General features: G+C 45.6%; 1 protein-coding gene and 2 long non-coding RNA genes across 4 annotated transcripts; 2 read left to right on the top strand and 1 right to left on the bottom strand.

The window, feature by feature from the left end:
• Window positions 1-40,224: 40,224 nt before the first annotated feature.
• On the top strand, window positions 40,225-40,715 carry LOC119235753 (60S ribosomal protein L26-like). The gene has a single exon (XM_037499301.1). The coding sequence runs from the start codon at window positions 40,249-40,251 to the stop codon at window positions 40,684-40,686; it is 438 nt and encodes a 145-aa protein (XP_037355198.1). The 5' UTR covers window positions 40,225-40,248; the 3' UTR covers window positions 40,687-40,715.
• Window positions 40,716-48,237: 7,522 nt separating this feature from the next.
• On the bottom strand, window positions 48,238-50,873 carry LOC119235950 (uncharacterized). The gene is made up of 3 exons (XR_005122956.2): window positions 50,611-50,873; window positions 50,164-50,384; window positions 48,238-48,666 (listed from the first exon to the last, which is right to left on the bottom strand). It is a non-coding gene; the product is annotated as an uncharacterized LOC119235950 (long non-coding RNA).
• Window positions 50,874-50,918: 45 nt separating this feature from the next.
• On the top strand, window positions 50,919-56,049 carry LOC119235949 (uncharacterized). Of its 2 annotated transcripts, none has more exons than XR_005122955.2 (3): window positions 50,919-51,053; window positions 53,764-54,035; window positions 55,861-56,049. It is a non-coding gene; the product is annotated as an uncharacterized LOC119235949 (long non-coding RNA). The 2 variants fall into 2 exon arrangements; XR_005122954.2 differs by having other exon boundaries at window positions 53,711-54,035.
• Window positions 56,050-71,323: the final 15,274 nt, after the last annotated feature.

Raw genomic sequence — 71,323 nt, 5'->3', positions numbered from 1 at the left:
AAATGCTCCCCTCAGCAGTGTATTTCAGTAGATCAGCCTGTTCAGCTCCCACTCTTTCTCTGGTGAATCCTCTCACCCCCTGCACCTCAGGCCTATACCCCAGTTCTTTTATGCATAAATAAATAAAAGATAATCTTTTTAAAAGATAAGAAGTTCCCGCAAGTTATTTATTTTACTTTAAAAATTGATTTTTGTAAAGTATACTTAACATAAAATATATAATAGCATCTTAACCATTTTTAAATGTTGACCATTTCATGGTTCAGCAGTGGGAAGTTCATTCGCAATGTTGTGTGATCAATTGCCACAATGCATTCTATCTTGCAAAACTGAAACCCTACACCCATTAAACTACATCTCCCCACTCTCGGTCCCTCATGACCCCAGTCCCTTGAAACTACTATTCTACTTTCTGTTTCTGTGAATTTGAGTACTTTAGCTCACTCATAAAAGTGGAATCACACAGCATTTTTTTTATGACTGCCCTGTGTCACTTAGCATAATGTCTTTGAAGTTCATTCATCCATTCGTCAGAATTTCCTTCCTTTTTAAAGGCTGAGTAATATTCTATTTTATGTCTATTCCATATTTTGTTTATCTGTTGATGGAAACTTGGATTTCTTCCATCTTTTGGCTGATGTAAATAATGTTGCTATGAACATAGGTGTGCAGCCTAAAACTGCTTGATTGTTTATTCTGAAAATGTTTAACCAGGTGCAGGAAGGACCCTGTGCTAGCTCTTCTGTAAGGAGATGAGAAAGATGCTTTGCCCATAGGAGCTTTCATAAAAAGGAAGACAAGATAATAGTAACACTTGCTATTTATTGAGCTCTTACATGCCTTGTTTCGTTTAATAGTCACTACGGCCCTCTGAGGGAGATGCTGTGTTATTCCTATTTTATAGTGAGGGATGTGAAGAACCATGCAGTCACTTGCTCAAGATCAAGACAGTCAGGAGAAACGGCATTTGAACCTACATCAGTTTGGCTCAAAACCTGTGCCTGTAACCAAACATTACTGTATCTCCTGCAGTGTTTTGAAAGCCCCCCCCAAAAAGTGGGAGGTGAGGGAGTGATGTCCCATGCGGGAGTCATTATGCTAGGAGAGTTGAGGGGGCTGGGATGGCTTTGTTTCAGGACGAGAACAGGTTTCTTGAAGGAAGAGATACTGGGCTGGGCTGGAAGTGATACTGGACCAGAAGGATTTGTGTGGCCACAGAGTAGAGGGAAGCATTCACAGAAGGAGATCAGAAACAGACACCCAGAGGAAAGGAGTCCAAGACAATGGGTTTGGGTGGCGAGTAAGGGGTGTACTAGAAGAAGAGGTTGCAGAAATGCTCAGGGAGTAAAACACTCTGAGTCAAGGGCCGAGAGACGTGTTCCAGATGCAGGAGCCAAGGTCCAGAAGGGTCTCCAGACTCCAGGCCAAGGCTTGATGCATGACCCATTGGAACAGGTTGAGAGGTCTGGTTTTGGGGGTGCTGGGAAAGCACTGAAGATGCTTGAGTGGGGTATGGCATGCTTTGGACAACCTGGGCATTTTGACCTTGCCTTCTGAGCCCCAGGCCTAGTAGTGAGGGTGGCACCTAGGAAAGTATCATAGACGCAAGGGCTGGTGTGATGTCGCAGCCTTCCTGGTTCTGTGTGTGGGCTTGTGCTGAGTGGACAGGGCAGCTCCTGCAAAGTTACTAAGTTTGTTTCTTCCATAATCGGTATATTTTCAGACTTAAAAAACAACTGGATGCCGTATGTGCCAGGGTGTTTAGGAACTCAGGTTCTGGAGTCAGACAGATGTAGGTGGGAACCCAACTTTCTGTGCTATGATTTTTCTCAATGTAAAAGGGGGGATGCAGTAGGATTCCCACGCAGATTAAGCATGGGAGGAGCAAAGGACTAGTCCAATGTTATGTTGATCTTGGTTATTTCCAGGATGACTGAAGATTCTTCTCCTAAGGAGCAGCCCACTGGGGCAGTCAGCACTGTAATTCAGGCTGCAGATTGTGCCCTTGATCTAGAACAACAGAGAAACCAAAGAGAGTTCAAAGTTGACTTCAGGTGTCAAGTGTCTGTTTTTCAGATGTTGATGACCTGGCTGAAGTCAAGAAAGCTTGCTGCTTGGAACGGAAGGAAGCATACCTTTCTGTGCTTTTAGCTATTCCACATATTATTGCTTGATAATGGTCAGTTAGGGTAGGTATTTCCCAAATGATGTCCACACAGGGAGGTAACTGAAGCACCACACAGCTGGGCTTGGCAGAGCATAATTCCTAGCCAAGGCACGGCCCTTCATAACCAGTTAGTTTTTTGGCTCGTGCTTGTGGCAAGATCTATTTTTGACATATGAATGCATTTTGCTGTTTTCCTGTTCTCCAGACTCCATGCTTCAAGTCAATAGCCTGGTCCTCCCAATTCCTCTGCCTTGGGGATTCTCCCACAGAGCAAAGCAGAAGCTGATTGAAGAGTGGGGCCCTTTTCTGCAAAAGCCTAGGCTCCTTGAATGAATGATACTGGGTGTCTTAGAGAATGGAGAGTTCCTTGGAAAGCTTTGAGAGAACAGAGCGTTCATGAACCTAGAATGGAGTGAGTTCCTCTAAGGAAGAAAAGGGACCCCTTTCCAGGAGAGATAGCATGACCTTAGAAGGCTGGCTGAGTGCCATGGAGGTGGCAGAGCTGTCTGGCAGGAGTGACCGTAAGACTGGGACTCCTGGGCATGTTCATGGGAACAGGTAGGGGATGATGACTGCTGGTGGCCACAGCAGTCTGGGCTGGGGGCTGCCCAAGCTGCCAGGATCCTAGAGCAGCCCCGGGGCAGGGAAAAGCCCCAGTAATGATTGATTGAATTCCCATGGGTCTTCAGAGCAGACTTAGGGTTTATTTGAAGGAAATGAAAATATCCTTTGGACACTTGAGTTTGCAGATTGCATTTATTACTTGCCAAACTCTCTCCATTTTAGCCACACAGCCCTGGGCAGGGTAGGGGGGTGGGGAAGGGAGGCATTGACAGGTAAACAGTATGCTCAGAGGAGGCAAGTGCAAGCTCACACTGCCAGGGCTGGGGAACCGAGGTTCTTCCATGGGGACGATGCTGTTTCAGTGCTGGGGTTTATTTATGTCCTGAGCTGTGTTTCCAGGAGACTATGCATTGGTGGCATTCCTGGAAAGGCTGACAGAGCAAAGGCCAGAACTGTGGTTGAAATACCCCATGAAGAGCTGGCTTTCAACAGCTATCTTCTTCATTTTCCTATTTTCAATCACTCAACGCTGATACCGTGTGCCAGGGGACAGTGCTGGGTCCTTGGCATTGAGCAGGATGGCATGCCCCCATGAGGCTCTTAGTTCACAGTCCAGGGACAGGGGGTGCTTTCCCTGGAAAGAGGGAGGGGTGGAGTTTTCTGAAGTTGAAGGTAGGAGCAGGCTGTGGCTGGGGGTGGGTGGTGGGGTTGGACTGTGACATCTGAGCGGCATCTTGAAGAACAAATATTGGCCAGGTAGAAGAAAGAGCAGGTGTAGAGGTAAGAGAGGGTGTTATGTTGAGAGATCCCAGGGGAGATCAGGTTAGGACGGTACAAAGCATGGGAGAAGGGAATCGGAGTCTGTGCCAGTGTGTATCAGTGAGAGACAGTGCCCTCTGTCCTTGGGAGAAAACCCCAATACCTTGCCCTGGTGCACAGACCCTTCCTGGTCCAGCTAGTCTCTGTCCACCTCATGCCTCCGTCACACTATAGTCCTTAGCCCTTCTGACCTCCAGTGGGCCAGAGGGGCCCATCAGGCTTCTTTCCTCTCTGTCAGATCTTAGATTCACACATGCTGTTCCCTTTGCCTGGAATGTACTTCCACGTTGCCTCCCAACCTGCCTTGCTTTTTTTTTTTTTTATTAAATAATAAATTTTATTTTTATATTCCCCCATACAACTGCACATGCCCCATTCTGACCCCAATCCCTCCCCTCCCGGCTCCCATCCCCCAAAAAGTGTCTCTGGTTCATAGTTTTTTGTTGATTTTGATTTTCACTTTCTTATAGTTATTCATTTTCCTGATCCCTTATTTAAGTTTTCTAGATTCCTGCTATGAGTGAGACCATCCGGTATTTTTCTTTTTCTTTTTGGCTTATTTCGCTGAGCATGATCCCTTCCAGCGCCATCCATGTTGCTGCAAATTGCATGTGTTTATCTTTTTTGAATGCTGAGTAATATTCCATGGTGTATATGTACCACATCTTCTTGATCCAGTCATCTATTTTTGGGCATTTGGGCTGTTTCCAAAGCTTAGCTATTGTAAACAGTGCTGCTATAAACATAGGGGTGCAGGTGTTCTTTGGAATTGATGTTTCTGTGTCCTTTGGGTAAATACCTAGGAGTGGAATTGCTGGATCATATGGAAGCTCTATGTTTAGTAGGTCCAGAAATCTCCACACAGCTCTCCATAGTGGTTGGACCAGTTTGCATTCCCACCAACAGTGCAGGAGAGTTCCTTTTTCTCCACAACCTCGCCAACATTTGTTGTTGCTAGTTTTTTTAATATGTGCCATTCTCACTGGTATAAGATGGTATCTCATGGTAGTTTTGATTTGCATTTCCCTGATGACAAGTGATGTTGAACATTTTTTCATATGTCTGTTGGCCATTTGCATTTCCTCTTCAGAGAAGTTTCTTTTTAGCTCTTCTGCCCATTTTTTGACTGGGTTATTTTCTTTGTTGTTGTTGAGTTTCATCAGCTCTTTGCAGATTTTTGTGATCAGTCCTTTATCATTAGTGTTGGGTGCAAAAATGTTCTCCCAGTTGGTGGGGTTTCTCTTTGTTTTTGTTATTGTCTCTTTTGCTGTGCAGAAGCTCTTTAATTTGATGTAGTCCCAGCTGTTTATCTTTGCCTTCACTATCACTGCTTTGGGTGATGTGTCTGTAAAGATGTCTTTGATATGCAAATCACGTAGTGTTTCACCTATATTTCCTTCTATGTATTTTATGGTTTCAGGTCTTATGTCTAGTTCTTTAATCCATTTTGAGTTGATTTTTGTGTATGGTGTGAGGTAGTGGTCAAGCTTCATTCTTTTGCATGTAGCAACCCAGTTTTCCCAGCACCATTTATTGAACAAACTTTCTTTGCTCCAATGCATAGTCTTTGCTCCTTTGTCAAAGATTAGTTGACCATAAATCTGTGGGTTTATTTCTGGATTTTCTATTCGATTCCACTGGTCTGTATGTCTGTTCTTGTTCCAATACCATGCAGTTTTGATGATTATGGCTTTGTAGTATAGTTTGAAGTCTGGGAGTGTGATGCCTCCATTTCCTTCTTTTTTTTTCAGGAGAGCTTTGGCTATTCGGGGTTTTTGGTGATTCCATATGAATTTCATCAATAATTGTTCTATTTCTTTGAAGAATGACATTGAAATTTTGATTGGAATAGCACTGAATCTGTATATTGCTTTTGGTAGGATGGCCATTTTAATAATGTTTATTCTTCCAATCCATGAGCAGGGGATGTCTTTCCATTTCTTTGTGTCTTCTTCTATTTCTTTTAACAGTGTTTTATAATTTTCTTTGTATAGGTCCTTTACCTCTTTTGTTAGATTTATTCCCAAATATTTGATTTTTTTTTGTTTCGATAATAAAAGGGATTTTTTTTTTTATTTCTTCTTCTTCAGATTTATTGTTTGTGTATAGGAAGGCTACTGACTTTTGCGTGTTGATTTTGTATCCTGCCACTTTACTGAATTGATTGATAAGTTGAATTAGTTTTTCTTGGAGTTTTTGGGGTTCTCTATGTATATTATCATATCATCTGCAAATAGTGATAGTTTGACTTCTTCTTTTCCTATTTGGATTCCTTGGATGTCTTTCTCTTGTCTTATTGCTCTCTGCCTTGCTTTTAAAATGAATCTTACTTGCATTTTGCTTCTCTTTTTAAAAAACAGTTTTATTTCGATATAATTCACATACCATAAATTCACCCTTTCAAAGCATAGAAATTCAGTGATTTTTAGTACATTCAAAATTGGACAACTATCACCACTATTTAATTCCAGAACATTTTGTACTTGTTAGCAGTTACTTCCGGTTACCTGCTCTTGCTCTCTCCCTGCTGTACCTACCCACCTTCCCGGGCTCCTGGAAAACACTAACCTACTTTCTCTCTCTATGGAATTTGCCTATTCTGAACATTTCATATAAATGGAATGAATAATATGTGGCTTTTTTTTTATTACTGGCTTCCTTCACTTAGCATAGTATTTTCAAGCTCAACCATGTTGTAGTATGGATCACCACTTTATTCCTTTTCATGGCTGAATAATGTTCCATTGTACACACATTCTATATTTTATTTATATATTCATTAGTTGGCATACAATTGTTTTTCTGTACATTTTGGCTATTATGAATAATGCTGCTATAAACATTCATGTAGAAGTTTTTGTGTGGACATGTTTTCAATTTCCTTTGGTATCTATATCTTAGGAGTAGAATTGCTGGGTCATATGTTTAACTTTTTGAGGAACTATCAATCTGTTTTTCCAATGGCTGCACCATCTTGCATTTCCAAAGTATTATATGAGAGCTCCAATTTCTGTCCATATCCTCCCTGTCTGTCTGGTTCTAGCCATCCTAGTTGTGTGAAGTAGTGTCTTATTGTGGTTTGGTTTGCATTTCCCTAATGACTAATGATGTCGAACATCTTTTATTGCATTTATTGGCCATTTGCATAGCATTTTTTGGAAAAATGTCTATTCAAATTCTTATCCCATTTTAAAATTCAGGTTTCTTTTTATTTCTTGGTGGTAAGAGTATTTTTATATTTTTAAAAAAGATTTATTTATTTATGCCTATAAGAGCTGGGGTGTAGGCCAGAGGTGTGGGGGTGGAGGAGAAGGGGTTAGAGATGAGAAGATTAAACCAGAGACAGAGTGGGGAGCAGAACAGTGAGACTGAAATACACTGCTGAGGTGAGAAGCGGGTGAGACAGGAGATGTCTGCTGCGCCATGTGGATTAACTCCCTGGCTGGATCGAACTTGTGCTGCAGTGGCTGCTGATAGCTTCATAGTGCTGAGACTTAACCCCTTGCACCACAAGGGCACCCCCAAGAGTATTTTTAAATATTTTCTAGATACAAGTCCCTTCCTAGATAGATCATTTGCAGATATTTTCTATTTTGGGGATTGTCTTTTCTCTCTTTTTTTCCAGCAAAGATTTTTAATTTTGATGGGTGTGCGTCACTTTTGTTGACATATGCAGACCACTGCATAAACCAAGGCCACAAAAATTTGCTTCTATATTTTCTTATAAGAGTTCTGTTGTTTTGGTTCTTACATTTAAGCCTAGATCCATTTCTAATTAATTTTTGCATATGACGATGTGGCTGACTAGATGTCCTAGGGTTGGTTGTTGAAAAGACTAGTTTTTGCCATTGAATTATCTTGACAGTTTTGTCAAAAATCAGTGGGCTACAAAGGTATATTTCTGGACTCTCAATTCTATCCCATTGCTATACTGTCTTGATTATTGTAGTTTTGTAAGTTTTTACCCCCACCTCCACCCCTTCCAGGCAGTTGCAGGTGTTTAGTATATACTTGGTGCACAAATGGCCAAAAGAGGCAGCCCATCCCTTTGACTCATGCTGCAGTAGCAGATGCAGGCACAAGACACTTGAACCTCAGGGCTTCTTAACTCCCTCTAAAAAGGTGCCCCAGGTTTCTTTTCCAGTCCCCTTTTTGTGAATTCATTTGTTCCTGAGATCCTTCCCGGGTCAGAAAACTTTCATTACATGCAAAGTGCACGGGCTTCAGTCTACCTTAGAAAGACATAACTTCTGTATTGGCTGCTTTCCTCAGATTGTTGCAGCTTCCTAGCTGTCAAGGCCTTTGCCAATTTACCCCTTTGAGCCCTATTTCTTTGACAACAATCTCAGGATTGTCGAAGAATAAATGAGCTAACATGTCAAGCACTAAGCTAAGTGCTTTACAAGCATTTACACCTGAGGTATGCACTCATCATCTCTCTTAAAGGCAAGGAAACTGAGGCACACATTGGAGCGCTTGCTGGCCAGGGCGCCTCATCCGACTCAAGCCCACCTTGCGGTTGCAGAGCCTGTGCGGCGGGCCGCAGGTGCAGGCGCGGAAAGGGACACCCCTCTCAGGGCACATTCCACCGCGAGGCCTGTCGCTGCCCGTTCCCTTCCCAGCCTTCCTTGGCATGCGATCCCAGGGGCGGTGTGGCTGAGCTGGGCGCGAGGCAGGGCTGGTGGCCCTCACGGCTTCTAAAACCAGGGCAGCTGCATGTGCCTGGGTGGCCCCGCTGCAAGGTACTCGGCCTGGGATGTGCCGCGCATTCGGACTGGAAAATGTGCACAAAGGAACCAACTGGAAGGCCTCGCCAATGCTAATGCGGCGCCCGCGCGGCTGGCGGCGGCGCAGCCCGGGGCCTTGGTCACGGCGCTGTGCCTCATTATTGCTGCCGGGGGCCGCGGCCGGGAGCAGCGGGGCGCGGGGCCGCACGCGGCGCGGCTGATGGCGGCGCTGATGGCGCGGAGGCGCGGCCCGCGGGCTCAGCGGGCGCCGGGGCCTGCCGAGCTGCGCACCCCGCGCCCCGCGCCCCCCGCGCCCCCCCGCGCCCCCGCGCCCCCGCGCCCCCACCCCGCGCACGAGCCCGAGGGCCCCGGCCGGTACCCAGAGCCAGGAATGCGCGCGTCGCCCCTGGCCCAGCCCCTGCGGAGCCTGCACCTGATTCCTAATTCCCAGTCATTTTCTAACTAAAGCGCATTTACTTCTTTTGAAACAAAAAAGTCATCCATACTTGTGAAAAACCCAAACAATGCAGCGAAGCGTAAAGTGTAATGTCAAAGCCCCTGCAACGTTTCCTTCCACAAACCTCTCCAGAGATAACCGTTTACATAGGTAAGTCGACGTTCAGACTTCTTAATATTCTTAGCATTTTGGTTAAAAAAATAATTCAAAATGGAAACATAGTATAGTTCCCCTCCGTCCCCATTGCAACCCTGCTGTAGATTCTGGTCTCTCCCTTGCGTTTTTCCACCTGCCTGGACACCTTTTCAAGTTATCGGGCGAATCTCTACCTAATTCTTTCCAAAAGTCGTGTAACAATATTCCAGAATACTGGTGTACAGTAATTATTTTAACCTTTCTCCTTCTACTACTAATTAAATGCATGCTACTTGCCAGACCTTTAACTAAGGCTTCTACCTGTATTGTGTCATTTAATCATGGAAACAGAAAGCAAGTGTTAAGGAATAAAGAAACAGGCAGGGAGAGGCCAAGGGACTCCCCTGAGGTCACACGGCCAGTAAGTGGCTCCAGTTCCACGTGGACTGAACGCTGGAGTCTTGCTCTTTCCTGGAAGCTCAGGGTATTGCTTCATCACCACATATTGGCAGTGTGTGTGTGTGTGTGTGTGTGTGTGTGTCGCTTTCCCCACCCCGCAGTTCCTTGTCCCACAGAAGAGCTCCACCCCAGTTTCTGTGGGATGCTGCTGCCTTCATCCCTGTGACCCTTCAATACATCACTCCTGGTACCGAGCCCAGTGATTTTGATCTAGGGATGAAAGAATTGAAATTGTATTTACTTGGCAAAAACCATATTCGAGTAGGTGTGAAATGAAAAGTGATTCTTCCAATCTGTGTTTCTGTTTCCTCTTCAAAGGAAACCTCTGTTAGTTTCTCACCTGTCTTTGCAGACAGTTCATTGCACATCCTTCCCCAGGTAAATGGTAGGGTTGCTCACCAGCTTGCAAATCTTGTTTTTCCCAATTAACAGTATATTGGGAGATCATGTTGTATTGGTGTATATAGAGAAACCTCAACCTTTTTGTTGTTTTTTCAATTAAAAAAATTTCTTTTGAATAGGCAATGCCATCAACAGATTAAAATATCAAAACAGTAGCAACAGGAATACATTGAGAAGCCTTGCTTAGTATCCCTGTCTCCCCTGTGAGTGTTCCACCTCCGGCATCTGCTTTTATTAGTGTGTTTTTCAAGGTCTCTCTCTGCAACATTCCCTATACTTCTATTATATTTAATAATCCCATTGATGAATGTTTAGGGCTTTCAAAGGTTTTTTTGGTGATTGCATAAAGAAGCTGCAGTGAACAGTCTTGTACAGTTTTTGTACTTGTGTGTAAATATATCTGTAGGAAAAATTCTTAGAAGTAAAAATGCTGGATCAAAGGACAGTTGAAAATATGAAATTTATTGCCATTTGTACTTCAAAGAAGTTGCACCAATTTATACTCTTGTTGAAAGTCCTGAGCTTGCTGGTATATCCATAGCTTCCTCCACGCTAGATATTATTATATATTTCTTTGCCAACCTGATAGGTGAAAAATAATAATGTATTGTTTTAGTGATGATTGAGGCTGAACATCTTTTCAAATGTTTGAAGTCATTTGTACTCCTTTTTTTTTTGGTCATCATTTTTCTGTTGGGTTTTTGACTTTTTATGTCTCAAAGTTCTTATATAATATTACAGAAATTAGCCTTTTTCCAATTACCATGGTCTTCTGATTTAGCTTTTTTATCTAGCAAAAATTTTCAAATTTTTATGTGCCTAACTTTATTAACTTTAAAATGGCTTTAGGAGGGCCTCCCCGGTGGCACAGCGGTTGACCGCTGGGTTGCGAAGCTGCCCACAGCCTCTGCAGCCCGGGTTCGATCCCCGGCCCCCGGGCGAGGGTCCCACATGGTGCGCAGCCCTCTCCTGCCGCCTGCTGCTCCCCTCAGCAGTGTAATTCCTCACTATGCCTGCTCTGCTCCATGCTCTTGCTCTGGTGAATTCTCTCGCCCTTCCACGCTTCTGACTGTACCCATCGCTTATATGAATAAATAAATAAATCTTTTTAAAAAAAAAAAAAATAAAATGGCTTTAGGAAAAGTATCTTAGAAAGTTCTTAAAATTTTTTTTTCAGGGCCTCCCCTGGTGGCACAGTGGTTGAGCACTGGGCTGCGAAGCTGCAGCTGGCCGGCAGCCTCTGCAGCGCCGGTTTGCATGACGTGCAGACCTCTCCTGCCGCCCACTGCTCCCCTCAGCAGTGTATTTCGTCAGTCTGTCTGTTCTGTTCCCCGCTCTGGCTCTGGTGAATTCTCTCACCCTCCCGCACTTCTGACTGTACCCAGTGCTTGTATAAATAAATAAATAAATAATAAAAAAACAAACAAACAAAAAAAAACAAAATTTTTTTTTTCAAAAGTTCATTGATATTTCTTATATTTTCTTTTGTAAAATTACCATTTTTATTTTAAATGTTCAAATTTTTTATCTATCCAGAATATGGTTACTATAAGAAATGAAGGAAAAATTTAGCTTTTCTTTCCCAAATGACTAGCCAGTTACCCCAATACTATTTATTAAATAATGAAAATTTTCCTTTTTGTTTTGAAATGTCATCTTTATTATATACCACATTCTGATATTTATTTATGATTATTTCTGCATATTCCTTGGTCTGTCCATGTTTCAGTACCAAATAGTTTTAATTATTGATGCTTTGTAATATGTTTTAATATGAAGTAGGGCTAGAGTCCCTACTCCACTATGGGGAACACATCACTCCTGGTACCTAGTCTCTAGAAAGTTCTCTTGTGCTCTTTCTCAGTTCAGTCCCCATCTCCCTACCTGAGGTAACCAGAATTCTGATTTATTTCTATCATAGGTCAGACCTATGCTCTAGTTATATAAAAGGAATCACACTTTTGTGTAAGGCATGTTTTACAAAGCATAATGTTTTTGAGATTCATCCAGTATCAATAGTTCCTTTTCATTGCTGAGTAATGTTTCATTGTTATGGACTGAATCTTTGTGTCTGTTTTCCACTCTCAAATTCATGTGTTGAAGCCCTAACCCTCCATGAAATGAGGACTTCTGGAGGCAATTCGGGTTGATGAGGCCATCAGTGTAGAGCCCTGGTCTTATGGGATTAGTGCCCTAATAAGAGGAGGCACCAGAAAGTTTGTGCTCTCTCTCCTAAATGTGAAGACACAGTGAGAAGGCTGCCATCTACAACCAAATGAGAGAGCTCACACCAGAACCCAGCCATACTGGCACCTTCATCTTGTACTTGCCAGCCTCCAGAATTGTGAGATAAATTTCAGTTGTGTAAGTTCCCTTAGTCTATGGTATTTTGTTCTGGCAGCCTGAGCAGACTAAGACATTCATTATATGAATATACTACAGTTTGTATAACCTTTTTTCTGTTGATTGATACTGAACCCTTTCCACTTTTTGGCCAGCATGAGTAAAGAGTCCATAAACATTTGTCTTTTGGGGGACATTTACTTAAAATTTCACTTGGGAAAACATCTAAGAATAGAATTACTAGGTTGCAGTTGGTGTATATTTAATTTTATGGAAAAGACTGGACCCTTTCTCAAAGTGTTTTGCATGTCCACCAATAGAGTATGAAATTCTGGCTGTTCTGCATTCTTGTTAACACATTCTTGTCTGTATTTTGTTTTGATGCTTAATATATAAAATTCATATTAATGAAATTAATCTATTCCTATTTTGTCTTCCTTTCTGCTTTAAACTATGAAATGAATCTTGAAATTTAGAATTTCTTCTTCAGCATTTATAAAATGATAATGTGGTCCCTAATCTTTGATTTGTTATTATAGTGAATTATAATATTAGATTCTTTAAAACTGAACCAACCTTGCATTCCTGGGATGAATTTCATTTAGTTATGCTATGTTAGATTTCTAATGCGTGGCAGGATTCTGGTTGCCATTAATCTATGTTGATATTATTCATTATTCACAAACAAGATACAACATTTTTATTGTGGGTTCTTTCACTAAAAGCACTTAATGTTACACTGGCTTTGAAACAGATTCAAGAAGCTTTTTAGTGTTCTCTGCTCTGACCAGTGGTTTGGGACTTGTGGTTTCTATATGATTTCTTCAGCTAGTTAGTTGGCTGATTAGCTAGTTAGCTGATTTAGCTAGATAGTTGGCTAGTTAATTGGCTCAAAAAAGTTACCAGCGGACCCATGCTGCCAACTGTTGTATGAGCAATATAGCCACAAGGTACTGAGGCAGTGTAGCTAAGGCACAAGCCCTGAAAGCCAATGGATCATTTTCCAGCTCTGCCACTTGCTAGCAGCAGAGAGCAGTAAGCTCAAAGAGGCAATTGACTGCCTCAGAGCGAAGAGATAAAAAAGTTTTTCAAATCCTCATCTATAACTCAGGGACATTAACAGAGTCTTCTTAAAAGATGCTGTGACAGGAAAAGGTGTTAGCATAGAGCCTGGTACACCATAAGTCATGAGACATACTACAGCAAAATTGAGTGTAATCCCTCAGTTGTGTTCAATCAGTTTAAAAGTTGCAGTTCCCTGCCAATCCACAAAATTTGTGTCCTTTTTCCCTGCTGGCAGCATTCTTGTTTTCTAGTCACAGTGGAAGGGTGTGAGAAAAGCCAACCCCAGTTTCCTGGGCTTCCGTGGGGTTGGCGATAGGAGCAGCTCCCAGGTGGAGCTCCCATCCTGACCCAGCAGATCTGGACACGAGACGCCAGGAGTGATGCAGTCTCCATCTCCTATTCCCTTCACCTGCTCCTGTTTTCCTTAAAGAACTGAAATTGCCAAATGCTTCGGAGCTGGCAAGGTACCTGGCAGTTGCTGTATTTTCCTCTCTCTCTCTTTTTTTTTTGCCTTATTTTGAACGATTCTTTCTAATTTTAATTTTTTGGAAGTTATCTTTAAGACTTCTTTCTTATTATCCAACCTCAGAAGAGGTGAAAGCTTCTTGGCTTCCCCCCAGTGGAGAGGCAAGAAAGAATGGAGCTTGGAAGGTGTTTCAGAAAGGGGTGAGCCTCCTGCTCCTGCAGATGTTTGAGCATCTAGGTATGGGCGCTGTGTAGGATGCAGCGCTGGATGATGAGAGTGCTCTTGGGAAGTGCAGTGGGGGTAGGGCAGAGCTTTAAAGATGGGCTGACCTGAGTCCAAGTTCCCAACTCTCAAATCCCCAATAGTGTGTGATCTTTGGCAAGTAACCACTTTTCTGAACCTTCGTTTCCCCATCTATGAGATGGGCACGGGAGGTTGTGATGAGCAGATTGGATAATGGGAAAAATGCTGATTCTTTTACCCAGAAAGCCTGCAAAGCTGGGACGATCTTCCCTAATGTGTAGTAAGATAAACATTTTTTTGTATCTGTCTCTCTTTGTAGCATCTCCTCCCCCACCCCCACATCTTTTCCACAAAGCATAGAATGGGCTGGAGGTTTCCACATTAAGAGGGTTTAGATTATATGGGGACTGTGGCTACAGGGCCAGGCACAAATGCCACCATGAATGGATATTCCTGTGGACTTGGATTGTTTCTGTTCTGTTTGGCCTCATTGTCTACTTTCCCCCAATTGTGTAAATTAGATATATGGTCATCATCAGGATGTTCAATTGGTAAAATAACTTTCCTTGGATTAAAAATGCAGTTGCCTGGTGACTTCCCATGGACCTAATATGCTGGAAAAAGAATACAGTTGAATACCAGAGCAAACCACTACTTTTTGAGTTGTCAGCTAACAATTCACGATGCAAAAGTTTCTAAGACAGGAAAGATTTGGAGTTTGAAGTACAAGTCTGCCTTGAGGTTTGATGGCTAAACATTACATTCTAGAGCTACAAGATGTAATAATAAAAAAATTTGGGAAAATTTCCCTATAATGGCAGATGGAGATTAAAATGCATTTGGGGACATTTCCAACATACTCGAACACAGTGGATAAAAGTAAGACCTAAATGAGCTAACCTGCAGAAACCAGGCTCTGCTCTCACTCCTCCAACCACGAGGGTGGTTAGAGAGACCACTGGATCTTTAGCTGATTAGCATGTAAGTGGAGGGGCAGGCTCAACAGCTGCAGCTGCAGGTTGGTGAGACAAAGCAATTTTGGATCAAAAAGTGTTGGTTTAGTGTTTCAGATTATAAAAGATGCCAGCACCGGTGAAGAGTTAACTGGTGCCAGTATAGGCATTCAATGATTCCCATTCTGTAGTAGGGGTAAACTGAGGCTCAGAAACTGAGGAATCTTGCATCCTGTGTCCTGGTCTTCCAAATGGGTCCTCGCCATCTGGATCTAAACACCCTCTTATTTAGGTTGGGCCGCATTAATGCCACTAGAATGACAGATTCACCTTTTGTAGGTACTAATCAGCAATCTGGAGGGGAGAAGCCAAATCCTAGGAGGCGCGTGTGAGGGAGAGCTGGCGGCGTCACCTGCAGTTGATCTTTCTAGGAGGCTCAGGGTGGATGACTCAGGTGCTTTGTCCCTTTATTGCAGGAGCAGTTCAAAGACATGGTCACTTGGCAGAGGACGTGTCAGTGTGTGGTGGGATGCCTGTGGTCACTTACCAGTCATGGGAACCTAGTAAGCCAGGGCTGGGCATGGGGGTGGTGGTGCACACATCTCTTCTCTCTCCCTTTCTCTCCACACCCTGTGCTGCTCCTAAATCTACACAAATTGCACCAAAACTCATTAAATACTCAGTGTGAATGGATTTCCAGTGGGTCCTGGTCAAGGGCCTGAGTTTTAAACCTGGGGTGATGTGGGACAGAACAAAGACATCACGTGGGAGTACCATCAAGACCACAGGTGCAGGGGCCTAGGGATGCAAATCACATCCTGGAAAGTTTGAAAAGTCCCTGTGTAGGTTTCTCAGGCTGGGGGTCCATCTGCCTGTGTTCTTAGCACCCCTTGTTTGCAGAGAGGAGTTGTTAGAGATTGAGAGGTTGCTCAGCTCTTTCTCTATCTGGAGCTTTAGAGCCTGGCCAAAACACTCTAGCTGCTTCTCCTGAAATCATGCCTGGAGAGAAAATTGGTGAGCTTTTTGGGGCCAAGTGGCAACCTATTGAGAGATAATCTGTGAAGGTACAGAACAAGGCCATCCAGGGAGCAGGGCTTTGCTTTGGGTCAAGGGCACTTAACCTGAGATCTATGAGTATTTTGGAGGCTGTTTTCTGGAAGCTTGAAATACCCAAGCCTCTTTGTTCCTGGGTGGCCAAAGTCCAGACCACTCCCCTGCTCCTCTCCATGCATCGTGTCCTGAGTCTCAGCCCCAGGGATCAGCTCCCAATGCCAGCCTCCTCGCCATCCTCATGTGCATACATTTCAGGGTTAACAACAAGAGCATGAGAGATAAGGGGGTTCTTTTCTCTAGAGCATTTATTACTAAGGGCCAGTGGTACTGGGAGAAAAAACACTGACTTCCAAATTCTGCTCTGGAAACCAAACCTAATTTAGGGAAGTACAATGTGCTGAAGAAAGATTGCCTCTTAATTTTAGATTCATGCGGAATGCAGGCAGGAAGGCAGAATCCCTTAACATAACACAGGCTTTTTGGTGGTGTAACAGAATAATAAATCCTTGAGGAATTCCCCAAGCAAGGTAAAGTAGGATAATATACATTTCTTAATATTGCAGAAGTTTCCTTAATCTTATTGTTTAAACTTTTCAATAAACCGTAATGTTTATTAGTAGTTTTTCATTTCCAACTGTCAGATAATTCCTTTTGCTAAGTTGGGATAAACAGTCCCCCTCCAGTGCCTCTGGTTTCAGTGCCGTGTGATATATATCTGACCAGACACTTGATGTAATAGAGAAGTATTGTTTTCCACTGTGTTGAACTTAGAGGTTCAGATGTGTTAATGCAATTGAATTGATTGTAATATTTTATAAAAGTTTCTCCAGCGGAAATATTGTTAGCGATTCCAGTTGTCAGAGGTTATGAGAGCACATTGAGAGGCTTGCTTGCAATGCTGGAAGCTTCTGGCTAGGTACTGGGGTAGGGCAGGCTAGGGGTTGGGCGGTTCATTTCTCTCTTGTCATTAGAAGACAGTCAGGTTTTCCCCAGAAAGGTCTGTGGGAGGGACAGAGGGATTTGTATTTTGTGGAAGGTCTGCCTTCGTCCACAGTGAGCGTGGAGTGGCTGGCTCTCCATAGGACCTCCTTCGCCCAGCACCCCAAATCTGAGTCGACTGTGAAGTCCACGGGGCTATGCCTTGCTGGAGGTGGAACTGAAGAATTCCTGGTGCTTTTTCTAGGAAAGTGGTGGGAGATGGTAACGCGTTAATCACCATAGAGAGAGGACTTTTGCTTTCGCAGATGCCCTAGAAGTACTGTTATTCTCTGCAGTAGCCCCGCAGGGGAAAATCCTATCTGAAATGATCAGCACAAATGATGAAGAATTTCATTTTTACCCTCTCCCTGACTCCCTTTTTTTTTTTTTTTTTTTAATAGAGGCATGTTTTTTTTATTTATTTATTTGTTTGTTTGTTCGTTCGTTTTTGTTTATACATGCACTGGGTACAGTCAGAAGCGCGGGAGGGTGAGAGAATTCACCAGAGCCTCCCTGACTCCCTTTTAATTGATTTCTTCCCCCTCTCGGAAATGGCAAATAATTTAACATTATTACAAAATCCCTTCTGCTCAGTAACAGAGAGGGGTGGGGTGGAAACCCAATCATAGTAAGGAAAAAGGTAAAAGCCCACCTGGCTAATGAGGTCTATCACTGAACCATTAGTTCTGTTTGAAACCTTCTTGAGCTCGGCGATAAGTTCGTGGCTGGTCCTGTGTTTCCAGCCGCCGTTCCCCCTGCACGCCCTTTTCCCGCCTGCAGGGGGGCTCTGGCATTCTGGTCTCCCAGAATTAAAAGACAAAAAATTGGCCCAGGATGTTTTCTGCTTTCTGAGCAGGTGTCGGGGTGATGGAGAGGATGCTCAGCAAGGAGCCTGTTGGTTTTTTGATGCTGAATTCTAGCTCCCTGCCTTCTAATATTTAGTGAGAGAAGCAGTCTGAATATAATTTTCAGAAAAGAGTGTACTGAATGGAGCAATCAGCAGAGAGGAGCTCTGAACTCACCTTCTATAATTTCTTCTTTCCCTGTCTTTAAATGAAGCTCCCAGCTAGTCAGGGCCCAGGGGGCTGCAGACACAGAGGTGAGCCTGCTTCCGCAGGGCTGCCCTTGAGCTTTCAGCCACTTTTCTGCCTCAGGATTCAGACCTGCTCTGAGGTCTGAGAAGAAGATAATCCGCCCGGCCCAGTGTAGCAGCAAGGAGGCCCCATGTGGCTCTTTAAATTTAAGTTCAAGTTAATTAAGTTAAGTGAAAATTAAAATGTACTCCACCAGTTGCAAGAGCCGTATTTTAAAAGCTTGATAGCCAGGCGTGGCAAATGGCTACTGAACTGGATAATACAGAGCATTTCTGTCAACACAGAAAGTTTTTTTTTTTTTAAAGATTTATTTGTTTATGCATACAAGAACTGGGGTGTGGGCCAGAGGTGTGGGGAGTGAGAGGATTCACCAGAGACAGAGTGGGGAGCAGAACAGGCAGATCTACTGAAATACCCTGCTGAGGGGAGCAGTGGGTGAGATAGGAGAGGTCTGCTGCTCCATGTGGGTCAGCTCCCTGGCTGGGGATAGAACTCATGCTACAGTGGCTGACGATAGCTTGATAGCACTAAGACTTTCACCCCTGTGCCACCAGGGAGGCCCTCAACACAGAAAGTTCCATTGAACAGTGTCTGCCTAAGGCCTTGGGTCTGGTCACTCAAGTTGGAAGACTTGAATATACTCAGGGTGTGAAATTGAGCTTATTGGGTCTTATGCTCTTCACACAGTTAGGGTTACTGCTAGTTGGGAGAGAGCAGGAAGGAGCCCATCCAGAGCCCACAGAGGAAAGGGCATCCATACCTGGACTCTCCTTGAGGAACCCTACAGGCTGGGGTGCAGTGAGACCCTGGCATGTGATTCTGCCAGATGACCATGAGGATGCTGTGACTCATTTATCCCCTCTGGGCCTGAGGATTCCTATACAGGGAACGGAGTATGCTAAGGCAGGAGGAGAATGAAGGTTCTCCTGGGCTTGAAGGTTTCTGAGGAATTAACAGGGTAAATGCTAAGCAAGGACATGGACCATGATGGAACCCACTGTGTGGAGGCTGAGTGTGATGTTAAAGTAGGCTCTCAAATCTTTCCCCACATAGAGTTTCAGAGGGTCTGCCTACCTGAGACCTTCCATTGAGGCCCTAGGTTTCTCACTCTGTCCCAGCGGGAGGTGTGTGTCTGTCTTCCCACCTCCAGGAGAGGGCATATGGCTGGTGTGGCAGGGGGTCATTTCCAAAGATGACCGCTCCCATGCACATCCCACTCACGCCCTTACAATGTGAGGCTGACCCTTCTGCCAGACCTGCCTGGGTCTTTGTAACTAACTTGACCAGGAGAGTGTGAGAAAGTGAGCATGCGTGACTTGGGAGATTAGGTCAATAAGTGATTGGCAGCTTCTCTCTCCTCCCCTGCCCTGCTTTCTTCTCCCTTCCCTCCACCTCCCTTTCTTCTCCATGCCTCTTGGGAGCCTTGAGCTGCCATGTAAGCAGTCTGACTGTCTGAAGATTATGTGCAGAGGTTACAAGGAGAGAGATGTCTGGGAGGCCCCAGCTGGTCTAGCATCTAGCTGGGGCCCCAGTGATCACGGAACAGAGACCAATCCCTGCTGAGCCCTGTCCAAATTTTTTTTTTTTTTTAAGATTTATGTATTTTATTTTTATACAAGAGCTAGGGTAAAGGCCAGAGATGCGGGGGGTGAGAGGATTCACCAGAGACAGAGTGGGGAACAGAACAGGCAGGCTGAAATACACTGCTGAGGGGAGCAGAGGGCAAGACAGGAGAGGTCTGCTATGCCATGTGAGATTCTCACTGACCAGCCAGGATCGAACCCGCACTGTAGAGGGTGCAGGCAGCTTCACCGCGCTTTGCTCAACCTGCTGAGCCACCAGGGAGGCCCCCTGTTCAAATTCTTGACCTGCAGAACCAGGAGGTAAGAAATGAATGTTTTATGCCACTGAGTTTTGGAATGATTTATTATACAGCCATTGAAACTGAAATAGTGGGTCTAGTGGGATCCTTGGAGGTTTGGAAAAAGTACTAGCTTTTCATCTTGGGTGGTCCACAGCATCCCTGCAGGTGCTGAAAGCAGTAGGGTGCTTTTGCAAACAGTCAGACCTTGTGATTTTAGAATTTGGAATCTGGTTTGGTCTCTAATCAGGGTTTGGCTAGAACTCCCCAGAGTACCTTCCATCAAGAAAGGGTTTGCAGAAGCAAATAGGGATGGCAACATGCATGAGGGGGAGTATTTTACTTCGCTAAGAGGACAACTGATTTTGAAGAGACCCAGCCAAGTGCATTACTATTTACACATAAACGATTGATATTGATATGTTTACCACAAATCCTTGTCAATCCACCAAAGTGGGCCCCTAAGGACCTAGTTATGGGAACTACAACTGGGTTTGTTAGACTCAGAGCCTTGCTAACATCAATCTAGTCACTTGCACTTAAAAAATAATAATTGATGAGCATTTCCCCGTGGTTCTTAAAATCCAATTTTTACTTTTTGAGGTTAGACCAGCCCCTGCACTGGTCTGGTGTAGACAATTGTTGCTGCTACTGATTGAGAACTTCAGATGTGCCAGGCAGGCACCGTGCTAGGTACTTTAACCCGGAATATTCCCATTTAACTCTGCCTTTGAGGGAGGCTCTAAGATTATTCTTGCTTTACAGATGAGGAAATCAGGGGTCAGAGAGGTAAAATAACGTGTGCACAGTCACCCAGCAGTCTGACTCTAGAGCAGGAGTGGGGGACCACTCGGCTGATCCAGCCTGTTCCAACTTCCCAAAGGGTCTGGGAGAAGGGGGCTGGTGCAGCACCCAGGAGCCCCCCAGCTCCATGTGTGTGCATGGGTGAGGAGTCTCCTGGGGGTGCCCGTACAGTGGGCCCTATGACCTTGGGCCAGTGGTGTGTCACTCTGGGGGAGTTGGCCTTGAAGATCTCCAGGCCCCTCCCCACCCTTGTCAGGAAGAGGCTCTTTGAGGGTAGCAAACATCCCCTTAGGTTGCAGTTCCTGTTTGCAAAGCCTACTACAGATGCCTTAATTAATTATTCAGGCTGACATCTCCAGCTCCCAAATCAGAGGGTTAAGAAAAGATCATAGAAATATAATCAGTGTGAACTTGGCTGATAACTGCTGGTCCCAAGGTGGTGTGAAGAGAAGAAAACCCTCTAAATTGGTCTTTTCTTACACTTTGGCCCTGGTTCCGCCAGCGGCCAAGATAAAACTGTCCTGCCTCAATCATTAATGAGCAGGAGCGCCACCAGCCCGGGCCCCTAGAGGGGACCCCTCTCGGTGGCGGTGCCTCCCGAAGCAGGCAGGCGTGTGCATGCACACCCACGTGTACCCGGCGGTCGGGGGCACCAACACTGAGTCACGGCGGCTGACCCAGCAAAGTGCTGGGAGTGTGACCGGAATGAAGGACTCCTCTGTCTGTCTCCGAGGTGGCGTGGCAGATCAAATCACAGCGGATCAGGCGCCGAAATGTTGCCTTGCTCTGAGTGACAGAAGTTAATAATTAGTGACAATGATTGACAGATACACTCCATCTGCTGCTCCGACGCCTAGGAGCAGTTATTCCACAACTGTCTGCGGGCACAATGAACTCCCCCGGGAGCGCGGGCTGGCCCGTGATTGACAGCTGCCTCCAAGAGAGACAGGCCACTGACGGGAAAGTCGCTGTCAGCAGAAGCGCTCAGGTCCCCTCGTGTTCCGAGGAGACTCACTCGCTGTATACATTTATTCTGTTTCATTTATCATGTCAGCCGTGGTTTTAAATAGATTACTAGCTAGCCTGTTTTTTAAACTGGAGAGTTTTCTATCCGTAAATTAGAAATATCCACGTATGTCGCCGACTTCCTGGGACTCAGGTCTTCTAGTGTGTTCTCTGGGTAGATGGAGGGAAGGAGGTAGGAGTTTGCCTGGGTTGATTTAACTGATCTTTTCATTAAAATGAAAATGGAGTCTTTAACCAGAAGCCCTGTAAAATGGGGCTGAGCATTACTTGATAGACTTGGGCTCAAAAGTCCAAACTTAAAGCACAAAGCTGCCTATTTTTTCCCCTAAGAAATAAACATGTTTCTGAGATTGCTTGTAACAATTGCTCCTTAAGTGATACCTGCTTCTTTAGACCGTAAGAAAATTCCTGATTATTCTCAACCCCTATTCCTCAGGATGAATTGTCTATTTCCTGGTGGTTTCATAGTCAAAACCTGGAACTAACTTAAGTGTGGGTTATAGTTCTATCTAGACCAGCCTCTGTCCCCGCTCCCCACTTCTTCCCTTAGTAATTTTATCCTAAATTAAAGCTTGGCTTTGGACCAACCCACATGTAACTGGAGGACACTGACACCTTCTAGCTCTATTATAAATAGGAAAACAGAAAAAATTTTTTACTAGAGATTATCATCATCTAATTGTTCCTACTAATAATTTGTTTAGCTTTCTGAAAAAAATGCATTTTAATTTTGCTTCATTTAGGATCCTGCAGATAGGCTTCCAGGCCATCACTTAATCCTGTCTCTCCTTTTGTCCCTCTGATGCTTCAGCATAATTTAAAGGACTGGCCATCGCAGTTATGAATAAAAGCCCACTTAAATCCTGCTATTTAAAATACAATGAACCCTGTTTATATTGATCTCATTTAGAATGTTTTCCCGCATATGATGTCCATCTCTTAAAGAATGGGTCATGTTTCCTCTTAAGATGTTTTCTTATCTTATTCCCCTAAAATGATATAAACAGTCTCAGTATTCTTGATAATTAGGTATGTGGGTAAAGAAAAGACATCCTGTTCTTTTTCAAGTTTTTAAATGATCAGGATACCAGAAAATGAAGTCATTGGGAGTACAAATGTTTGCCTCTCATCCAGGATCTCTTTTCTCCTGATTTCTGTGAAAAGGAAATTTATTAGGACACAAGATGGTAGGCTAGGCACCTTTACCTTGCCCCTAGGGTACATGAACTCCCCCAAATGTTGCTCCAGATGTGCCAATCATCCTGCCCCAAAGGCTCAGATTGGGGTTGGGTGGGTGGAGGCTGGAAAGAGAGGAACTATGTAGGAATGACTGTTTTTGCAGCCGTCTCTTCCCAATTCCGGGGGTTAAACGTGTATGGGTGTGTCCCATAATAAACCAGAGTGCATGAAATATGTGTGCAAGTTTGTGTTGTGGTGTCTCTTGTATCGTTTCTGAAGAGACTTAGCAGGCGTGTTGATGGAGCATGTTTATTTATCGACTTGTGGTCCCTCAGTTGGAGGGTCACCAACTGATGCGTGGAGCCTGGAGGAGAGGCTTGTCAGGGTCTCCAGTAGTCAAGGTATATTTACAGGAAGAAACCTAATGAAGGGTAAAGGGTGTGGGTAACAGCAAAAGTGTTTCAAGTAAAAGAATGACAGGTGGGAAGGATCTGAACAAAATTCAGGGGGTTGCCATGTGAGGCTGGAGAAGGAAGCAGAAGTCACACCATAGGCCATTTTCAAGAATCTGACTTTGTGTTAGAAGTCCTACCTAATGGTTGGCAGAATGGCTTCAGAGTGGGTGAAACTGGGGGCAGAGTCTGCTTAAGAGGCTGTTGTAGGGATGACCGTGGTCTGGGTTGGAGCAAAGGTGAGGAGCAGAAGCAGAGACATATGTCCATAATAAAGTATTGAACAAGGGATTCTGTATTTTCACTCACGCATCATCTGTGTGCTGTTCGTCCAAGTGGAACAGTCAGGAGAATAGCTTGTTATCTTTCTCTACAAGTCAGAGCTGGAGAAAGATTTAGAACACTTAAGCATAGAAAGTGGTAGTTAAAGCCCTAGGAGGGGATGAGAACAAGGAAGAAGAACATGAGGAATGAGAAGAGAATCAAGGACAGGAACCTGAGATACACAGCATTTTAGGGAGAAACTCTACAGGAGTGGACCCTCCAAATGCAAAACCTGACTGCCTGTTGCCTTGTGCTTTTGAGATGAAGCTCTGAAGTTTAGCCATTGTCTTTGGGTCTGAGAGTGTCTTTGTCTCAGGTTATTAGTTAAATGACAAATCCATCACAAATGAAAAAAATCTTATAGATATTATTATAGGCATTTGCAACAATCTCCAGATTTCAAAGCATCTTTATTTGTTCTCTCAACAGATATTTATTGGGTACCGACTCTGGGCCAGGCGCCGATCTGGGTGCTGGGGCTGTGTTGGTGATAAAAACCCTCCCCTCATGGAGCTTACATTCTAGTGAGGAGGGACACTACATGTAATAAATAGGTAAATTGTCTAGTTTAGAGGGTGACTATTGGGAAAAATGAAATCTTAATCTTTCTCTTTAAACAAAAATGGCATTTTGCCTCATGTAACATGAAGCATCAGAAATGGGCGCTAGGGTCCCAGTGTCATCTCAGGTCTGGTTTCTTTCTTCATGCTTCTTCTGTGTGACTCCATTAGAAGGTGGGCCTCACCCTGGAGGATGGCCAGAAATGGTGCCAGCAAATACCAGGTACAAGTCTAGGAGAAAGGAGTGTCTCCTCCCACCTTGCGGGCCAGAGTCAGGAGAGGCCCTTGGCAGGGCCTGGCTGGGCAGCTTTGCTCTCCTCTGAACCATTCCTCTCTCCTGTCATCGTTGCAAAGATTGGGTGTGGTAGTTGTCCTTACTGTCATTTCACCGCTGAGGAAGACCGAGACCAGGGCTGTTGAGTGACCTTTCCAGGGCCCACACCTAGAAAGTGGCAGACTGAGGCCAGTTTCTGGGCCAGGTTCTCTGACCTTCGAACCGTATCTCGAGGCAGAGTATAAATAAATTTAAAGATATCAGCTCACCCTACATTTCCTCTAAGGCTTAAAGGTGACAAATTTAAATAACTATGAAAAACTTGATTAGGTAACCAGATGAATGTGCAAATGACAATTATTTAGGTATTTATCATAATTCTTAAATGACAGGAATTTAGAAATTGGAGGACCCTCCAGTGCAATCCTTACCTCTGATAGGCAAGGGAACTGACATCTAGAGTAGTGAAGGAACTTGCCTGATTACCCAGCAAGTAAGGAAGGAACAGGGCTGGGAGGGAGGCTAGGACTGAATCTGGGCTGGTGTGACTGGGTCAAACCCCTGTCTGAGCTCTTCAGTAGACTCTTAGGTTGTTTGTGCTTGGCTCACATTGACCAGCTGCCTAAACACCCACTGGTGTGTTACCTGATGAATTTTCACAGCCTCCTAACAAGTGTCTGGCTTGCTAATTGAACTCCCTACTAGTTTTTCTTGGTAATAACAATACACTCCTATGTGGTGTTATTATTATTATCATGCTAGGTATTAAGCTAACAGCTTTACCTGCATCATCACTCTTAATCCCACCAGCAATTCTATTCTGCCCCCTTTTACAAAAGAGGAAGCTGAGCCAGGGAGGGATGAAGCTACTAGCTTGGTCATGGATAGTGAGTGGTAGAGAGCCCAGATTTAAATCTAGTCTGTCTGATTTGCCAGACCAGGTTTGTAACCTGGCAGAGCAAAGGTTTATCTTTTTCCTTTTAAAACAGAACATTAAAAACTAGTAATGGATACAAAATATCATTTTCCCCAAATATAAGCACTTTTTTTTTTCCTTTCACTTTTTGAGTGGAGTCAGTCCCTGCTGGAAATAGAAGCCATCAACCTAGCACCTAACAGGACGAGACCTTGATAAGGTGCTTGACTAGTTCAAAGGGGCTTTGAGGCTGCATAAAGCAGAATGCGACAAAGCCCTGAGCCAGAGCCCCTCACTGTCCTCTGGACTGTGATGTCCCCTTTGGGAGGGGATTTATGCCTTCCTGTCAAAGCATGGTCTGTGTGAGGTTTTCCCAGGTTTCACTGTCATCAAAAGTGCCAAGAGAATTCCCGACTCAAAATAATCATAAGAGCTACTACTTGTGGAGTGCTCATGTGCCAGGACTGGCTGAGAGCTTTATGTAATTACCTCCTTTAATCCCTGTAAGAATGGTAGGAGAACAGAGGTAGGCGTTCCCTTGAAGTAGGTACAATTTTAATCCTCAATTCACTTAAAACAAGCTTCGAGACTTGCTTAGTGGGTTAGACGACTTGCTGAGGGTTACAGTTTCTAAGTGGAGAGCTGGAATTGGAGCCTGTAAGGGCTGCCCTCTGAGTCTGCATGCTGTCAGCCCTGTCGCAGAGCTCACGGTGCTTTCATTACTGCTGGCTATCCGGGGCCAGAACAGAGCAGATGCCTGGTCGAGGTCAGGAAGAAGGTTGGAGAACAGGGACAAGAACCTGCGTCCCCACTCCTTGTCCAGCATCCTTTCTAACACACTGTTGAGCAACTCATTCTGCAGGGATTCCTAAAACTGTCCTAGAGGGAAAATTAATGAAAGTTCTATTCCTAAAACACTTGCCCGACTCACTGTGCAATTAGCTATGATTACTCAGAGAGCTGGCATCCACCCTGCCACTGTCCTGTATTTCCCAGCCACTGCCGATGACCTCATCTCCCTTTTCCTGAGTTCATCTTTGTTGAGGGGCAGTAGCACTCCAGGCCAACACACACCCCACCCAGAGCCCATCATGCCCTTCCTAATAGCAAATCTCTATGGGCTGCAGAGACCAAGCCCAGAGATGTGGTTATAAAACAGGTCACCACTTCTGCTCTGCTTTGTGACTGTGAGTGTGCATGTGGCGGAGAAGAATAGCATCAATTTGAGGATTTACATGCGCCTGATTCTCTTCAAATTGTTTCATTTCATATTTCCAACCACCCTTTGGTTGAAGCATTGCTTTCACCCCATTTTGCAGATGAAAAAATTGAGGCCCAGAGAGATGATAAGACTTACCTAAGAATATGGGCAGGCAGAAGGCACATATGGGCTCAAACCTTCTGGTTTTGTGGGACTTAAGATTTTTTTTTAAATCACATTTTTGCTTTTATTTATTTATTTATACAAGAACTGGGGTACAGGCCAGATGCATGGGAGGGTGAGAGGATCTACCAGAGACAGAGTGGGGAACAGAACAGGCAGACTGACTGAAATACACTGCTGAGGGGAGCAGCGGGTGAGACAGGAGAGGTCTGCTGCACCATGTGGGTATCTCCCGGGCTGGCTGGGATCGAACCCACACTTCAGAGGCTGCAGACAGCTTCACAGTGTGGCGCTCAACCGTCTGCACCACCAGGGAGGCCCTGACTTAAGATTCTTCACGTTGCCCCCTGACTGCCCCTTGGGGAGGTTATGGATGTGGGGGAGATCCCCAGGAGACAGTTTCCTTGCATGTGGCTCACTGTGTTCTTTGGGCATGGGGTCAAGGCTTCCCCAGACCCCCCCCTGACCGCCCCCCCCCCCCAGATGCGATAATGCTCTGCAAGCCCATGTACCAACACCTCGGTCATGTGACTTGTCTTCTGCTTAACACCCAGTAGGTATTTAAAGCCCCTTGACCCTGGTGGGAGCTGCGGTGGTCACGGACACGGTGCCAGGTTCATGCTTCTGTCTTCCCTCAGCTCCTACTCCACAGTGGAAGTCAGACCATGAGACAAGGAATTTCCAGGGTTCCAGGGGTGAGTGCAGCATAGTCGGAGGCGCACAGTAGGGGCATCGAACCATCCTGGGGGTGTCATGCCAGCCAACCTCTGAAAGAGGTAAGGCTGAAGCGCATTCCTAAAAAAAGAACAGGGGTGCATAAGACAGAGATGAGATGGGAGGATGTTATAGGCAAAAACCTGAGGGGAAAGAGAGAAGAGGGGGCTCCTTTCCAGACAGCCACTCCATCTTTGCTGTGTCTCCCCGAGCCCCTCACTATGGTCACGCACCTTGAAGTCAAGCTATTTGGCTCTGGGGACTCCAGAGGCTCATAGCCTCTGCTCCGTGTCTCTTTTTTCTTCTAGACAGCGTTTCTGGAATGGTTGCTGCTCCCGCAGCACGCCGGGAGCCAGGCGAAGGGCAGAGCTGATGGCCCGGGATGAGTGGTGGCGGGAGAGAGAACTGAGGCCCGGAGCAGCCCCTCTCTGCTGCTCTTCAGTGAAGTGATGCGGTCTTGTCTTATCCCCACTCTGCCACTCACCGGGCACGGGAACTGTTCTGATTTAGCTTCTTCATCTATAAAATTGGGGTAGTAATAATTGATAATCATTGTACTCAGCCAGTGAGTGAGGATTACATGTGTTAATGCATGTCACGAGCTTACAATAATGCTCGGCCTTAGAAAGTGCCAACAGATGGGAGCCATTAGTATTACCAACACACATTTCCGGCGTCGGCTCACACTCCAGCCTTTTTGAAGCTCTCAATTAATACAGAGACACTTGGGCTCATCATGATGCAGGTGACAGAGCCCAGAGCAGAGAGCAGTTAACTTTTGCAGGAGGAAGCAGGTGAAGGTCCACAGAGGCCGTGTGTTTGAGCAAGAGCTCAAGGGCTTCTACTCAAGTAGAAGTTTGAGGGTGAAGAGGAGGAGGAGGAAAGACATTCCAGGCAGAGAGAGGAGTGAGAGCAAAGCAGGAAAGTGTGTTAAGTGTTTTTGTGAAAGCTCATGTGATTAGAACTTCAGCTTCAGATGGGCTGGATACACGGGGTGAGGTATGGGAGGCTTTGAGGCCAGATGGGCTGGCTGAAAGTGAAAGTCCCAGAGATGGCCCATGAACCACAGGCCTGAGGGATGCTACTTCAAACAGGGATTTCTTGGCGGGCAAGAATGGAAATCCCCAAGGAGGGACAACACCACGCTGTAGCATAATTGTGGCTCAGCTGAGTCCCAGAGGAGCAAAAGCTGCTTAACTTTTTTTTTTTTTTAAGATTTATTTATTTATGCATAGAAAACTGAGGTGTAACCCAGCATTTTGCAAACGTACTCAAATGCAGGGGTCCTCCATTGACCTAATAGCCATCACTGCTGGTCACACTTTGGGGGACACTGTTCCTGGCATTGGGGAGCTAAATGAGGCATGGGAGTAAGGGATCCCTTCTGTGTTTTCCCCAAAAGTTTTCTAATTATTTAAGCAATAAGGGATGAAATTAAGTCACAAATGGCTTCAAGAGTTTGACTTGCCTGCTGCTCCCCTCAGCAATGTGCTTTGGTCAGTCTGCCTGTTCTGTTCTCCACTCTGTCTCTGGTGTATCCTCTCACCCACCTCTGGCCTGTACCCCAGCTCTTGTATGCATAAAATAAATAAATATTAAAAAAAAGGAGTTTGACTTGCTCAGCTTGCTGAGCTGAAGCTCTTTTATTTTAAATGGCGACTCTCTTGGTCTGTCCCTCTCTGAAATTTCTACCTTTCAAGTATCCGAAGCAGAGAAACTTCCTGCAACGTACTGTCGTTTTCCTTCTGACCTTTCTGCTTTGGCTCTTTAAAGCTGAAGGTTAGGTAATTCAGGCTCAGCACCTGGATTGACACTTGAAAGCTATGGTGGGGCTTTTTGGGGGTTAAAGGTTATAGTCACTGGGGCAGCAGTTTGACTTGAAAAATTTTTTTTGAAGTTTTTTTCTTTTCATTTCTTTCTCTTTCCCTTTTTCTTCTCTCTTTCTCTCTCTCCCTCTTTTTTTTTTTTTTTAAACAGAAAGGCTGTTGAGAATGATATATTCCAACATGGCAAATCCTGCCTAAGGTGGAATATATGCTAAGCAAACCCCTTTGGATGATTTTGGCAAAGGTTGGGATTTCTCAGGCACCAGGAAGTAGGAGGTGGGTGATGCTTTTGAAAACCACAGATTCCAGGGAATCTGCTTCTCGGGGGATTTGAATGTACAACTCTGAAAACCACAGGCCCGGCACCTTCAGATTTTACACATCCAATTTCTAGACTCCGTGGGTGGGAACACCTCCTCTTCTACATCTCCCCTCAGTGCTCTCCATCCCTGCCCAGCACCAACCTCAGGTGCTCCCCCCAGGTGGGAGCTGTCCCCCCTTTCCACCCCCACTCCGGGCACACTTTGGCCCCACCACCTGGATCTCTACTCCCTTTACTGGTTTCCTCCACTGCTAGAGGCTAGAGCCGGTGTTCCTGTTACTGAGGGGATGTGGAATGACATCCGGGTGCAGGCAGAGGGCTTGGGGGCGATGGAGGTGGCAGTGAGCATTCTCAGGTATTAGTGCTATCTGGTCTGGTCCCATCGAGCTGGAGTGGACCCCCTTTGTGGGTGTCTGGCTCCCAGATGGTTCTTGCCAAAGGAATGCCTCAGGGAAAGTTGCTCTGTTTGGGGTCTTAGGTGCTCTTGCTCCCTCTGGCGACCTCCCTCTCCTCTTCCTTTTCTTAACCTCTTCATCACTGCAGCATTACCTGGGACCATTCACCTCCTGGGACTGCATTGCTAGTGGTAACATGTCCTTCCGACTGTTCCCATCTGCCCACCCCCAATTCTGCTCTTAGAGGAAATAGAGCATCCCTCACCACACCAGGACCCCCACTTAGAAGGTCTTATCCTGAGACACATCCTGCCTCTTGGGAGGAAATGCTTCAGGCAGGGCTAGTTTCTAAAGATATCAGTAACCCCTGCACTCCTGGGAGCCACTGGCGCCCTGGAGATTTTGGTTTCTGGCTGAACTAGGGATCTCCTAACAAAGTACCATGGACTGGGGGGCTTGTATAACGGAGTGATTTATCCCAGTTCCAGAGGCTGGGAAGGCCAGGATCAGGGTCCACCAGCAGGACTGCCGTCCGGTGAGAGCTCTCTGCTCGGGTCGCAGGTGTTCACCTTCTCACCGGGCCTGCACATGGCTTAGCCTCAGTGTGGACAGAAAGAGAGGGAAAGGGAGGAAACAACTTCTTTGGGGCATCTTCTTCTAAGGCACTCACTGCATCACGAGGGCCTCACCCTTATTTAAACCTAATTACCTCTCAAAGACCCCACCTCAAAATACCATCATCTCCAGGTAGAGTTTCAACAGGAATTTTGTTGAGACACAATTTAATATATACCAGTCTCTGAATCTTTGTTCATATCTATAGGCAAACTCATCCTCTATCCTTCCTCTGTGCTCTCACCCTGGTGGGCTCCTCCAGTCACGTGACTTTAAATATGCTATATTATTAGTCAGGGTTCTTGGTTGTGAGTAACAGAAGGGAACTCTGGCTGATATAAACAGAAAATAAATCTATTGAAAGGCTATGGGGGTGCTCAGAGGAGACAGGAAGTTGGAGACCAAGCTGGAAAAGAGCTGGGGACTGGGCTACAGGAACTGCAGTGAAGGGTGAACCTCAAAGAGAGCCTTATCCTCATGTCACTTGGCTAAACTGTGGGTCTGACCTTCAAACACATCCTCCATCTCTGTGGCACTCTGAACCAGGAGCTTCAAAGCACCTGGAACAAGGGCCTGATAAGGCTCAACTTAAGTCACATGCTTGTCTCAAGTAGGCGGTGGAGATGTGTGAAGGCCTTCAGTAAGTAAAGTAACAACTTGCTTATTTTCTGGCCCTAGCCCCAATCAGCCCAACCTCCCTCACCATCTCCGTAAATAACCTCACCGTTCATCCAGTTTCTCAGCCTAGAAGTCTAGTGACCTACTCTGCCTCCTTTCTTTCCCTGCCTCCCTCTATCTGCCCATCAGCAGGTTCCTGGACTCTACCCAAAAGAGACCCTGTATTTCCCACCTATGGTCACCCCCATCATTAATATCTGCATCCAAACCACACTCACTTCTCACTGGAAACCTCAGTCACTTCTGAACTGGTCTTCTTGCTGCTTTCTCTTACTTCCCTGTAATTCATTCTTCAGACAGTGACTTTCTAAGTGTGAATCATGTCATGACTTCCTAATTAGCACCCTAGACCTTCTACGAGCTTCTCTTGCCACAGGAATAAACCCCAAGCTCTTTGTCTTGGCTTCAAGGGTCCATACCTGATCCCGCCAATTCTCATGAGCTCTTCTTATGCTACCTGCCCCTCATTGTCTCCCCTTACCCCAGTATTTGTTGCAGTCCAATCATATTGGTCCTCTTTCTCTTCTTGTAACACCTGTTCTTAGCCTGGCTCAGGCCTTGGCGCCCATCATCGTCTCTGTTAGAAAGTTCTTCTCCCAGTTCTTGGTGGAATTCCCTTTCTTCACGCAGGTCTACAATCAGACATTACCTCCTCAGAATGTCTTTCTCTGACCACACCCAAGGGCACTACCCATTTGTACGTGCTCTCTATTACTATATATATTTTTAAAGATTTACTTATTTATACAAGAACTGGGGTACAGGCCAGATGCGCGGGAGAGTGAGAGGATTCACCAGACACAGAGCAGGGAACAGAACAGGCAGACTGATGAAATACACTGCGGAGGGGAGCAGCGGGCACGACAGGAGAGGTCTGCGCGCCATGTGGGACCCTTGCCGGCTGGCCGAGATCGAACCGGCACTGCAGAGGCTGCGGACAGCTTCACAGCGCTGTGCTCAACCACCTATACCACCAGGGGAGGCCCTCTCTATTACTGTTTTATTGCCTTTGCCACATGAACCATTATCTGAAATTTATTTATTTATGGCTTGCTTTGATTATCTGCCTCTTCTTACTATAAGAGCAGGGGTTTTGTTTCTTTGCTCACTGCTGTGTTCCCCACCGCCTAGGCACGTGTGTGGGACGGTGGGCATTCCACACTTCCTGGCTCGTTGTGACTAATGGTTACTAATGCTACTGATCCTTTAAAGCTCGGGGTCCCACTTAGGACCATACCCTTGTGTGGGAGGTAGGGAGGATATAGCAGCTGCCCAGATACCAAAGCCCCGGCCTGGGCATCTCCCTTCTGGTGCTTCCATGCCAGGGATGCCCTGGGGCACGTTGGCCCAAATCTGAAGACTTTTAATTCTCTCAACTTCCACATTCTCTGCATCCAAGCAATCACTAAGCTCTAAAAATCAATAAGAAAAAGACAAACAACCCATCTGAAATCAGACCAAAGCTGTAAACAAGTAGATCACAGGAGACAAACACAACTGATTATAAACATGAGGCCGAAAAGATGCTAGCCTCACAAGAAAGAGGGAAATCCGCTGTAAAATGAGTTCTTTTACCCCTGTAAGACTGACAGAACTTTATAAATATGGATAAAATATCTAGTGTTGGGAAGGGTGAGGAAATGAGTACTTTCGTGCACTGTGGGTGGTCGTGTCTCTTTGGAGAGCTACTTAGCTGCATCCATCAAAAATCAAAATGCACATCCCCTACAACTCACCCATGCCACCTGTAGTGATCTGTCCTGGAGAAAAACTCACACAGTGATTCAGAGAGCAAGCAAGATCAGTGCAGCACGGCCTATAAAAGCCCCAAATGAGGAACAACCTAAGTGCTCACCAACAGGGGAATCATTAAATAAGCTGGTACTTTTTTCTTGTAGTTCAGTGCCATGAGCAGTGGTACAGTGGTTCAAAATGAGCAAGGGACATCCTTACAGATCCATATGAAAATACCTCCAAGATGCAATGCAAGGCAGTAAAGTCAGCAATTGCAGAACATTATTGACAATATAATTTTGTCATGCTACCTGCCCCCTAATGTATATTGTAAATATAACCACAAAATGTGTATTTATAATAATAGCTAATATTTATTAAATAATAATAGCTGATACTTGCACCGTGCTTACCTGTTCTAGGCACTATTCTAAATGATTTAGGTATATGAACTCATTTAATTCCCGTAGTACTTCTATGAGAGAGATACAACTATGATCATCAGCTCCGTTGATCGTTGACAAAATTTAAGGCACAGAGGAGTTTAGCAACTTGCTCAAAGTTGCACAGCTAATATGTAGTGGAGCAAGGATTCAAAACCAGACAGACTGTGTCTTTTAACTACTGAACCGTATAATAAACCCTGTGTTCAGCATTTGGTAAGCTTTCATGAGTATTATGCTATTTTTACAGGTAAGGAACAAGCTACAAGTTAAAATAATCAACCCAGACATCCATTTTGTAAGTAGAGGAGCCAGATTTGAACCAACGTGTCTTATGTCAGCACCCATGCTCTTAACCACTATGGAGTGTCTCAATATTTATAGACATTTATTGTCTCACATCCAAACAGTTGAGAAGAACACAGGCTGAAAGAAATGGTCCTCTTTTGCTCCTCTCCATTCTCAGTCCTTGTCTTAGAATTCTAGTGGGAGCCTGGCCAGGCAGGCCAGACATTTGCCACTTCAGCCTGGCAGAGGTGGACTGGGGGGGGTCAGAGTGGGCCTGATTGGTCCTGGAAGGGCTGTCTGCTGGCAGGCAGTAGCATGACCCCGCTAGCAGGTGGGCCCTCTTGAGCCTGGGGTGCTGAGTGGTCCTTGATTTTTGTATGTGCCCTGGACTCAGTGGTCCCAGGGCAAGAATGTGATTTTTAAAATTTATTTTTATTTAAACATTCGTGTTATGATTGTTATTTTTGGAAATTTGTCCAAAGAAAAGCAAAACTGAAGTTTAACAATTCCCATGTTTGAGTTGTTTGGCCAAAAAAGAACTGGGTTCAGAAAGCTGGAGGCTGGAGCCCCTCTTGTCAAGCTGTTAATCTGCTAGGTGGTCTGCGGACCTTGTGGCCCTCTCCTTACCTCCAAGCAAGAGAAACGCCGAGGCCCTGTGGGAACAGAGTGAGAGTAAGGAGCTCTCCAATGCCTCTGCTCGTTCTGACTTCAATTCATCTTGCAGTTTTTCCCTTCTGAGAGCAGGAGTAGGTCAAGGAGAGCTGTGTTTAGAGGCTGAGCATGAGTTACTTCAATCCAAGTAGGCCCATAAAGACCTTTGCTGGAATGAGTTTTTGCATTATTTGGCCATTTACCAATAAGAAGGAGTATTATTTTAGCAGAGTTTTGGGTGTGAAGAAGGCTTAAGGGAGAGGTCCCTGCTACCTTTATACAAATTTTCTTTTAATTAAAAAGTTATTTTTTTTATTGAGGCTTGATTGACATGGAACACTGCAGTTGCAGGTATACAGCACAATGATTTGATAGGTGTATATGTTAGGAAATGATCACCACAATAAGCCTAGTTAGTATCTGTTCTCAGACATAGTTACAACAAAAATTTTTTTTCTTGTGATGAGGACTTTCAAGACTTATTATCTCAGCAATTTTCAAATGTATAATATGGTGCTATAACGAGAGTCACCATGAGGTATATTGCATTCCCTGAAATTATTTTAGAACCTGAAGTTTGAACCTTTTGACCATCTCCACCCATTTTGCCCATACCACTCTCAACCTCTGATGACCACCAATCTGTCTTTAGTTTTAGTTTTTCTATGAACTTAGTAGAACTTGGTAGGTTGGTTTTTTTTTTTTTTTTAAGATTCCACGTATAGGTGAGATCATATGGCGCGTGTCTTTTCTTTGACTCACTTACTTCTTTGAACACAATGCCTTCAAGGTTCATTCATGCTGTCACAAATGGCAAGATTTCATTCTTTTTAATGGCTGAATAGTATTCCACTATATAATCAATCACAGTTTTAATTATATATAATATGTACATATATATAATATGTACATACACACCACGCACATATCTATCTATACAATATATCTGTATCTCTATATATCTATATATAGGTCTCTCTCTCTCTATATATATATATCTATATATATATCTCACATTTTCTTTTTTTTTTTAATAAATGAGTCGTGGTAATTTTATTTATTTATTTATTTTAAAAAAGATTTATTTATTTATTTATACAAGCACTGGGTACAGTCAGAAGTGCGGGAGGGTGAGAGAATTCACTGAGCTAGAGCGGGGAGCAGAACAGGCAGAAGGACCAAAGTACACTGCTGAGGGGAGCAGCGGACGGCAGGAGAGGTCTGCGCACCGTGTGGGCCGGGGAGCAGCCGGGGATTGAACCGGCTCTGTAAAGGCTGCGGGCAGCTTCGCAACCCAGTGCTCAACCACTGCGCCACTGGGGAGGCCCTATCTCACATTTTCTTTATCCTTTCATCAATGGGCACTTAGATTGTTTCCATGACTTGGCTATTGTAAATACTGCTACAGTGAATATGGGGGTTTATCTTTTTGAGTTAGTGTTTTCATTTTCTTTGGATAAATGCCCAAAAGTGGAATCGTTAATTCCTATAAAAATAGTGTTTCTATTTTTGATTTTGTGAGGAACAACCATACTGTTTTCTATCGTGGCTGCACCAATCTACACTTCCTCCAACATTGCACAAGCATTCCCTTTCCCCACACCCTCACCAACACTTGCAATCTCTTATCTTTTTGAGGATAGCCATTCTAACAGGTGTGGGATGCTATCCCATTGTGGGTTTGACTTGTGTGTTTTGCTAATGATTAGTTATGTTGACCACCTTTTTGCCTACCTGTTGGCCATTTCTATGTCTCCTTTGGAAAAATGTCTGTTTCGTTCTTCTGTCCATTTAAAAATTGGATTATTTGGATATGTTTCTGTTGAGTTACATGAGTTCTTTATATGTGTTGGAGCTTAGCCCCTTATCACATTTATGGTTTGCAAATAATTTTTCCTGTTCAGCAGGTATCTTTTCATTTTTTTTCCTTGGCTGAGCAGAAATTTTTCAGTTTGATATAGTCCCAGTTATTTTTACTTTTGTTACCTTTGTTTTAGGTGTCAATATGGCCTTCTTAACCTGGGGTTCATGCCCCATCAGATTTTTATGACCAGGCATCAGAGGCCTGTGAACCTTCTGAAAGCTGAGGCCTAACTTGTGCACGGGAAGCATGTATGTTCCTGTAGCAGGCTCCACGGGCAGCCCTGAGCAGGCTCCTGTGTCCCCCATATTACATGCTAGTGGCAGCTCCTAGTCCCCTGCACACACTCCCTCTTCCTGCTGCTTCACCCCAGCACACCTTTGCTCCTGTGTTGCACACACCTGGACTGCCCTTCCCTTGGAATTCCCTCATTTCATTCATGTCTCTATTCTGGGAAAGTAGAGGAGCCTGGGAAAGGCAGTACATGGGAGGATCCCCAACCCCATCCTTCCCGTCACAGGAGAAACCTTCCCTTGAATCAGTGAACCCCAAAGGAGGGACTTGCTTCTAGAGTTCAAGGTATTTTCCCAAAGGACAATATTTTCCTCCCTAAGAGAAATTCTAGTGTCAGCCATTAGATAATAATTTCCACACCTCATTACCTAAACCATGAACCTGGAAGAAATAAATGTTATAGTACTGGCATTAGAGCTGTGCTTTGGAAGTGAAGAGAATTGGGTGATTAATTCCAACCTGGAGGATGATGGCACCTCCACAGAAGAAATGTCATTTGAGTCATTTCTTATTGAGGGATGGAGAGGGTTTTGATAAAGAGAAAAGAAGGAATAGATGGGGAAGGAAGGCTCAGAGCAGGGAGCGCTGGGTTGGGTGGACAGCGAGTTGCCTTGTGCTAGTAACCTTTGGGTTTTTGGAGGGAGCTGTGGCTGGAGAAGTCAGTTTGAGGCCTCATCTCAGAAGGCCCTGCCTGGGGTGCTAAGGAGAGTGGAGTCTATTATATGAGCAGCAGAGAGCCCAGACCAGGAGGGTGATCTATCTGCTTGTGTTTTATTTGTCTTTGTGTTCTCCGCCTGAGTGCATGGGGCATGCTAATTGTTTAAGAGGTGCTTTTGTTCAACAAAATGTATGTGTTCAAAGGTAACTCTGGGGGATGGAATTGAGTTAGGAAGAAATGAAAAAGGGGGGCCCTGCTGTTCTTTTCCAATAGTTCAATCTAAACGCTGGTGTTGATGGTGGGTGGGGCACTGGGTGGACAGCAAGAGTCTGGAGAGTGATTCCCAATGAGGGAGTGATGTTCTCATGAGGTGGGCTGGGGGGCAGGGTCGGGAAGAAGGGAGGGGCTGGGAAGTAAAGTTTGTGAGCTATGGGGGTGGCATCATTCACCATATGGAGACCCTAGGAAGAGGAGTGAGTTGGGGACAGGAGGACGGAGAAGAAAGAGGGGCTGTGAGGAGGCTGGTGTGTGAGATGGCTCAGGTGCCACATCATGGGGGTGGGTGGGGAGCAGGGAGGTGCTCTTGTTGGGGGAGGTCTATGTGATAAGTGATCCAGGCTATGTCCCCTCCCCTGTGTCTCCCAGAAAGAAAACTCCAAAGAGCCCTTTCCCCCAGGGCAAGAATCTCAGTTGTTCTGTGATAGAACCAACACTGAAACTGTGCACCAGGCAGCCATTTTTCATCCCTGTCCTCAGCCACCAGCCCCTTCCAGAGGCCTCAGCCTGTTATCTCTCAGTGTGGCACGGCCATCACTTTAGGCCAGGACAGGCTCTGCGTCTTATGGAGATGTCCCTGATACGTTATCAGTGATGAGCTTTCACTTACAGTCTCCACAAGAGGACCATCACAAGGCCAGCCTGATGAAACATTAATTTTTTTGGAGATCTTGAATGGATTTCTAGATCCTAATTAAACTACGGGGTCTCCCCTAACTCCTTATTCTGAGGACGTCAAACGAGCCTCGGAAGAGGCAGTATGGAGCGAATCATCATGGCCGTTGTGGGCCTTAGACAAGAAACCCAGAGGGCTGGAGCTCAAACAGTTTCCCTGGGCGTATGTCTGGGTATGAACAAGTGATTTCATTCTATTTCTTCCCATTTATCTGTCAGTATGTCCATCTATCCATCTATTCATCCATCCATGCTTCCTTCCTTCCTTCCATCCATCCATTCTTCCATCCTTCCATGCACCCACCTGCCTACAAATAGTCATCACAAGCCTATCCTAGGTACTAGGAATATAAAGGTGAGATGAATGACATGTGTGTGTTGTTGCTTAGGCATCTGAGTAAACAGGCACAACACTGAGTACTGAAAGTTCCAGGTGGGCCTGATATCTGACAAAGAGGTAACTCAGTAAGGGTAAAGTATATTGCAGAAAGGGGATGCAGTGGGTACAAAGGTGGTGGGGGGCCGTGTGAGATGAGGAAGCACGATGAGTTCAGAAACTCAATTAGCTAAATATGACAGCGCATAGTGTATCGAGTGTGCAAGCATGTGTGTGCACATGCATGCACACGTATATGCACACCAACACACATGCATACACACACAAGAAGACACAGGATATATGTACCCATGTATGCACATGTGTGCATTCTGTGCATGTGTGCATGTGTACATACAAGAATGTGTATGTGTGTGTGTGTGTGTGTGTGTACACAGGGTGGAAAGAGATGAGGCTGAATAATGTGGACAAGGAGATGATCATAAACAGTTTTGAGAGAACTCAGGGTTTAAGAACAAGGACCAGGGATTTGTTTTGCAGGTGACTTCTGCCCCCTTTCTGGGCCTCCCCGAGGGAAGGGGCCACGTGGGCCTGGCCACCTTAGTGGCACAAGTGATACAGAAGAGCAAAGGGAGAGCCTGCTCCTTACCCACCCCACATTGCTTATCCTGCCCATACCCGATCATTGCAAGAGGAAAGGGTTAAAATATCCTGAGTTTCTAATTTCTACCCTTGCTCTTGGGCCTCAGGAGGTGCGTTGAGGGGAGTTCAGGGAGCAAAGGTGTGTCAGGCCCCTGCCCTGGGCTAGTTCTCCCAGCGGAAGAGAGTGGTGTTGCTAAATGGAAATTTTCCAGCCCACTGCTGACAGTCTACTCATGCGTTTGGGCAAAGAATCAAATGCAGTCCAAGCACCTGCCCTGCTCCACTGTGGCCCCTGTGGGGACAGGTTAATTGTTTGTGCTGAACATCTCCTCCAGAAGATTGGCATCTTAATGGGGAGCAAGGGTGGGGGGGTCATGCTGCTGAGCCTCTCTAGCCCAGCCCTTTGGGTTGACAGCAACTAATCTTGGACTGCCCGGGAAGGCTGGAGGGTGCCGCCATCCCCTGAGAGTCAGCCCCGTGAACCACCCTGTGCTATGCCCGCTCCCCTGCTAGAGCTGCAGGGTCTGGCCCTGAGTCTTTCCTGGAACATTCCCCGGGAGCCCACTTTATTCCTAGTCCTGTGTGATGTCAGTGCTGCCTTGCTTTGCATTGCTTTCCTTGAAGAGATGGGGGAAGAGACATGTAAACAATTAAGTACAACATGGAGTGACAAATCCCATAGTAGAGAAATGCTAAGTGCAGTGACGGGAGGCCCAATGACATGCAAAAGCAATAATTACTAATATTTATGGAGTACTTGTTTGCAGTGGGTATAGGGTCAGGGTGGGGAATATAACAGTAATAATAGTCAATACTTACTAGGGATTTTCCAAGTGCTGAGCACTAGACTCAAGTTCTTTGCACACATTATTTTTTCCAGTCCTTTGAAAGAGCCATGAGACATGCATGGTGTGAGGAATAGTGGTCCCCAAAGATTTCCATGTTCCACCCTCCAGAACCTGTAAATATATCACCTTCCGTGGCAAAAGGGACCTTGCAGATTTGATTAAGCTAAAGATATTGAAACAGGTGGGCCCGATATCATCACCAGAGTCTTTCTAAGTGAAAAGTGGTGGCAGAAAGGGCAGAATTACAGACATTCTGGCGGCCATCGCTGGAGCACCGGCGGCCAAAATGAAGTTCAATCCATTTGTGACTTCTGACCGGAGCAAGAATCGTAAAAGGCATTTCAATGCGCCTTCCCACATTCGTAGGAAGATCATGTCTTCTCCTCTTTCCAAAGAGCTGAGGCAGAAGTACAATGTCCGATCCATGCCCATTCGGAAAGATGATGAAGTTCAGGTTGTTCGGGGACATTATAAAGGACAGCAAATTGGCAAAGTAGTCCAGGTTTACAGGAAGAAATATGTCATCTACATTGAAAGAGTGCAGCGGGAGAAGGCAAATGGCACAACCGTTCATGTGGGCATTCACCCCAGTAAGGTGGTTATCACTAGACTAAAGCTGGACAAAGACCACAAAAAGATTCTAGAACGCAAAGCCAAATCTCGCCAAGTAGGAAAGGAAAAGGGCAAATACAAGGAAGAAACAATTGAGAAGATGCAGGAATAAAATAGTCTTATATACAACTTTCATTAAAAACTGCTAAAATGAAAAAAAAAAAAAAGAATTACAGACATTCTGTATGAGAAAGATGCAGCCGCCATTGCTACATCCGGAGGAGCAAGGAGGCAGCAGGCCAGGAGTGAGGTCGCCTCAAGCAACGGGAAAGGCAAGGAACCATGCTCTCCCTGAGTCTCCAGAGTGTATCTCTGCCCATTCCTTGAGTTTAAGCCAGTGAGACCCATTTCAATGCCTGTAAATGATGAACTTGTGTTGCTGTAAGCTGCTAAATTTGTCACATCAGCAATAGGAAACAAATGCAGCAGGTATTATTATTCTTGCTTTACCAGTGGGGAACGCAGGGAGGCCAAGGAAGGTTCAAGATCACACAATATTAGATAGTGACCCCAACCAGTCTGGACGCTGGCCAGCTCCAGAGTGCATGCCCCAAACTACGACACAGCAGTGGCAAAATGGTCTTCTCTAGTTGGAAAGATCGGGATGTCTTTGCAGAGTGAGTAGGTGACACTGGGTGGCTGGAGGGCATCGGGTAGCCATGGGGTGGATGGCTGATTCATGAGGGGTCTTCCACAGACCCTGGGGCTCCACCCTGGCTTACTTGGAAATTGCCTTCCTTCACCTGGGAAGCCACAGCACACTGGAGCTGTAAGAGGGCATCCATAGTGTCCCCGTCTCAGTCTTGTCTTAAAGTTGTTGGAGTGCTGTGGCTTTTCCCTCCCCGATCCTATCCACAGAGTGGGGTGGGGGCTTATCCTAAGCCTAAAAAGAGTTTGAGACACACAGTAGAATGGTGTCCAGCATGGGCTCAAGCAGTTTGTCACTGAGAGGCTGGCAGGTGTGACTGTGTCCATGTGAATTTTGGAATGTGACCAGGCACCTATGTCCCAAGGACCAGGGTCATTTAGAAATAGATACCACCTGTTTCACTTTATGTGCCAACTTGTCTCGACTATGGCGCCCAGATATTTCATCAAATATTCTGGATATTTCTGAGGGTGTTTTTGGATAAGATTAATATTTAAATCGAGGGACTTGGAGTAAAAAAAGATTGTCTGCCAAAATACGGGTGGGCCCCGCCAGCCACTGGGTAAACAGTGGGTTGGCAGGCTTTGTCATTGTGCAAGGGGCTGCTGTTTCATGTTCCCCATGAGAGTATTTCCTTGAAATCTACTTGGAATGGTTTGTGAGATAAATAGCTCATCAGGAGTTCGGGGTCTCTCTCAGGCCCCAAGAGCAGCAAGCACAGCAAGGATCTCAAGCGAGAGGCATGAACCCAGGCCCGTCCTCTCTCCATCTCCATCCTGTGGTCTCTGTTGTTCTCTCACTGGGGTGACTCTTTGCTTGCTCGACATTGCACGTTGCTTCAAAATGTCTTCCTTACTCAAGACTACACCCCACTGTCATTTGTATCTCTTAGTTTGAATCTCAAGAGAAATTTGGTGGGTTGATGGCTTGCCAGTGGATCCGTCCATCTTGTGCTCCCCTCCCCTCAGCAATAAACTGGGGCTCGGAGAAGGGGTGCTCTGTAATTCATGGTATATTGGGCTATTCCCTTTTAGGGCTCTGAGTGGGAGAGATTAAACTAGGAGTGCAGGTTAAGTGCGGTAATCCAAGGGCTGATGGCCGCAGCCTGCAGAATGTGTAGTGGTGTACTAAGATGTGAGGTGGAGAAGGGCGTTTGAAGCTAGAGCATGGAGTGTCTTAAATGCCATGTCGAGGAGTTTGAACTCGTGTGCTCAAGACCTATAAGCAACATTAATCAGTAGCTCCATCTTTCAGGTCACTGCCAAGTGGCTCATTTACCTGGTTAAGTAGTATGATTTTGAAGGTGGCAGGTAGCTGGGGATGCTCTGAAGAATGTGCCTTTTTTGATGGACGCTTGAAATGATGCTCAGACTTTGGAATGATTCACTTCAAGGACTCTTGGCTTTTGTATGTTTCAACTCTCAATTGCAACACTACACTAATGTGGTTTTTTGCATTGAATTAAAATTAATCTAATACTTGACAACTCTGGCTGGACGCCTGCCAAATATGGAGACTGGAGATGCTTCCTGTAAATTCTGCCACAGAGGATTCTTACGATTCAGGGAACATCTCATTTATCTCACTGTTATGCTCTCCTGACCCTGGCTCTCCAGAGATTCCTTCCGAAAGATCCTCTTGCATAATCCTCTGCCATGTTCCATGGCAGTTACTTTTTCAAATCTGTATAATCTCTGGAGACCAGGATCATCTGGGGCACAGGAAAAGGGTCATTTAGATGAACCAACTCAGCTCAAAGTCAGTCTTGGATTTTTTCCAGTAATAATCTCTTTCGTCATTAATGGCCTGCTGGGTGAATCTTATTATATCTCCTTAAAATAATTTAGATGCTAATATCTCCCAGTGACCATTATGTGGGCAACTCAGGACTGGAGGTGGTGGTGAGGACTGAAAGCTGTCTTAATTCTATGCTCCTTTTCACAGCTGGAGACCCTCGTCCGATGGACTTGGAAAAGCTGCCCTAGCTGCCAGGATTTTCACGCCTTTGCCCTCAAAATGCCTTTGACTTGTACTCTGAAAGTTCTACTTTCTGAGCCGAGGAGCCAGGATTCTGAGTGAGTAAGCCAAGGGGATTTTGGGTGAATTTCCTAGCAAATTCTGGGTAGACAATGGAAGAACAAGTGGATTTGTGATCAGATGTAAATTTGAGGGTGGTGGTGGCAGGCATGCAGACTGTGGAGGATCTAGCTTTCAGGAGATCTGACTTCCAGTTTTAAGTTTGTTACAACAGGCTGGATTCAATCATTCATTTCTCATTCATTCATTCATTCAGCAGCTATTGATCCCACTCTGTCTTGGGTCTTAAGCTGGTTCTGAGGAAACAGATGAACAAGTCCCTAATTTGTCTGTGACTTCTGCTTTCGTATCTGTATGGGGAGGAGGCTGGAATAGAAATTGCTGAAGGGCTGTCCTGGGTCAATGTTCCAGGACCACAAGGTCTTGCCAACTAGCACCTTTTCTTTGGTCTCAAAACTCTACCCAAACATTGGCAGCATCCAGTGGGCCAGAGATTCTGCCTCGACATCAATATCTTGCTCTTGAGGGACTCAGGGCCAGATGGAGCAGAAATACACATGACCTAGAGTTAAATGAGCCCCAGAATGTTCATTCAGAATCCTGCCCTAAAGTGGAAGGGAGAACAAACAGCTCTGCTTGGAGATGGTGATTGGAAAGCTGCTGGACCCCCAAACTTTAGGGGTCCCAATCTCCTTGAATCCCCACCCTGAATCCAGCTGGTGCTTTAACTCCTTTCACTGGACAACAGGCAGAGTGGCTCGCCTAACTATTGGGAACTTGGTTTCTGGTTCAATCCTGGGGAATTAAGTAATAACATTGGAGGGATCTGCATGGAGGTTCTTGATTTTGAGCACCAGGGAATATGCCACCACTTAAAAACAAAGTGATAATGCTGTTGACATTTTAACAGAAATATTTCTTGTTGGATGCTAGAGAGCACGCCAATGTTGTTTTCTTAGAACAGGAGGAAGTGTGAGGTGTGAGTGTAAAGCTTGATTGTGTAGCATATGGACCCCACCAGCTAGGGGGAGGGGTCAAGATGACATCCCAATTTTTGTCCTAAGTTCCGGTTCTATATCTTTCTATTCATGGGGACTCTAGTTCTAGCTGATTCATCCTAATAGATCCTGGAAGTTTCCAACTCTCTTGTTTGGGTCTCCTCTGTACCCCCAGCAGAATCTGAGACAAGTGGGGGTCACCTAAACCCTGACCTCATCTCTGATTTTTCTTCCAGGAGACTAGTGATCTATATTAAAGGGAATTGTTACAAGGATTTGACCTGACCATTGGGGAGTCTCTGTAAGGCTGGGGTCACTGCCTGATGTCAGAGGCTGGTCTCCACTTGGAACAGGCAAACGGGAGGGGAAGATGGATGGGAGTGTTGGAGAGAGCAAGGATTAGTTGGAACCCCTGAGATCTCTCTGAAGTTGGGGTCTACTCTTGTTGCCTTGGATACTGGGGGGTCCTGCTGAAGTCTGAGTGCTCTGTCACAGAGCTGAACACACACATCTGACCTGGGGTCAGAGAAACTGAAGGAAGATCAGGGAAGTGCACAGGTGTAAGCCTCAGGACAGCAGGCTGGGTGAGCTGAGCTACAGAGTGACTGTGGTGCCTGCCTGCCCTCCAAGCCTCCTCGGAGAACATTTTGTTCTGCCAACCTGTATGCCAAACATACAGGACATGGGATTCTGGAAGGTTTAGTTTAACTGGACCAGGCTGCGCCATTACATACTGCTAGTCCTCCAAGTGAGACAGAGCAGGCCTCCCAGAGAATACAGGGAAACAGCATGGGAGCTGTGTAATGCCTTCTGGCTCACACAGTGTGGTTTTCAGAACCATACCATTTTTCTGACCAAGGGCCACTATGGGTGTGCTCTGCTGGGCAACCCTAGCTTCCCTCCATGCAGGCCAGCAGGTCCACAACTCAACCTGGGTTTGGGACCTCAAAGCTCCTAGAATCTCAGCACATCAGAGCTAGAAGCATCACCCACCCCACCAACACCCTCACTTCATGGATGGACAAGTTGAGGCCTGGAAAGGAGCTGGATTTTCCTGGAGTCACACAGCCGTTTAATGGGCTCCAAGATGGTCTGAATCCAAGGCCTGCTGATTTTCCATCAGGCTGTGCTATGTACTAGGGGAGAGTATCGGCATGGACCTCAGGGCGAGCTGTCTTAGAATTCTCTTTTGGGGCTGATGGTGATTCTCTTTCAAGTCCTTACCTCATACCCAGAACTTTCTCTTCCTCTCAAGGGTAGGTTCCCAGATATGCCCTTGGGACAGTCCCTCCAAATGATGAAAGCATGGACTTCATAGACCTGGATTGCCTGAGTTTGCATTCCAGCTCACCCTGCAGGTGACTCTGGGAAAATTACTTTACCTTATGGACCCCATTTGCTCATCTGTAAAAGAGGGCAGTAAGACAGTCTTCTCAGGGGGTTTGTGCAGATTAAATGTGCCAACATATAAAGAACACTTAGTGCAGTCTCTCAGACATAGTGACTCTTACTATGCAGTGATATTGATGGTGGTGATGGTGAAGGTGATGTCAGAGTCCCTTTATGGGGCAGCTGATCACCTCTGCCTGTGTAAGTCTCTCTAATTCAGGGGGTCAATTTTAGGAAGCCCACTGTTGCTTCTTACTAGCCCCCCATTATCAATAAGAAAACAAATATTTCGATCTCTTCTGTATTCTCTTCAATGAGTTCAGAGCCTGGATGGGGAAATTAGGGCATTTTTTTGAGCCTGTTAAAACCTCAATCTTGTTCAGTATGGACATGTTTGTGAATTCAGAGAAGAAAAAATTAGGAGTCACCCATGCTGCTGCCCAGAAATAACCATCTTAAGCTTTTGCTGTGTGAGTACATATTTTATAACAAAAATTGTACTAGTTGTATGTTTTCCATGTACTTTTCCACTGAAAGATGAATTTTTCATATTTTTTTCTCAAAATCATTTTTAATGGCTGAATATTATTCAATTGCATGAATGTCCTCTGATTTATTGAATCTGTTGCCTGTTGGTCACATGCCAGATATCTGTCTTCATGTCCACTCTTCACCTTTTGTGCTTGCTCAGCTTTCATGGAACCACTAACAGGGTCCTGTGCCCCTGCGTACTGGGGTCCCCGGGTGGCAGAGAGCAGAGCAGATGCATGGTTCTGTGGGTGACTGCAGCATCTCCTCAGAAAGAGAGGGACAGACTGGGCTTTCCAGGATGCTCCTCTGCTAAACTTACCAGTCAGGATAGGGAGAAAAGAGGGTCTGGCAAAAAAACCAAACCCAAATAAAAAACCACTGGAATGTTTAGACAAACTTCTTGTAGATCCAAAAGGAGTAGAATAAAGGGGTTTAAAAAGTGGTGTAAAAAGGTCAAAAATACCATCACACACTCATCTTATTTAATCCTCACAGCTAACTAGGAGGCAGGTACTGTTACTGAGTCCTTCTTTATAGGGGAGGTGGAAGTTCAGGCAAATTAAGTAATTTGCTCCAAGTCACACAACTAGTTGTCACAGTGCCTGGACCAGACGTGTGGCCCCTCACTCCACCCTTCTTTCTCTGCATGGAGTCAGAAGCCTTTTTCATTTCTCAAGTAATGTTGCCAGAGTGAGAGGGGGAGCCTGCCTGAGAACGCCAGATGAGGGGAGCCAGTAATGGTGGTGAGAAAACTGTACCTCTTGCCCAGATGAGGTTCGCACCGGGGCCTCACTCACGGCAAGCCCTGTTGTCAGTTTCCCAGTGTGACCTGGGCTCCCTACTCTGTGCCTTTGCACATGCTGTCCTATCTTCCCAGAATGCACTCTCTATCATCCCTTGTGGAGATTTTCTGTCCTTGAAGGAACTATTGAAGTGCTGTCCTCCACCAAGCCTATCTTGACCCTGACATTGAATGCTGTCCCTCCCTCTCTGAATCTCTTTTATTTCTGTGTGGAACTGGACCACAAATCCCACCAGAGCCTCCAGCAGAGCCCTCGTGCCTGATGTCAACAGTCACTTGCCCTTAGAGACTCTGCAGCTATTTGTCAGGTCACATCAGAAGCAAACAATCTGGCCTCTGACGCGGCCTGTGCGTTTGTTCTAAGGGACAGAGGCTCAGGTTCTGAGGCTGCAGCAGCCTTTCCAGGGAGCCCTCACCTCTCCCCCATACAGAGACACTAGCTGGAGGCTTGGCACTGTGTTTACACTTCTCTGCACAATTTCCAAGATGATTTTTCTCCTGACCCTCATAATTGTCTCTCCCATCCCTCCTCACTTCGCCATTCCCCCAGGGAGCACTCAGCCACTGCTGCATGACACAGCACACCAGATCTTAGAGACTTGACATGTCACGCGTTCCTGCTCGTGATTCTGTGGGTTGGCAGTGGTTTTGCTCCCTGCCCTGTACCACAGTTCACTCATGGGGCTGCATTCCAAGTGCCCCAGAAGGTCAGTGGTCTATTTAGAGCTTCTTTAAATAGAAGAAGCTTTTCCCTCTGGGTTCCAGAGGGAAAAGTAAGAGCTGCCGGCTCTCTTAAAGTTTCCATTTTAGCATTTTATGGTCAAAGTAAATCACAGGTCTGCCCAGATTCAAAAGGAGGGGGCATCATCGCCACCTCTTGACCCGAGGAGACAGCTGTGTGCAGAAGGCTGGGAGTTGTTGGTGGCCAGAGAGACTGTGTACCCTCCCATCCCCACCTGGGTCCAGCTTCATCATGCAACAGCCTCCTAACAGTTCCCTGCTCCTCAGCCAGAGGCAGCAAGGGTGGTCTCCAGAGAAGGGTGAGAGCGAGGACTCTGGGCACAAATCTAATCATGTGACTAACTTACTGTCTTGTGGCTCTCACTCCAAGACTTCAGTCTTGAAGTCCACTGTAGAATTGGGATTTGAACTTTAACCTGTTTGAATTCCAAGGCCAGTGCTTTTCCCATAATGTGTCCCAATTAGTTACTTTCACCTACGAGAAACACAAGACCCAACCGAAAAACGTTTAGACAAGATGGATTGTTTAATGCTCTGTAATAGAAGTCTAGAGTGAGGGCAAGTCCAGTGTTGGTTATTCCTGCCATCCTGGGACTCCTCAGGGACTCAAGGACTCTGACAGCCTCTCTCTGCCTCCCTCATGGTCCCAAGGTGACTGCGGCAGCTTCGGTGGCCTCCTCTGAGCCGCAGGGCTGCTAAAGCTGCCTCCTGCGCACACTATAGACTTCATCCCTCCATCTGCTTAAGGGACTGGAGCTTGCATGGGGCAGAGGTGGGGGAGCTGGTGCCAGGCTGTGGGTAGGTGTAGAAGAGCAGCAGAGCAGTGAAACTTGGTCCTCAGAACTCAGTGCTCACCCCAGGTCACTCCAGAGCCCCTCTCATAAGTGGGTCTCTCCTTCCGTGATGTGACCCTGAGGAGTTGGGGGCACCTTTCCAGGGTATCCACTGCAAAACAGGGGAGAAGTGGAGGCCCTTTTGGCATCACATGTTAGGGTTCTGAGTGTGGATAAAACGCCAAAGCCCTGGCAAGGTGTCAGGTGTTTCACCGCCTTATCCCTCCCTCCCTCCTGCCCTGCTTCTGGCGGGTGTGACATTCTGTGTTCCAGCTCCTCCGGAAACCCCCACATGCCCTCCTGTCTGCAGGCCTTGGCTCAGCTCCTCATTGCCTGCCTTGTTCTTCCTCCAGTTTCGCCTCGTGTATCCCTACTCACCTTCAAGACCCAACTCAAATGCGATCACCTCTCAGAAGCCTTCCTTGATTCACCCTGTTAGTGCTTTAGGCAGTGATTATGGAGAATTTACTATAATCTCTAGTTCATCTGTTTTCACCACTGAGAGGCTGAGCGCTGCCCGGCTGCAGAAATGGTAACAGATCCATGCCTGTATTTCCCAGGTGCAAGGGGTGTCAGGTGGCCCTAGTTGTGTGACCCAAATGTCCCCAGGGCCTCACAAATGAATTCCCCTTGCAATGTAGACTTGGCTCCTTGCACCTGACAGCCTGTCTGCAGAATGACAAGAGTGCGGACTCTGTCTTTTCTGAACCCGAGGAGCCCCGGCAGATATTGGGGTGTCATGCTGCACACCCACAATATCTTCTAGCTTCATTGCACCACATTTTATGGTGGCCACTGACTCTGCCTCCCAACAGCAGCAGTCAGTGGCTCTGGCTGCGCCGCGACTCCTGCAGTGAATGGACCTTGGCGGGCCTGGGGTCTCTGCTGCAGGGGCCATGCCCTGAGTCCTTGCTCTCACTCTTCCTTGGAGACAGAACTGCAGCTGTCTGTTCACTGCAAGCAGGTGTGGAATTCTGTCTCCACTTTTATGCTTTGCTTGTTGAGAGGGGTCCTATAGCAGGGGTGCTCAGGTCCCCAGGTGCCACAACCCTGTTTTTTGCTTCACAGCCTTTCTTTCTTCTCCGGCTGAAGCGAGGGCCAGGTTGGAGGAACCATTCCCCACTGGTCCTCAGGCCCTTGAGCCACACTGTTGGAGGGGGGGGGGGGGGGAGTGCTGCCCATGACCCTCCCAGGGACATGAGATCTGCTGGGCTTTTGGCCCCCAGGCAGGACTGTGGGCACCTTGTATATAGCTGTTCCCAGGTGCTGACATTCTTTGAGCTCTTTTTCTAGAAGTCTCCTCAGCTGCCATGTAAATCAGTTGATTAAAAGGGGTGTGTGTGTGTGTGTATGTGTGTGTGTGTGTGTGTGTGTGTGTGTGTGTTTTCCCTGGATCACACACCCAGGCTGTGCCTAAGATCTGCTGGAACACCCTGTTACTGTTGGTGAATGAACACACTGGTCCCTACCCTGGCTTCTCAGGGATGCTGGCTGAACAGCTGGTGTGAGAGTGTGGGGGGCTGTGGGCTTGTGGGGACCATGAGGGCTGTGACTGGATTTAATTGACACCTCGAAGGCAGTCATTATTTGCATTTTTTCTGGTACTTACTATCTGGGTAACCCTGAGCCACTCGCACCCCCTCTTCCAGTCTTGGTTTCTTCTTGTATAAAACAACTGAATAAAAAGTGCGCTGTGTCCAGTCTGTGTGCCTGGCTTGTGATACCCTTGTGGTGGGGAGGAAATGGTGTTCTGCAGGCCAGAGTTTCCCTGTGAAACACAAGCCTTGCTTGGAAAGGACTGACTTTGGGACAAAATCAGGAAGCCACATTCTGCAAAAAGAGAATAAGAAGGAGAGGATGGCATTGACACAAGAGGTCAAAGGGCAGAGGCCTGGGAGAATAGTAAAGAATGGGGACCCTCTGGGGATCTGTCCTCAGCTGTTTCCCGTGCCCTTCCCCCTTCCCCCAGCGGAGGGAGGTGCAAGCAGAAACAGAAGGCGTGGTTTTCCCAGGAGAGGACCGGAGAGCCCCGAAGTCCCGACTGTTTGGGCCTCACCTGGTTCCTCCGTTGGCAGCGGAGTCTCTAGAGGCAGCTTGGGGGAGGCTCCGGCCTGCTCCTACCTCCACGCCCCTCCCATCCTGTGGTCCTCAGCTGACCCTCCGGCTAGGAAGAGGGAGCCGTGAGTGGGGAGGCAGTGCAGGTTATTTTTAGGAGTTTGGTCTAACTCTGCTCATTGATCAAAACCAATTTTTCCTAATTTAGTCAGATGATTTCCTTAAGAACATTCGGGTTTCTACAAATGAATATATTTGCATAATCTATTCCATTGTGACATCCCCGCCTCCCCACACCTGCCCCGCCCGCACCCACCCCTCTCCGCCTCCAGGAAGCCACACAGCTTCCGGGCTAATTTGATCAAGATGCGTTAAAAGCAAAACCATCTGGTTTCCTTCCACAGCTGATTCCAGAATCACTATTGTAAAAGACCTGTCTTCCAGGTGAGGGGCGGTGGGAGGGGGTGGTGTCTCTCTTTTCGGAGATGAAAGGGCTCGGCCTGAACTGGATGCCTCCGCAGCCACGTCGAGCTTCCAATGAATCACACTTCAAAGGCCTCCCTGCCACTGCCGGCCCTTTCCAGCTGGGGGAAAATGGGCTCATTAGAAGCAGGACGAGTACATTGTTTACATTAGGCAGCGCTGATTTACAAGCGTGGAGCTGCCTTTTCCCCCTCACCTTGAGCTCCCAGCTCGGGAGAGCCCTCCGCCTGCCCAGAATGGCTCCTTTGAAGGCGTGAGCAGCCTCCTGAAGGGACCTCTGTGCCGGCCCTGCTCCCTCCCCGCTCTCTTTCCCCCACTAATTAGGTTGTTACCAATTGAGCAATATCTGGGGTTTGGGTAGCGACTAGCTGGGGGACTGTCGGCAAAGGCCTCTGCATAATTGTGTTGATTAAGAGGTGCAAGGCTGGAAATGTTGTCTTTCTTCAAGATCAAGTCCCTGCACTTGTGGGAGCCTTGATTTTCTGGGCCAATTTGTTTGTGTTGACCTAATTGCTCAGGAAGGGCATTTTTCACCGAAGTTTCAGCCTAGATGATTTGGTTCAGTTCTGCAACCCAGCCCCCAGGACTCCTGGAGGGGCTGTGGAGGCCAGGGATGGGTCTCCCTGGGGCTGTTCCCAGGGACCCCGGCCTCAGGGGGGTGACTTTGGTGACTACCTGGGTTTGGGCTAGAGGGGCAGGCTGGGTGGCTGTTGGTTCCTAGGTGGGGAGGTTTGGGGAGAGAGGTGCCTGGAGGGCACAGAAGCTCTGCCCCTTCCCATACTGTCCTTGGTACCTCCTCCAGATGACTGTGCCTGACTCACATCCTTTTATAATAAAACTATGTCTGGGGAATAAAAAAAAACTGGGCACTCTTCCTCAGGGTAGGATAAGTAAAATGATCTGTAAGCTCCTGGGTTCTGGACTCCCTTTTAAAACCCATGGGACTTTGGGGTCCTGGAGAATAGTCCAAAAAAGGAAGAAAGGCTCAAGTAATTGTTGGAGATTTAAAAAATTTTATCGGCTTATAGCAGTAGACACTTGTCAAATGTCTTTGTGCCCTTACATTCCCCAGCCTTCCGGGCAGTCGGGTTAGGGTCCTGGGCTGGTTGTGGCCAACTCTGAGCAGACGTGACATGTATCACTCCTAGGCTAAGGCAGCCAAAGGCTGGTGTGCCTCCTTCACCTGAATTTTGCCTCTGCCAGAGACTTGGAGTCAAATACTCCCAGTGACCCACACCTGACTTTTTGTAAGAATTAAACCTGTGCTGTGTAGTGCCTCTGAGGTTTCATGGTTTAGTTGTTCCTGCCACTTAGTGTCTGGGAGAAGGGGAAAATCTCCTACCTTTCCGGGTTCTTCAGGGGCTGGATGAGGAATCAAAACAACATCAGAGGAGTCAGTAAAGGAAAAACCATTTAGTAACATGCACGGGGGAGCTACAATGCTTTTGCAGGCCCCATTATCGCTTAGGGAGAAAGCTATAAATTCGGTGTTGAGAGCTCAAGGCACCTAGGAGGGGAGAGGAGATGACTTCGTCTTTATTCTGGGTAAAGATGAGATTTTCAGACAGAGAGGACATGTTTCAAACATCAACCTACAGCTGGCTGAGACTCCCAAACTACATTCTTCTAGGTCCTAAAAGGAAGCAATGATGGCCTCTTCCATTAGGAAAAATGGTCAGAAGTTTAGGATGTGAATCGTCTTAGATTAGGGAAGGATGTAGGACTTAGGCAAACACAGAAGCATTCCCTCAGCCTCAAGGGATTTCCTTGCTCAGAGTACTCAACATGCCCGAGTCTTAGGGAGACCAGTTCTGGGAATTTTGGGGTGGTTTTATAAGGACATCTTGACTAGCATAATCTGTCCCAAGACATCACCCCCCTGAATGCTTCCAGCACCAGGGAAACGACCATCTTATATTTGCCCGGAGAGACGGTCTGGGTACAGCCAACATAAGGAAGCGAAAACCTCACCCCTGCGTAGAGTTTTTGCCTTTCACCTTTACCCCAGCGATGACTGCCCTGGTTCAGCCCCACCCATGGCTTCCTCTGAGCAGTTGGGAAGGTCTGCCTACCCCTTTGCTCATCACTGAGTCTAGTGGAGTTGGGGTATTTTGGTTGTCCTGCCTGGGTTGGAAAGGAGGTGTTCCTGACAGGACCAACGTGGGGGGGGGGGGGCGGGGCGGGGGGTTGGGCACTTTCGGTAAGGAAAGATTTCTCAGTAGCTGAAAATGTCTATTGCAAATGCTGTTCTTTTGGCCAATGTGAGCCACAGGGCTAGGATGACTCGGGTAATTCAAGAAGACCTCACTGCCAAGATCCCAGGAAAGTTGTCTGGCAGACATAAAGAGGGGTGTGGGTTGGGGTGGGGGGGAATGTGACTTAATGGAGTCACCCTGTGTGCTCAAGGCTAGAGGTGTGGAGCTAAGGTTTGCTGAGAAGGGATTATACTTGCTTTGATGCTTGAATGTTTGGGAAGTGAGTGGTGGGAACCCTGGAATTGCAGACATTGTCTGCAGTGGCTGAGGGGGCTGGGAATGGGGAAGGTTATGAGGTCTTGTCCAGAGCCGCTCTGGCTGGTTTCACCAACAGGAGGGCCCTCATGACCACTATCTTTGCAGGGCTTCTTCATTCTGTTTTCACTACAACGTGACTTCTGTTCATGTCTCTGCAGAAGGCCCATGAGGGCCTTTCATATTGGTAGGAGCTTCCGTCCTGAATTTCCTCACCTCTCAGCTCTACTCCTGGAGCTGAAAACCAGACTCTGGGACCTCCCTGATCCGCAATCTCAGCTGGGGACAGTCTGCTAGGCCTACCTTGGATCAGGGACCCACCTGCGGCCGGCTGACCATGACTGTGGAGCAGGGCTCAGGGTACCCCGGGCTGTCTGGCTGTGCAGACCAGAGTGTCAGTCTTTGGACTCTGAATCCTGGACTCTGAAAAACGGTGAGTGTGCTCCATAAGATGGGATGGGGCAAGTAAGCTTCGGGAGCCTGCTGCACCCCATGACATGACAGGCAGCCACTCTTCCCATTCATTGTAATCTGGACCTCACAAAAGGCCACATTATACCTTCTGTGCAGGAGAGTTCTTGAAGGGAGGTCCCTGTCTCTCCAGGATACTTCTGAGCAGACAGAGTTTGACTCTTTTCTCAATTTAGCACAGGGTTGGATGAAAGTTATTCTGCCCATCCAGCCCCGGTTGATGTAGGGACCAGACTTAGGAGGGGGATGCTGTGGAGGTGGAAAGCAGAGGGGGAGGACTTGGACAGGGCTTGACAGCTACAGAACAATTGAAAGTGATAATTCTGTCGAAAACACAGGGCTGGTATTTTGGGATGTCAGAGTCAGAGAGAGCATTAAAAAGTTATGTCAGGGCAAATGGCACCAGGGAAGAACGGAGCTTGGCCACTCCCAAGCCACTGGACAGTTCTAGCAGCAGTACTAATGTTCTTCCATTAAATGTTTACCAGGGGCCTGAACTATACCAAGAAGGCACTTTGTGTATATTAGTATATAACCCTGACATTGACTTTGGGACTTAAGGAGGGAGTTATTATCCCATTTCTGCTATTGAAGAGAGATTTAGAGAGGTCAAGCCACTCACTCATGATCACACAGCTAGTAGCTAGAGGTATTGGGATCTTGACCAAAGCCTGGCTGGCTCCAAAGCAGGGGACATTGACCTTGACTCACTGTGCTGCCTCCCTGGCCCCAGGAACTGCTCTTGACCTTGTTCAAAGCTCTCCAATTATACTGTTTTCCATTCCACCCCCGATTGTCAGAAAGGCTTTTCCAGCCCTGGTCCCTGACATTGTCATTCCTTAGGTCTGCAGCTCTCAATCCCTCCCCTGTAGGGTCTGGTGCACTGTCGCTACCCTGGGGAAGTCTGCATGACCCCTAATCTGAAACAGAGTCCCTTGCTGTGACTTCTCAGAATACCCTCTTTTCCTTGAGAGCTGTTATCACATCTTTATTTGTAGTCATTCTTGTCAAATCAGCTTCCCTTGCAGACTATAAGGTAGGGTAGGGACAGCAGCTTAGTCCCAGCTGCATGTGTGGGACAGGAGCCCTGGCACCTATTTGATCCCTTGTCCCTGGAACCTAGTTCATCCTTGCTGGCTCTGGGAGCCTCTTTGCAGCTTTAGTGTCTTAGCTTCTTGCTCACAGCATGTGCTCTGGAGTTGGGTCTTAGCTGATGGGTGACTCAGGCACCAGCCCTGCACCCTCAGGCTGTTGTCTCTGCCAAGGAGGATGGAGCAGACCCCTAACTTGTTGGAACAGCTGGCCTGCCTGCCCCCTCCCAGGGGGCCTGGAGCAGAGGCCTGGGGCTTGACACCCCTTGGTTTTTTACCCATCTCCACTGGTGCACACCCACATGCAGCTTGGAGACAAAGATGCCGTGGCTGCGCCAGAGCGAAATTGCATTCTGACATTTGGTTCCACGAAGGGCCCTGCCTGGCCTAGGCAGGAGACACTAATGTTATTAAGTCAGTTTTTAAACTGGACAACATTCTTGACATTTCGGCCGAGATGCCTGAGCCTGAGAAGCCTCTCCCCTCCCATTGTGCATCTCCAAACAGTAGCTCTGCAGCAATATGACTTGACTTAAAAGCCCGGGGCAGTTTGCTCATAATTCTAATAACCATCCAGAATTAGATCACTTCACATTCACCTTATTTCTTCCCTCATTCATCTTCTAGTCAGGTCATTAGGAACTCCCTGATTCTTCCCCCAACCTCAGCATTCTATTATTTATATATTATACACAGTTTTCTATAGAGTCCCGGAAAATGGTGAAGTGGCCACAGAGCATGGACTTGCACCCCTGATGACAGCTCGGAAAAAGCTCTTTTCTTCATTCACTGAGCCGCTTGAATCCACTGGGATATTAAAATTTCCAACTGAAAATATTGCTAAGGGCGTCTTCTTGGGGTCCTGGTGAGCAGGGGACAGGTCAGGGGGAGGACCCGATGGTGGCCTGTGGCAGGGGTGGGGGAGGGCAGGGAGGGTGGATGCCTTGCAAATCTTGTGGCCCCAACACATCGTGACAAGACATTTTAACATGTGTGTCAGCTAATGTTTGACAGGTCACAAAACCACCTTTAAAAGATGACATTTATCTTTATTGTTTGCTTTTCCTGAAATACCTGCTCATTGAAAAATTTTATATATAAAGTCACAAAAATATATGAAGTGGATGTTCCTTACATAATCCTATCACTCTTGGATAACCCCCCTCCCATGCATATACACAATAAACTAAGACTATATAATTACATCCAGTTATTGTGTTATTTAAAAATGTGTGTCTGGATCCACACATCCTGGGTCCGTACTCCATTTCTGATTACTCAATTTCACCAAGCTCTTGGGGCTGAGGGCTGGGGTAGGAGTTAAAAATTGTGAACCGGATGTCCATCACTTGCCATGCTGCTAATAAAAAGATGAAATATTAATGGCTTGTGTCTTAGTCCGTATCAAATGTCCTTTTGTCTGGAGGCCATGCCTGAAATGCATTACCTGCTGGTTCCCTACGTCGCCCCTGGCCACCAGTCTCACACCACGCTGTAGTCCCCAGATTGCCTCATGAGGCTTCCAATCTCAAGGTCTACCAATGTCACCTCTTCCAGGGAGGTCCCCTGGATGCTCCACCTGGCCCCCTCCTAGCCTGCTTCTGAAGGCCAGAAGAAGAAAGAAGAACAAGGCACCTCTGAGATATAACACAGCTCCACCGTTTCATAAGTTCCAACTTTTTCCTTTGCTATAGTTTGAAAGTTTGTGTCCCCCCAGCTTCGTATGTTGAATTCCTAACCTGCCAAAGTGCGGCTGCATTAGAAGGTGGCCTTTGGGAAGGGATTAGGTCAGGAGGGCAGAGTCCTCACAGTAGGGTTAGTGTCCTATAAAAGTGACCCCGAAAGATGTGGTATATATACACAATGGAATATTATTCAGCAATCAAAAAGATAAACTCATGTCATTCACAGCAACATGGATGGAGCTAGAAGGAATTATGCTCAGTGAAATAAGCCAGAAGGAAAAAGAAAAATATCGGATGGTTTCACTTATAACAGGAATATAGGGGAACCAAATAGGACATCAGGGTAAAAAATAATAATAATAACAGTACAAAACACAACAAAGCAAAAACAGACAATTATAAACCAGAGACATCCTGCAGGGGAGGAGGCGGGAGAGGGGTGAGAGGGATGAAGGGAGGAGCACAGGGGACTGTGGTGATGGTGCACGGGTGCCTGGGGGAAGGAGATTCTATGGGGACTCAATCTGAGGGGGTGGAGGGAAGAAAATATGGTCTAAAAAATGTAAAAAATGATAAATGTTAAAATAAAAAAAAGTGACCCCGGGAGTCCCATCATCCCTTCTGCCCCATAAGGAACATGGTGAAAGGCGCTGGCCACAGCCGGGAAGAGGTCCTCAGAGGAACATGGTGGTGCTGAAGACTGGATCATGGATTTCAGCTTCCAGAACTGTGAGAAAATAAATTCTGTTGTTGATAAAGTACCCACTCTGTGCTCTCTTGTTAGGGCTGCTCGAGTGAGCGGAGACAGTCCTCCAACAAAGCAACACACACCTTTGTTCCGAATGAACTTCAAAGTCGCATTTTAAAAGTCTTCCTAATATGCAAGGTTAAGATAAATGATATTTGGTTTTGGCTGCAAGGATCAGATTTTTCACCTCTAAGTTTTAGTCCACATATTGAGATGTTAATTTAATACAATGAATGGCAGAACAGATGAGCTCACCAAACTCAGTATTTTCTCCAGGAGCAGAAAGTATTAATAACAACAAAAATAAGACAAATGATGTGCAGATCAGTATGTTTATGAAGTAGAGTATCTGATGGTTGTGATAACCGATCCTCCTCCCATAACTCATTGCTCAAATGAGAGACATTCATTGTCAATATTCCCAGCACAGACCACAAACAGGTAGTTGAGTATCGGGAGAGCTCATCTCCACCTCTCACATCCATGTGGTAAGGCAGCTACTCCCTCTGAGCCTCAGTTTCCCTGTTGGTGAGATGGGGAATAAATTTGGGTTTGCCACCATTTCAGGGGTCTCGTGGAAGTCAAACAAAGTAATTAAGATCGAGGAGATGTGCACTTTCTTTTGGGATTGTGTAGTATCCAAATATTCTGCCTACCTGGGGGGCGGAAAGTTCTGCCTCCCTCCTGGAAAGGGAAGGGTCAGGTCCCTGCATACATGGGCACATGGTCTGTGCTTATCCAGGCTGCACACACACATCCAGTGTGCCCTACCCAGTTTCCTCATGGCTTCCTGGCTTTCTACCTGACTTTGAGCCTGCTTCTTTCTGGTGCTGGAGCTACCGCAGAGCTGGCCTGCCCTCCAGCCTAAGTCATATTGCCTGGCCTTTGGCATTTGCAGTGGAACTTCCTGACCTTCACAGTCCTGCACACCTGTGAAGGATTTCTTTATGGGTGGTATGGCATAGAATCCTCTTGTCCCCCAGCTAAAAATTATAGATGCCCACATACTGCCCCTGGTATACTGGAGCAGCTAGTCATGGGGGATTTGGATTAAGGTGGGTCTTTGAACTGGGAAAGACTCAGAAGTCAGTCTTGGTCCTGCCTCATAATCTGTCCAGGGCATGAAGGCACTGTCTCCTTTTAGAAAGTGTGCACGGAAGTGTCCATTACCTCCCTCAATTACTTGTCCTGGGATTCCTCCCACATAGTTAACCTAATATATAGAAGCAGCTTTATGCAGAGGAATAGTCATTACAGTACTGCATATAATTTACCAATATGGCTCCAAACGAGGCTAATGATTAAGCCATGGCATAACTTGAAGGAATACCATGCAACTGCTCACAGTGATGTCCAGGCAGAGGTTTTCATGAAGAAATACTTATATGCTAAATCTGCATAACCAGAAATGTAGAAAACCTGCCCAAATATTTATTGTGCAATGTAGGCTTTTTGTTTGTTTTTCACAAAAATGCAGCTTTCTCCTCTTTCTTCCCCTTTGTGATACTCAATTCAGTCAAGCTGGTTTGTAGTAGATAGAGAATTTCCATCAAAGTGAATATGGCAGGATGAGCCTGAAGCTGACCTGGGCTGGTTCCTCCTTTGGCCTCCTGTTGGGGTAGGTGTCTCTGATGAAGGTGTAGGTGAAATTGTAGCTTGGTCAGTGTAGTTGAAAGGTCAGGCTGGACCAGAGCATGGAGAACATTAGTTTGCATACAATGTGGACCAGTTACTTTATGATTTCCATATTGGACGTTTTTTCTATTAAAGTACAACCAATATTTGAAATAAACTGTTTTCTAATTTGAAAAAGATAATAAAAAAGAGATGGCTAGACAACTTTCTATCCCTTAAAAAAGTTTTGTCTCTTGAGTTATTAACTCTTCTAAAAATTTTCCATGAATAAGTAGATTCATTTACTAGTTCATTCATTCATTCATCATACGTTGACTGATAACAGAGGTGGGAACATCCTTCCTCATTTGCTTTTTTCCCGGTGTTTGTTCAGACTCAGTCTAGCTTTGTGAGGCTTTTTGTCTGGTCTTTGCCCAGGTATTCCAGCAACTTAGGGCCATTGAAGGGCTTCATTCTCTTTCCTTAACTAAAAGGGCCAATTCAATTAGGCACAGTTACCTTCCCCATAAACTTTGCCCCATCTACCAACAGCCATTGCAGGGGGCAATTCTGCCAGTATTCCCACCCATTCAGATTGGTCTGTATATAAGAGAATTTTTAAAGAATATGTCCATTAATACCAATGTTGTTTTAAAAAAAGGAAACCCTGTTATTTGTATCCATTTGGATAGAACTTGAGGGCATTATGCTAAGAGAAATAAATCAGACAGAGAAAGACAAATATTGTATGATCTCACCTATCTGTGGAATCTGAACAAACAAATCAACAACCCTCCCCCAAGTGTCCCAAACTCAGAAATAAAGATCAGTTTTGTGGTTACCAGAGGACAGTGGAGTGGAGGAATTACATGAAGGGAGTCAAAAATGTACAGACTTCTACTTAGAAATAAATGCTGGGTATGTGGGCGAGACATGATGACCACAGTCAACGCTGTATGATATGCAGAGAGTAGATTGTGGGTGGACTCATCACAGGGAGAATGCCATTGTTTTCTTTCTGTATCTAGAGGAGATGATGCATGTTAACTTCTTGTGCTAATCATTTCACAGAATATATAAATCAACTCGTACTTAAATTTACACAGTGCTTAAGTCAATTATATCTCAGTAAACCTACAGATTGTGGTAGTATAGTGAAGATGAATGTGGGGTCCTCTTGGGGAATATAGCCATGAGCCTGCCCCTAGAATGTTGTGGGTGCAGGGTGCCAATGCCTCCTGGGTGCCAGTCTATCACCCTAAGGAGATGGTTTGACCAGAGGTACAGTGAGAACCATTGGCTTGGCTTAAGCTACTCAGGTCTGTTTGTGACAACGCAATCCTTTCTGGGTCCCTTCTGGGGGTGCTGCCTAGCTGACAGTGATCTTCCTGAATTGCAGCCCTCATCCTTGGCTATGAACCCCAGTGGCTACGTCTATACCTTGTGACCTGCCCTCCTTAGCCATGGCGGAATGAGAATGGGTATCTGACCCAAATTTGGTACTTCAGATTCTTTCTCCTCTGAATTGGGGGCCCCAAAACCCTAATTGGTATAGTACAGGTTGTCTAGAAACAACCAGATGGGAGCAAGGTATGACCATAGTACCCACTTGTGAATTGAAAAGCAGATGAACTGAGAAAAGAAACCAGACACGGAGGAAGGTCTTGAAGTCTGCGGCTGTTTGTGCTTCTGGGAGACAGTCCTATATCCTGTTCATGAATTTCCCTTTGCTACCTAAGTTTGGTTTATGTTGGTTTTTATTTCCTGCAGCTTAGGAATTCTAGCCGTATAGATCCAAACAGCCAGACATCAGTGCAGGCAAGTCAAGGAAACATCAGTCACCTCAGCAAGGACTTGGATGGAGCTACTCAAGGCACATCAATCAATGGAATCAAGTGGACAAGATGAGCAGCTTCTTGGCTGACCTTGAAATGTTTCACAGGTAGCTTTGGCATCTTATATATTCCAAGTCTACTCCAGAATGAAACTGTCCAGACAGCTCTTAACAAACCCTGATCTGTCCAGTTCTGGTGGTTGGTAGGTATGTACATATACATTTACCTTGCTGGAAATTTCATTTTTTTTTTTTTTTGGAGGAGGGTTTACCTCTGCAGAATGTATGGTTTTATTCTAATTCCTGCAGGGCTATAAATGTTCTGTAGGTGCCTTGTTTACCAGGTCACATTTGGCCTTATCTATTTCTTTCCTTTTTAAAACCCCATTTTCCCCCCTTCTTATATCACAAAGAGAATTTTTTTTTATTCTGATTGGATTTTTAACAGACCTTTAAAAAGGTCTTTATAAAATTAACTGCCTTTGACTTCTGGGATTTACTCTCCTCTTAGGTTAGTTTTAGTTAATCAGTGGAAAAACAAGTCCTAAAAAAATCACACTTCCTTCCACAGTCTTAGAAAATGAAAAAAGAGGCCTATTTAAGATGCCTTGTTATTCTCCTACTCCATCTGCACAGCCATAGCCTTCGCTTTTGTCCATACAAACCATAACAGAAAGGTCACAGAAATCCCTTGACTTATTTAAATGTGGTAATAGCGTCATTGATGCAAACATGGGGTTAACCCAACTATTTCATAGTTTGGGATTTTCAACTAATCAGAGGAATCAAGCATTGTATTTGGGGAAAGATTAAGGTCACTGGCCCTCATTTGAGTTGATTGGTCTCTTGAAATGAGATGCTAATTGTGAAATTGATAGGCAGATTTCCATTTGATTTTACCCCCAATAGTTTATGTTTATAATTAAAATCATAAAAATGGAAAATGTCCAGTTCAATCAGCATAATCTCCCATCTCTTGTAAAGCAACATAGCAGAAGTGAGATGTAGATACAGATGTTCATGTACATTGCAAATTCCTTTGCCTTTGCCTTTTCTGGCTGGAGGGGAAGGGAGAAATAAATTGCTTAAAGTCTAGATAAACCAAAGAAGACTTCAGACTACTTTTATATAAACACCAGAAGATTTTTCTTGTTTGCAATGAAGGTTGTTATTGATGCAAGCAATACTTGCTGGGTATCTACTCTGTGCTGGCACTGTTGTAGAAGATAAAGGTGAATATGAAAGTTGGGTCCCAGATTTCATGGAACCCACATTGTGACAGGAAAGGGTTTTAAGCAGGATGTGTCATGATCTGATTTGTTCCTGATGGCCGATCATCCTGGCCACTGGGTAGGATGCACTGGAGGGGGCACAAGTAGAAGCAAAAAGACCAGTTAGGAGTCTTACGTTCATCCAGGTGAGAGATGACAATAGTTTCAATCTGGTCGTGACAGTGGTAAAGGGAAGAAGTGATGGATTTAGCACATGTTTTGGAAGTTCAAGGGGAAGAATAAGACATGGAAGATGACAAATAGGAACAGATTATTTTCTTCCCATCTGAATGTTGGTGCCTTACTGCTGGTGAGGAGACTAGGGGAGAGAGGAGTTCCATGTTGGAGATGTTGGTTGTGAGATGTGGCCAAGTTTATTGGCAGGTTGCTTGTTCCCTGGTTTCCAGGCAAATTTTCAGCTTGGTCCTTGATAAGGTGTTTCCTCCAGTGACAAGGGAGGCAGTCATCCTGGCTGTGGGGAGCACTAGAAAATGATTTGCATGACAATTTAGAATGGGAAAAAATTCTCATCCAGGAGTATATTGGGCAGCATCTGAAAAAAGGAATTCAATAAAGATGAATGAAAGTTCTAATAAACCTGAAGACAGAATGGAGATGGGGATGTGGGAGGGAGACAGGGGTACTTTGTATTCTAAAAGGAGAGGTTTGGGGAAGAGTAAACTCCATAGGAGCCAGCTGTGAGGCGTATGACAAAATGCAGGTATCTTTGAGCTGCTTTCATACTGGACAGAGGTCTGTCTTGCAGTCAGACAGATCTGGATTCTAAACCAGAAGCCATTACTTACAAAGTCTGCGTTTTCAGACTAGTTACTGAAACTCTCTGCACATACACTTTGAAAAAATTTTGTCTCTCTAAAAGACTGAAGTAAGTAAGTAAGAATTAATTGATTTCCCCATCTTGTGTTGAGCAAAGGTATCCCAAGCTGCAGCTTGAAATGTTGGGTCAACTTGAGAGTGTGACTACATGAATTGAAATAATTGCAGCCAAAGCAAAGACAGTTTTCTTTAGGAAAAGGTCTTACCTTGCCTGCATGGGTCATTGCCGCTACGATTTTTAAAACCTGAGATAAGCTTTTGTAACCTTCATGTTGTCTTCTTAGTTGCCAGGGTAGGGAACAATGGGTCATTTCCCCAGAATATCCCAGGAATGTCTGGCGACCTTGACCACTTCTGTGACTGAGAGGTGATAAAGGGAGTGGAGGATTATGCCTAGGAATTAAAAGACCCTCTGAGTAGTGGCAACAAAAGCAAAAATAATCAAGTGGGGCTACAAAAACTTCTGCACAGAAAAAAAAAAAACTCTTCAGAATGGGAGAAAATATTTACAAATCATTTATATGATAAAAGGTTATGATCTAAAAAATATGAAGACTTCACATAACTCAACAGCAAAACATTCAAACAATCTGTTTGTAAAAATGGACAGAAGAACTGATTAGACATTTTTCCAAAGAAGACCTACAACAGGTGCATGAGAAGGTGCTCAACATCTTCCATCATTAGGGAAATACAAATCAAAACCACAATGAGCTATCACCTCATACTTCTTAGAATAGCTTGTCTATCAGCAAAGACAAAAGATCATAAATATTGGTGAGGATGTGGGAAAAGGGAACCCTTGGGTACTGTTGGTGAGAATGTAAGTTGGCGCAGCCACTATGGAAAACAGTATGGAAGCTGTTTTAAATTCAAAAAATTAAATAAACTACCATGTGACCTGGTAATCTACCTACTTCTGGGTATATATCCAAAGGTAATGTTAACAGGATATTAAGGTGATAGATGTACGCCCCTGTTAATTGCAGCATTATTTACAAAAATCAAAATATGGAAAAATATACAAGTGTCTATCAGATGAATGGTTAAAGAATGAATAAGTGACATATATAACGGAATATTATTCAGCCACGAGAAAGAAGGAAATTCAGCCATTTGTGACAACTTAAATGGAACTTGAGGGTATTATGCTAATTGAAATTAGCCAGACAGGGAAAGGCAAATACTGTATGGTATCACATATGTATAATCTAAAAAAAGAAATGTCAAACTCAGAGAAACGGAGTAGAAAAGTGGTTGCTAGGGTCTGGGGGTGGGGGAAGTAGGAAGAGGTTAGTAAAAGGGTGCAGATTTTTAGCTATGAATAAGGTCTGAGGATCTAATGTAAAACAGAGTGACTATAGTTAATTACGCTGTATTGTATAATGAAAATTTGCTAAGAGAGCAGAACTTAAGTGTTCTCAGCAAAAGAATCAAGATAAATATGCGAGTTGATGGATGTGCTAACTAATGTTAACTAGATGGGGAGAATCCTTTCACAATGAATATATATATCTCAAACCACCATGATGGAGACTTTAAATATCTTACACATTTATATGTCAATTATACCTCAGTACAGTTGAAATGACAAAAAAGAAGGCCTTCATATTTTTAGGGAGAGGTATGGATGCTTTCCATGTCCACATTCTAGGAATATCTTCAGCAAAGAATACTGCTCATCCTTCTATCGCCATCAATTTTCATGGCCCAGTAGGAAAGAGGAAAACTTGCCATTGTGGGGGAACTCTTTTGGGTTATAAATCAATTTATTTCCAAATCTGGTTGTTTGACCCACACGATGCCAAACAGAGCTGCAACTTATTCACCACAAGATTTTATGGCTTGATGGCTCAAGCACGGCCACAGGTTCTGATGAATCAGCCATTTCCCCTGAGAGTGGGCTGTAGAACAGCATATCTTAAGCTTTACTAGCACACGAGCCACCTGAGCATCCTGTTAAAATGGAGACTCAGATTCAGCAAATCTAGATGGGGTCTGAGACCCTACATTTCTAGCCAGTTTCTTGGTAGTGCCTGATCTTGCTTGGAGATCATGCTTTGAGTATAAAAGTTGTAGAAATCTAGTCTTTTAGTGGGAAACAAGTAGATCAAGAAAAAAAAGGTGGGGGGGAGCTATGGACAAATTGGTTTAGGGAAAATTGTATCCTCTGTCTCTTCTTATAGATTTAAAATGCACCATTATTCACAGCTTAAAGGCTCTGAGAAGTCCTGCAATTGAAAGAGAAAACTTACTTGCTTTACTCAATGTCAAACTCAATTTATCATCATACTTATTTTCAAGGAAGACCATTTATATCCACTAGAATTAATCTTTTTGGATCAAATTTTGGAAACAGTTCGAGGCACCAGAGACACAGACTTTGTGTTGATTATGTTGATTGTAAACAGTAACTAGGCAGGCACCCAGGAACAAGCTACAGTGTGGGTAATTAAGAATGTGAGCTCTGAAGCTGGGTCACAGTCTGAGGTTGAATCCTAGCTCTTCATTTACGGCTGTGTGGCCCTGGGTCCTCTAGTCAATTCCACTGAGCTTCCATTTCCTAATGTATGAAATGGGAATTTAAAAAATGACTCTATAAGTGAAAGCTGATATATTATAGTTGCCCTGGTTGGCAAGACATGATGTTAAGCATCTTAGCTGAAGTGAAAAAGCAGTCAGGCCAGAGGAAATCCAGAAGTATAATAAGGAGCAGAAGTTTGGGCATCAAGGGCTCCTGGAGAATCTCTTATGTAGAACCCTCACTTTACGGAGTGGGAACCTGGTCACCTGGAACCAATTCACCCCAGGTCAGAAATAGACAGACTAGGATCCAGAACACTGGTCTGAGCCCTCTGTGCCTCCCAGTCTGCTCTGCCAGCACATCACCAAGTCTCCAAGCTTCCAGTTGAGGGGGTCCTTTTGTTCCAACATAGCATTTTGGGATAAAAACCTAGAGGAAGTGGTGGTGAGGTCTGCAGGACCTGGGAGAGCCTGAGAGAGACCTTGAGGAGCCTGGGCTAGTTTTGTAGAGACCAGGATGCTTTCCTGTGCTGCAGGCAGCTGGTTAGGGGGGCAAGAGGTTGAGGGAAGCAGCTGCCAGTGTCTCAACCCAGCCCTGCTGCTGCCAGGCCCCGGGACATGAGGCTAACTCTCTTTGATGCTGGCCAGAAGGACAGAAGTAAATGCCCCATGCTTCCAGTGGTTTCTACCTTGAATCTGAAAATGCCCCCCGAAGGGACCTCACACAATCACTCCTCCTATTTGATGGTGAAGGAAAGACTCAGGAACAGTGACTTGCCCCAGGTGCTGCAGAGGTAGGCAGTGCTGGCTGCCCAGGAGCCCCTGCTGCAACACACATCCCTGCCTTCACCCCAGCAAAACAAGTGGGTACACTGGGTCTGATGGTTGAGGATTGTTACCTCCTTACTGATTTCCTGAAAAAAATAAAACAAAACATTTATTCCATACCGTCCTTGCTCTGGCCACCCCAGGAGCAAGACTAGGGGCTGCATCACCTTGACTTCTCTGCTACTGCCACATTGGGAAAAACCTGCATCCCCTAAACAGCTGTGTGGTGGTATTGATAGTGGGAAGAAAGAATGAAGTGTACCCCGGAACCCCCAAAACTGCCCGCTGTAAACGGTTTCTGCTATTCACTGCATAGAGACAAAGCATACTCTAGTACACAACATCTTCCATAGAACTTTAATACAGTTAAGGTGCAATAGAGAATTAGTGTGCAATGGAGAGAAGAGAAAGAATATAGTTAAAATAGTTTCCTCATGAAACACTCAAAGTTACCGCTCCCCTTGTGGGTAAATACCAGCCAAACGGGGTTGGCCTAAAGCAGGACCACTGAGGCCTGAGAGGCAGCCACAAGTCTAAGGCACCTCCTGGTGGAGACCCCTAGGAAAGGGGCAGGAGGGACAGGGAAGTCTGGAAGGAAAAGAGCAAAAGCAAAATACAAGTCAAGACAATGGCTGCCATTGTCGGCCTCTCTTGGGTCTCTCACCCGCATCTCTTTCAAATGTCTCTTTCCACGCTCCCCAAGTCTCTGGTATAAGTCCAAGGCCGAGAAGCAAGCACAGCGTCTTCACATGTGTCTCTGCTCCATGTGCCGCCACTCGTCTCCTCCTAGTCTTTTTCCTCCTTAGGTCCTCTCCCCAGTTTTCTCCCAGTCTTGTTTAGTGTCTCCTGGACACCCAGCTCCACCCTTCCTTGGGTTGGGCAGGAAGGAAACCTGGAACCTCCCCTTTTATGGGGATTACACTGTTACAGTACTGTTTTCAGAACTGCCCATTGCCCTGCGCCAGAGAAAGTCCTTTTGCTGCAGCCCAAGACTCAGCCTGACCCACTGTCAGTCAGAATAGCGTGTGTGTGTGTGTGTGTGTGTGTGTGTGTGTGTGTGTGTGTGTGTGTGTGAGAGAGAGAGAGAGAGAGAGAGAGAGAGAGAGAAGGGGAGGGCAGAAAGGACCCTGGGCTCAGTGCCCAGTCTGTGATTTCCCATGAGGGAAGCAGGCCCGCAGGCAGAAAGCCAGGAGTCTCCCTCATTGCTCTGGCAAATGGGTCCTGGAGGAGCTGTCCCCGACCCGCTGCTGATGGGCAGTGCAGGGGCGAGGAGAAAGGGCATGGCTGTGTTCCCCCGAGGGCTCTGGTCGAATCTGGGAGGAAGCCCGCATATTTGTCTTATTTCCTGTGCACCATTTTGACTTATTTTCCCAGTCCAAAGAAAGAGCTGCCGCGTAAACTAAGGCTTCGTTTTAGGGGACTGTTGGCTCCTTGGAGTCTGTAATTGGGGCATTGAAAGGATACAAAAAAAAAAAAAAAAAAAAGCCCACAGAGGAGTGGATGATCTTTTATACTTAAAGTTCCCCCCTCTATAAAAGCGACATATTACAAACCTCTTTCTCCTCTCGAACATTTCTTGCTAAGTGCATTCTGATGCCACATTGAAACGCAAAATAGCTGGAATCAAGCAGGCACCGAAGGCTATTTATATGCTAATCTCTATTTCCCAAGCTGAAGCAGGAATCTCGAGCTGGGTGCTGCTTCTAATGATGGCTCGGCTTTAACCTCTCTGGAAGAAAGAAAAGTATTTTCCTTAAGAAAACAACTCAGTTTCTTTAAGATGAAATGTAATTATCTATTATCAGATGTCCCTTAAAATGCAAGGCCTATTAAAGCTGCTAAAAATATTGAAGCCCTAATTTCACCATAATAGCATTTTAATTTCAGCAAATCACGGCTCTATTGTTACAGGACATTTTGCGGTAGGAATGTGGTAAGAGGTCCATCTTAGCTTTTTTCTTAACATTTTCCTTTCTTTGAGAAGTACAATTAAATCATTGCAATCATCTAACCTTGCTCGACACAAAATTTTACTTATCAAGTGCGAAAACAATGGTCATTAGCATTAAAAAGAATTTGTTTTAAAAGTAGCTAAAGTTTAATTGCTTTAAATATTCTTGTTGGAATGTGCAGCCACTGTTGGTTCAACGTTCATATTAAAGAGAGTCGGTGTTTAATTGATCGCTGAATTTCATTGAAAAATATTTACTTTCTGGGCAAAGTACAAAGAAACGTCTTGATGGACCCTTGAGGGGGAATGATTTTGGGGAAAATGATTATTTGGGGGGAGTTGCTGCAAAATGACCTGGCTGTGTGTACACCTCTGCACTGGATGCATTCCTGGGAACTCTTCTTGTGTAGGCTTCTAAAACACTCCCTTCCTTCCCATTCCCCCTTCCCATCTTATTTTTAATGATCATTAGCATTAAACACCAGGATGTGTGTGCTCCATTGCAGGATCCTGGAATTTGTATTCTGGTGGGTATTGAGGACAGTAGGGAAGTGCTCACTTTGGAGTTGGGCTCACCTCAAACAAGGGGCCCCGTGGGGTGGGGGTCTGGGGTGCAGGCTGGGACCACTCTCTGAAGGGTCTTCTGTCTACACTTGGTGAAAGCACTTTCACAAAGCAGATCACAAATTAGATCATCTCTAATTTAAGATGACATTTCTGGCCACCTTAGTGGGCCTGAGTTACCACTGAGTCTCACCAACTGCAAATTTCTAACTTTCCAGAAGAGGCTCTAATAGGCTAGAAGAAGGTGGGTAGGGTGAGAGCAGAACTGGCTTAACAGGCCAGGAGGATGGGCAAAAAATGTGTAACTGTGACCCTAGAAGACTACTATTTATTGAGCATTTATTATGTGCCTGGCTCTGTGTGAATTCTTTATTTGCATTTGTTAAAAAGAAAACAATAGGCCTTAAATTAAGGTGCTTGTGATAAGCTCCCCAAGACTTAAATGTCTAACCTAACTGTGGTTTCAACATCCCATATAGCTTCAAAAGGTGCCCCCCACCCCCATCCCCAGCCCATGTAATCCTAACCAGTCGGTATGGAATATTTTTGGCCAATGACGTAACTTTTTCCATTCTCCCCCAAAAGATGACATAATTTGCCACAAAGTCGTTTTCCACTCCCTATGGGTAGGTTACCTAAATTTGAAATAATCCCCTATTCTCTGATTTTTCTCTCTTTCTACGTACAAAAACCTTTTATTTTTGTACAGCCTTTCAAAGCAACTTTCTACGTTCTATGTGGGATGCTGCCTGATTCATGGGTTGTTTAATAAAGCCAATGACATCTTTAACACTAGCTTGGCTGGCTTTTGTTATTTAACACATTATTTCCTTAATCTTCTTAGTAACTTTACAATAGACAGGATTATTCCCATTTTTCAAATATGGAAATGGCTTAAAGAGTTAATTTGTCTAAGCTTATGCAGCCAATGGGAAGCAGAACCCCAAATCAATCTGAGGTAATTTGTGCAACAACTTTCCATGCTGTGTGATCTCCTAATAGTTTCTGTCCTCAGTCATCACCTTAACTCAGGTATTCAGCCCAGGTGAAGTCCCCCTGATTCCATTCGCCTTTTGTTATAGGGCAGCCCCGATATTGAACGGGTTGCCTGACTGTGGGTCCTCACGCACGCGCTTACAAGGGACTTATTAATACTCCACTACAGGCACACACAAAAGGTTAATAAAAGGTTTATTTACAAGGGAAAAGGAAATAAGGAAAATGTACAACTCAGGGAGTAAATAGGGAAATAAAGTCTTTAATGCGTCCTACCCTATCCGCCCACCTGGAAACCCAAAGTCACTCTCAGAGCTGGCCGGATGCTGCTAGCTGGCGGAGAGCCAAAATGGGGGACCCCCTCCAAAGCCCACGTGTCTGCCTTTATACTCACTTGGCTGCTTAACCCCACCCTCAGGTCCCAGCCAACTTCCCTTTGGTGGTGATGGGATTTGGAGTTCCCAGTGTCTTTGGCTTTGGCCTGGGGTGGGGGTGGAGTCCACAAAGCCTGTATAGAATTAGCTTTAGGACATCCTTTCCCCCCTAACATGACCTGTCTTCAAGAGCTCTTCTAGGTCCAAGTTTCTGTGGACCCAGGTGAAGGGCACTGGTGGGGACTGAGCACCTTTCTGGACTGGGCCGTGTGGGCCTTGGCTGTGCAGAGGCAGGGAACATTGGTCCCAGGCCTCTAGATGAACAGTCCCAGAACCATCTCTGCCCATCTTCCTGCTGGTGTCATGCACCCTGACAGCAGTGGCCACCCCCAGCACAGCACAGGGGCACATCCTTCACCGTGCCAAGGCAACTTGGGACTTTGCTTTGTGTTCCCCTTTGCCTGCTGGACAAACTCCAGCTTCTCTTTCAGCATCCTGCTCAAGAGTTACTTCCTTTGGGGAGATATTTGGCCCCCTTTCAAAGCCATCTTCTCGTAGTTTTTCCAGCATTTCTTCTTATGGCATCTTTTTTTTTTTGCAATAGAAAAGTAAAAATATAGCCCATGTTAAATTCCAGGCTCTGCTATTTATTAGCGATGATCTCAGGTTAAGTCCTTTAACTTCACCTCTTACCTGACCCATACAACGGAGTGATAATAGTGTCCACTTCCCTCTCTGGTTGTGTAAGGCCCAAATGAAGTGTGTATAAAATAGTGTCTGGCACATGCAAGCACTTAATGAGCACAACTTGTTATTAATGTGTGATAAAGGTACAGTAAGTCTTCACTTGTCATGGATAGGTTCTTGGAAACTTTTAAGTGAAAAAATGTAGTACAAAAGCAGGCCCTTTAAAAAAAATAAAAGAAGCAGTGGG

The sequence above is a fragment of the Talpa occidentalis genome, unplaced genomic scaffold (assembly GCF_014898055.3).
Source record: "Talpa occidentalis isolate TD23 unplaced genomic scaffold, MPIMG_talOcc4v2.1 talOcc4.9, whole genome shotgun sequence".
NCBI lineage: Eukaryota > Metazoa > Chordata > Mammalia > Eulipotyphla > Talpidae > Talpa > Talpa occidentalis.
This window is presented reverse-complemented; position numbering and strand designations above follow the sequence as displayed.

What these genes read in the sequence shown, in the direction of transcription:
- LOC119235753 (XM_037499301.1), top strand. Translation starts at nt 40,249, where the DNA reads ATGAAGTTCAATCCATTTGTGACTTCTGACCGGAGCAAGAATCGTAAA.